At 37.5% G+C, this 72,089-nt stretch overlaps 4 protein-coding genes and 1 non-coding gene across 5 annotated transcripts; 2 read left to right on the forward strand and 3 right to left on the reverse strand.

Annotated features, from left to right (window-relative positions):
- Positions 1-7,273: 7,273 nt before the first annotated feature.
- LOC111889041 (60S ribosomal protein L19-3) lies at positions 7,274-8,796 on the forward strand. The gene is made up of 4 exons (XM_023885173.3): positions 7,274-7,437; positions 7,925-8,047; positions 8,139-8,514; positions 8,609-8,796. The coding sequence occupies exons 1-4, from the start codon at positions 7,326-7,328 to the stop codon at positions 8,631-8,633; spliced, it is 636 nt and encodes a 211-aa protein (XP_023740941.1). The 5' UTR covers positions 7,274-7,325; the 3' UTR covers positions 8,634-8,796.
- A 1,774-nt stretch (positions 8,797-10,570) lies between these two features.
- Positions 10,571-13,976, reverse strand: LOC111889040 (ethylene response sensor 1). Its single transcript, XM_023885172.3, has 4 exons — positions 13,559-13,976; positions 11,615-13,191; positions 11,076-11,203; positions 10,571-10,995 (listed from the first exon to the last, which is right to left on the reverse strand). The coding sequence occupies exons 2-4, from the start codon at positions 13,160-13,162 to the stop codon at positions 10,752-10,754; spliced, it is 1,920 nt and encodes a 639-aa protein (XP_023740940.1). The 5' UTR covers positions 13,163-13,191; positions 13,559-13,976; the 3' UTR covers positions 10,571-10,751.
- A 24,974-nt stretch (positions 13,977-38,950) lies between these two features.
- On the reverse strand, positions 38,951-39,057 carry LOC111889046 (small nucleolar RNA R71). The gene has a single exon (XR_002849395.1). It is a non-coding gene; the product is annotated as a small nucleolar RNA R71 (small nucleolar RNA).
- Positions 39,058-39,559: 502 nt separating this feature from the next.
- Positions 39,560-40,593, forward strand: LOC111889044 (uncharacterized). The gene is made up of 2 exons (XM_023885176.1): positions 39,560-39,597; positions 40,029-40,593. The coding sequence occupies exons 1-2, from the start codon at positions 39,560-39,562 to the stop codon at positions 40,591-40,593; spliced, it is 603 nt and encodes a 200-aa protein (XP_023740944.1).
- Positions 40,594-46,005: 5,412 nt separating this feature from the next.
- Positions 46,006-49,963, reverse strand: LOC111889042 (fumarate hydratase 1, mitochondrial). Its single transcript, XM_023885174.3, has 17 exons — positions 49,807-49,963; positions 49,533-49,701; positions 49,080-49,197; positions 48,820-48,969; positions 48,628-48,738; positions 48,460-48,543; positions 48,270-48,368; positions 48,149-48,199; positions 48,004-48,053; positions 47,832-47,913; positions 47,668-47,762; positions 47,515-47,581; positions 47,104-47,250; positions 46,920-47,018; positions 46,794-46,823; positions 46,631-46,696; positions 46,006-46,537 (listed from the first exon to the last, which is right to left on the reverse strand). The coding sequence occupies exons 2-17, from the start codon at positions 49,679-49,681 to the stop codon at positions 46,451-46,453; spliced, it is 1,485 nt and encodes a 494-aa protein (XP_023740942.1). The 5' UTR covers positions 49,682-49,701; positions 49,807-49,963; the 3' UTR covers positions 46,006-46,450.
- Positions 49,964-72,089: the final 22,126 nt, after the last annotated feature.

Consider the following 72,089-nt stretch of genomic DNA (forward strand, 5'->3'; position numbering starts at 1 on the left):
TATATATATATATATATATATACACACACATATTAATTATATTTTAGTCATCACAATATATTTGCCATATTTTTAATCATCATAGTTTTATTTATGAGCAACGTGTGAGTTTTTGCCTAATAATACATAAATAATAGGGAAAATGACATATATGCCCTATAAATTTTTTAGGGTTAACTCTTTTAGTCACTTAACTTTTTAAGTGACTTTATGAGGAAACAAACTCGTACGCTACCTGTCTTTTTAGTCATCTTGACTTCTTATAACCGGTTTGAATGCCACATACCTAAAACTTGGGCCCATTTCTTTGTTGTTCATCATTTTCCTCTGTGTTAAAATAGAAGAGTTTGAAACAAAGGCATTCGATCGAGAATGAAGAGGAATGCAACCAAAATCAAAAAAGCGGGAAGCACTTCGTTGACAGGTTGGTTCGACGAAGGCGAAGAACGAAAGCAGAAAAGCTGCAATCGATGGCTTGTTTGTGGGTGGCAGCCGACGGAGTTGCAGGGGCAGCAAGAGGCGGTGATCTTGGTCGATTACGTGTTGGATTATTGGTTTAAGGAGACACTCTCGCAAGCAGTTGACCCAAAACTGAATGACGATTTGGATGTTGAGGAAATGGATTTGGTTTTGAAGGTGGGGTTGCTCTGTTCGCACTCCATGCCAATGGTGAGGTCGAGCATGTCGCAAGTTTTAAAAAGTCTTACTAGAAATGAACCATTACCAGCGAATTTTAATACTGTGTTGGAGATTAGAGATGACTACTCAAGTCGAATTGGTGAAGCCCTTCAAGTGCTTACTTTTCGCAAATATAGTACTCAATGGCGTCGGTGCCGATCACAGAATCGTTCATGTCCTCCTGCCGGTGATGTGCATGAACACCTATGTAAAATGTATCTTATTTATTTATTTATTTTGTCACCACCGGTATTGTTGATGGCAAAGAAGAATTGCTACGAAAGTGTTGGAGAAGAGCATCAGAGAGTGAAGGTGAAGAAGAATTTTAAAGTCGAATCGACGAGGTGAAGCGTAAAGTGAAGTTGGAACCCTAATAAAGCTTTTAAGTGTTTGACTTTGATCTAGGGAAGGAAAATTGGCCAACACAAAGACAAAAAAAAACAAAAAATAAAAGAAAAACTACCATTAACACAGAGGAAAATGATGAACACGAAAGAAATGGACCCAAGTTTTGGGTATGTGACACTCAAACTGTTTATAACAAGTCAAGATGACTAAAAAGACAGGTTGGCCACAAGTTTGTTCCCTTATAAAACCACTTAAAAAGTTAAATGACTAAAATAGTTAACCCTAAAATTTTTATAGGGCATGTAAGTCATTTTCCGTAACATTTTCCCTAAATAATATATAATATTTTGAAGAATGTAAGAATGCCACTTGCATATAAGTGAAATTACTTTTATGCTCTCATGTGAGGGCCACATTCTTGTGATGCACATAAAAAAGAGTTGTGCCCTAAGGACTAAGGATGTAACCAACGACTAAGGGTGTAACCAAAACATCTATAGGGAGTAGGAACCATCCATGACAAAATCCTAATACTAGGACCTGTTGGTTACAAAGTCGTTATTAGTTGTTCATAACTATAAGGGCATATATGTAATTTTGATTAGATAGTTGTTACAATCGTTATTTATGACTATCTGTATATATACTTTGTAAAAGGAGATCTTCTTAATCAATGAGAAACACATTCTCTCAATCTTCTCTCTTGTTTCAATCATTTCATTACAATAAATCTAACATGGTATCAGACGTGTAATCGATTCTGTTCATCATTTTTTTTCATCAATTTCTCTCAAATTCTTGTTCATCATGCCTAATTCTTCAACAAATGGATCATTTAACTCTTTGATTGATGTATCTAGCCCTTTCTTCATCGGATCTTCTGATAATCCGAATTATGTTCTTGTTTCAAACGTTTTCACTGGTGTAGGATTCAATTCCTGGAAACGATCAATGGTGATTTCATTGTCAGTGAAGAATAAGCTTGGTTTTGTTGATGGATCTATTGATCCTCCTCTGTCCACGTATTCTACGTATTCTAATTGGTTTCGTGCTAACTCCATGGTTATCAGTTGGCTCTTAAATTCTGTTTCCAAGACAATTGCTGATAGTCTTCTGTTTCTTCCAACTGCAAAAGAGATTTGGCAAGAATTACATCAACGATTTGAACAATCTGATGGTGCTCTCATCTATCAAATGCAACAATAGCCGTATTCTCTTTCTGAAGGTGCTGATGATTTCTCTTCTTACTTTACTAAATTCACCAAACTTTGGGATGAAATTCGTATGATTCAATCTGTTCCTAATTGCACTTGTGGTGCATCTGTTGCAATTAAAAAATTCTTTGAAGAACAACGCTTAATTCAGTTACTAATGGGACTTGATGAATCATACAAAGTCATTCATGGTCAAATTTTGATGATGAAGCCATTACCATCTGTTTCAACTGCTTACTCTCTAATCATACAAGATGAACGACAACTAGGCATCAATCTTCCTTCTACTTTATCAAATGATGCAATTGCTATGCAAATCTCATCCGATTCATCTCGCAAATTACTCACCTGCAACCATTGCAAGAAGCCAGGACATACTAAAGCTCAATGTTATCCCCTTAATGGCTTTCCTTCGAATTTCAAATTCACGAAGAACAAGAAAGATGAGGTTAAACCTACAGTTTAGAATGTTATTTCTAATGATTCTCCATCTATTTCTCAAGAACAATACAATCAATTGATTCAACCGCTGAACAACAATTCTCTTTCAAGCCCTGGTTCATCCTCTCAGTCAAATTTGTCCATTGTTAATGGTGCTATGCAAGATGAAGGTATTCCATTTGATTTTAAACATTTTACTGCTAATGTTTACAAAACATCATCTCTCTTACATGAACATCTTTCTTGGATTGTCGATTCTGGTGCTACTGATCATATTTGCTCTAATCGATCTCTTTTTTCTTCATTATCAAAACTTTCACAGACACATTTTCTTGGTCTTCCTGATGGGAATGATACTATTGTTTCTTACATTGGTAATGTTCAATTACATAAAACTATCACCCTTCACAATGTTCTTTACGTTCCTTCTTTCAAGTACAATCTCGTTTCTGTACCGAAACTTGCTTCTCAACTTCATACATTTATTCTTTTTACTGATGAATACTATATCTTGCAGGACCCTTTAGTAAAGGATAAATTTGCTCTTGCTTCTTTTGGCAAAAGGATTAGAGATCTTTATGTCTTTGATCATCATTTCATTCAGCAAAATCTTTCTTATAGTTTTTCTGTAATAAATACATTGAATTGTCATTCTTTTAATGTAACGCATAAACATTCCAATGTTATCTTGTGGCACAATAGATTAGGGCATTTACCTGTTCAAAAACTTCACTATATGTCTCTTGTTGATTGCTCTCATGATTCACATATTGATTCTTGTTCTATTTGTTTTAAATCAAAACAACATAGACATCCTTTTCCAAAGAGCCTTTCTACTACTAATCATCCATTTGATCTCATACATATTGATGTTTGGGGACCTTATAACACTTTATCTCATGATGGCTATAAATTTTTTCTCACCATTGTTGATGATTTTAGTCGACATACATGGGTTCACATGTTAAATCATAAAGGATATGCCTTTACTCTCATCAAATCCTTTATTGCTTATGTTCAAACACAATATCAAAAGTCAGTGAAAATTGTTAGAACATATAATGCTTTAGAGCTTGGTTCTAGTAATGAAGGAGTCAATTTTTTTCAAGAAAAAGGCATACAACATCAAAAATCAACAGTATATACCCCTCAACAAAATGGTACTGTTAAAAGGAAACATAGACACATTTTGGAGGTTGCTAGATCTTTGTATTTTCAATCTGGACTGAGTAATGCTTATTGGACTGAATGTGTTCGAACTGCAGTTCATCTAATCAACAGAATGCCAACAAAAGTATTACATCATAAATCGCCTTATGAAGTATTGTTCAAACAGAAACCAGATCTTTCTCAACTTAAGTCTTTTGGCTGTCTCTGTTTTATTGTTACATCTTCAGTTCACCGAGACAAATTTATGCCTAGATCAAATCCTTGTATCTTTATTGGCTATCCAATTGGACAAAAAGCATTTAAAGTTCTTAATCTGGCCACCAAATGCATACAAGTCTCAAGAGATGTTCAATTTGTGGAAAGTGTTTTTCCTCTACACTTGATTACTCCAAAATCTCATACATCCAATTCTTTTATTCCCAATAATGCCCCTGATCTCCCAAATACTCCAGATGCTTCTTTCAACGTCATTCCAAATGACCAAAATGCCCCTGAACCAACTCATACTCAAATTTCAAGAGTTCCACGTGTTAGACAACCTCCTGCTTACCTTCAAGATTATATTTGTAACAATGTTCATTCTCATGATCATTGTTCTCACACCTTAACCAATTTGTGCATCCCATCATCTTCTTCATTTCAAGATCATAACTATCCTTCACATTCGCTTATTTTCAACACTACCCTCAAGTTTCAGAACCTGCCTTTTATCATCAAGCTAAAGGCAATCCTTGTTGGGAACAAGCTATGCAAACTGAATTATCTGCTCTTATTGATAATAATACATGGAGTTTGGTTAAGTTACCTAAGGGTAAAAAGCCAATTCAATGTCAGTGGGTTTACAAAGTTAAGTATAGAGCAGATGGATCACTTGAGAGGCATAAAGCACGTCTTGTTGCTAAAGGGTTTACTCAACAACAAGGCACAAATTATCATGAAACTTATTCTCCAGTAGTTAAATTCACTATTGTTTGCTGTTTAGTTGCTTTGGCTGTCAAAAAGGGCTGGGATATTCAACAATTGGATGTTAATAACGCATTTTTACACGGAGATCTTCATGAAGAAGTGTTTATGAAACTTCCTCCTGGTTATAATGTTGATAATCCTCATCTGGTTTGCAAATTAAACAAATCTTTATATGGTTTAAAACAAACCTCTCGTCAATGGTATGCCAAGTTAACTCAAGCTTTACATCAACAAGGCTATGTTCATTCAAAAAATGATTATTCTTTGTTCTTAAAAAAGAGTAATGGTTCTCTTACCATAGTGGCTGTTTATGTCGATGATATTCTTGTTACTGGTAACAATGTTGAGGAAATTACATCTTTGAAAGCTTTTCTTGATGCTCAATTTCGGATCAAAGATTTAGGAACAATCAATTTTTTTCTTGGTCTTGAGTTTACCCATAATTCTAATGGAATGATTGTGCATTAGAGTAAGTTCATACGTGAATTACTTTCTCATTACTCCATTGATGACAATATAACTGTTTCTACACCTTTGCCAAACAAGACCAGGTTACAACTTAATGTTGGAGTTCCTCTTGATGATCCTACAACTTACAGACAACTGATTGGAAAGTTGAATTTTTTAGTTCACACTCGACCAGATCTTGCATATTCCATTCAATACTTGAGTCAATTCAATCAACATCCTACTCAAGATCATTATGAAGCTGTTTGTATTGAAGTACTTAAAGTCTTTTAAAGTTCAAGGATTATTTTTCAACAAAGATCCCATTTTTACCATTGATGCTTATTGTGATTCTGATTGGGCTTCGTGTCCAATCACCAGAAGGTCTGTAAGTGGTTTCTTTATTCTATTTGGAGGATCGCCCATTTCATGGAAATCTAAGAAGCAAGCTACTGTTTCTCTATCATCCGCAGAAGCTGAATATCGATCCATGCGAAGAGTATGTTCAGAACTTGCATGGTTGACTCGCTTGATTGATGAATTTGGTATTACTGATGTCACTCCTATTCCACTCAAATGTGATAATCAAGCAACAATCCATATTGCATCTAATCCTGTTTTTTACGAGAGAACCAAACATATTGAACTCGACTGCCACTTTGTTCGCGAAAAACTTCTTCATGGTTTAATTTCTTTACATCATGTTCCCACAAAAATGCAGCTAGCGGATGTTTTGACCAAGCCTTTATCTGGTTCTTCACATGATGATGTTGTTTTCAAGCTGAAGGGTTACAAAGTCGTTATTAGTTGTTCATAACTATAAGGGTTTACGAAAAAGTCCAAAAAAATCCAATATTTTATCCTAATTTACGAAAAAGTCTCAAACCAAAATTTGTTTACGAAAAAGTCCTAATTACCGGTAAAAATGATGGTTTAACCCATTTTCTGGTTTACCAGTTTTATTGTTTACCCGGTTTTATTGAAGCGTCATTATTTTGTCATAATTTATGATAAGTCCCAAATTATGATAAAATAATGAGACTTTAATTAAATTATGATAAAATAATAAGATTTTTATGAAATCGATAAGTATTTGAAACCGATAATCCGGAAAAAATGGTCAAATTGTCATTTTTACCGGTAATTAGGATTTTTTTGTAAACAAATTTTAGTTTAGGAATTTTTCGTAAATTATAGTGAAAAATATTATGACTTTTCCGGAGATTTTCATTGATAAGCGAAAGTGAAAATCTTCTTTTTTAAATATTTGAAATGGCATCGAGTCTTGGTGGGATGAAGATACAAAACATCACTGACTTTCATTTGACATGTCAATTAAATGTTTTTAAGAAAAAAATCAAATTAAATAAAAAACTTTATCGAACTTTTTTTTTAAACAAAATTTTAGTAATTCAAAAGTTATTTCAAGTAGCTTTTTAGAATTTTTATTTTTATTTTATTTTATTTTATTTTTTTTTTAAGTTTTAACATTTGGTTTTTATTTAAATTTAAAACTTTAAGAGCTAAAATTTATTTTTGACAAATACAAATAAAAGCCACAATTTATATCTTCCAATTACCAACTAACAATTTAAGGTAGTTTTGCCAAAGAGTGTCTCATATCAATTCATTTGCACTCGACTTGAGTTTCAAATTTTAATGTAAATAACTATTAAAATAAAATAAAATATGAAAAATAAGATTTACGTTTTGACGACACGACCACACAAACTAATGTAAACAAATTATATGTAGATGTTACATGGACACAATTAAAAATGCTATGATGTTACAAATGATCAAGTTGCAAACATTGAAACAAAAAAAAATGCTTTGATAGTACAATTTAAAAAAAAAAATAATGATATTTGTTATATATATAAGTTGGGCCTTACTGTAGAATAACAAATAAAAAATAGTCAGTCGAATCTATGAAAGCCCAGCCCAACTTATAAACCCTAATAGATTTTGATGAAGATATAGGGTTACAATTTCGCCACCAACCCTAGTTCTTATTATCTACAGGTGAGAGGGGGGAAGGGGATAGCCAGAGAGGAGGATATGGTGTCGTTGAAGCTACAGAAGAGGCTTGCTGCCAGCGTCCTAAAGTGCGGAAGGGGCAAGGTTTGGCTCGATCCAAATGAAGGCAATGAGATCTCCATGGCCAACTCTCGTATGTTACCTTCACATTTCCTTACTTCTCCTTCATCTCGTTTTCATCCACTGTGTTTTAAATCCATTATCTGATTATCTAATCGTCGAATGTTTTCTTCTCTCCTTTTTTGATTTGTAACTTTGTTTATGTTATTGTGAAAGAACTTTGTTACTTGTTTGTTGTTTCAATCGTTTATAAATCCGTTACTTGAGTACGATTGACACAGCTGATTGTCTTCTATGTCTGTGATTTCAGACAGTTTTGTGCGTTTGATTTTTCAACCGATTGTTTTCTATTTCGCAGTTAAACGATTTTCAATAGTTTCATTAGATATTTTGAACGAATGATTAGTTTTTGATAGCTTTTCATTGTATCCCCGATTCTTTGGATCTGGTTTTTTTGATGAACATAGTTTACAAACACGATGTGCATTAAAATCAAAAAACCAAAAACAAGTATCTATGGTTTTTTAACTGCTGAAATGAATCTTATTGAATGGGTGCAGGTCAGAACATCAGGAAGTTGGTCAAGGATGGATTCATCATCAGGAAGCCAACCAAGATCCACTCACGATCACGTGCACGTCGCATGAAGGAAGCGAAGAGGAAAGGGCGTCATTCAGGATACGGTATTTCTTTTGATTTTGTTCTTAATTACATTCAGAGTGAAATATATTGTCTTAATAATAACATGTATGTTATGTAATGAATGGTGTTTAGGTAAACGTAAGGGAACAAGGGAGGCAAGGTTGCCAACAAAGATTCTATGGATGAGGAGAATGAGGGTGTTGAGGAGGTTGCTGAGAAAGTACCGAGAGTCAAAGAAGATTGACAAGCACATGTACCATGATATGTACATGAAGGTGAAGGGTAATGTCTTTAAGAACAAGCGTGTGTTGATGGAAAGCATTCACAAATCAAAGGCTGAAAAGGCAAGAGAGAAGACACTCTCTGATCAGTTTGAAGCCAAACGTGCAAAGAACAAGGCCAGCAGAGAAAGAAAGATGGCTCGCAGGGAGGAGCGTTTGGCTCAGGGCCCACAGGAGAGAGTTCCAGCACCAGTTCCTGTTCCAGCTGCTGCAGCTCAACCTGCACAGTGAGTGTTGATAAGAATATTTTTTAATTTTTTAGTTTCTTGTGGATGATATTTTTACTGATTTGATCTTTTTTTGTGTTTTGAACTTGTGTAGGGCATCAAAGAAGTCGAAGAAATGAGATTGTTAAAGGATGAAGAAAGTTGATGCTTTTAGTAGTCTTGAAGTTTTGTTCTTTGACCTGTTGGCTTCTTTTATTTTATTTTGTTTGGTAACAGTTTTTTTAAGGAGATTAAAACTTATTGTTACTTGGAAGTATTTTTATTTTAAAGTTGCTTGTGTTACTTGTATTATTTACTAAAATTTGCTGCACCTTTTTTTTGTTACTGTTGTAGAATGGCTGTTCTTTGTGATGCAATATTTTTGTCCCTTGTTAAGAATAAGATAGGGGGAGGTTTCTAAGTCGAGTTTCTGTTTATTTAGATTTTCAAGATACAACGAACATCGCTTAATGTTTGACTTTTTGTACCAGTTTTGATAAACTATTGAAAATCACGATAATATTAGAATTTAAATAAATATCTCTTGTTTATTCAGCACCTTTCAAAATACTGACTAGATTAAATATCTCTTAGTCTTTCAACACCTTTCAAAGTGTTGTATTTGAAAGTAAGTTGCTATTTATTTCTTAAAAGAACTTACTTTGAAGTTTTCAAAAAAAAAAAAGGAACTTACTTTGAAAGAGCAACTTCTTTCATTTTAATAGAAGCGAAATGGATAAGATGGATATTTAATTGATGAAAGAGAATGGTTTGATTTAATTTCTTTTTAATAGGTTTGATACCAATTATTGATTTTAAAATGCTTTGTTTTCTTCAAAAAAAAATTGTTTATAATAAAATGGATATCATTTAATTGATGAAAGAGAATGGTTTGATTTAATTTATGTTTTAACGGAGGAAGATCGGAGATAACAGTGCATGATTGGGGAATAAAGAAGGAAAGTCATTTAATTGATGGAAGAGTATGGTTTGATTTAATTTATGAAGCATTCATGTTTAATGTGATTAATTTCTGAAATGGAAATGTAATATGTGTATTAAAGGGTAAGCATAAATTGATTGCACATGATGTAGTAGGTATGGTACTTCTTAAATTTCAAAAAATGTCTAAAATGCTTTATATAATAGTAAAGATAATCATTAGGAATACCTAACAAGTAAACCTGACATGGAAACGAAAGTCTAAGAAAAATACAACATCATGTGTTACTAAGAAGAGAAGACTCTAACATGTAAGAGACGATTGAACATGACAGATACTTGAACTCGAGCGAATATACAAAGATGATTACATATCTATATCTTAGGGTTTAGAGAAATTAAATATCCTTCTACTTTTTATTCTTACAAATCTTCCTATCCAATTAAATAGTAACATGTGTAACATTTAATGCTCATTTAATGAAATGTAATGATATTTTAGTATAATAATGTGACACATATCATCATTTAAATGGTTATGAGGATTTGTAGGAATAAAATGTAGGAGGATATTTAATTTCTCGTTTAAGAAAAGTGTTTATTAGCTTATGACTTTTAAGAAAAACAAATTTTAAAAAGTGTTTGGATAAGAAAAGTTGCTTTTTAGGAGTAAAATGGCTAAAAAACTAAAAGAAACTAGGATTTTTCAGCTTTTTAAAAGCTTTATTTTTTTTTATCCAAAAAACTATTTTAAAAAGGGTTTTTTAAATATACAAACACTTTTTTTAGCTTATTAGCTTTTTAAAATGCTAAAAAACTAATAAGATATTTTCAAAAGCTATCTCAAACACCCACTTATCTTATGCCTACCGGCTTTTGTGTAATTTGCAAACCCAAGTGAGTAATTTGATTTCTCTTTTTGTGTAATTTGGTATTTTTGTGATGGACCCTTGTTTAAGTTGATTCTCTTTGCATCGGTTAATTCAGTAAAGATACTTGGGTTAGGTTAGTACATGATTATTTACTTGACTGGACATTTCATTATATATCTTGTTGATCCAGCATCTACTCAAGATACCATTCTGTATTACACTTCTTAGGTTGGATTATGACCAAAAAAAAAAAAACAAGAGACTCCACTCCTAATGCCTTCCTTGTATAATTCAACTCACAACTACAAGATGGATGGTAATTTAGATGTTGTATTACCATTAAGTTTTTAGCTATCAATATCATGCATGCATAGTGCATACTGCATACCTCTTTGTTACAAATATGATTAAAATACAAAATAGCTTTTTTTTTTTTTTTGTTAGCTAGAAACTGTTATGGTCGTGTGCAGGGAAAGAAGCAGTCCCTCCTCCTCTGTAGGATTCATCTCCTCTATGTTTAATGAGTTCACCACTTCCTTGATGGGGTCTTGTTCTTGCTTTAGGTCGGACAATCGAAAGGTCATTTTGGTAATTGCACTCGCCCACTTTCACTAGAAATGCCACCGTTGTACCCTTCCCTAACCCTCCACTCTCTATCCATATATGACCTCCCATCATATCCACAAACCTGACAATCACCTCCCACTCACTCAGTCACAAGGGCATTTTCGGAAATTTAAAAACACACACACACACACAATTTGTTACCTTTTGCAGATTGCAAGTCCAAGACCCGCACCATCACCACTTCGGTTGGACGCGCTTCGAGGCTCTGAAAATTTTGTAAAAATGTGTGGAATGTCTTGTTGTTTAATTCCACTCCCAGAATCCTTCACCTGCATTCATAAATATATATACATATAAAACAGTAAATTACACGAATGGTCCCTATGGTTTGGGGTAATTTGCACGTTTGGTCCCTAACTTATCTTTTTAACTTGGAAGGTCCCTACTGTTTGTTTTTGTTGCGTGTTTGGTCCCCATTTCCACCTTACATCATATCTACCTCACTTTATTTAAAAAAAATTAAAAAATCAAGGGCAAAATAGTATTTTTATGTAGGACAGGGACCAAACGCACAACAAAAACAAACTGTAGGGACCTTCCGAGTTAAAAAAATAAGTTAGGGACCAAGCATGCAAATTACCCCCAAACCATAGGGACCATATAAAATGAACACATCATTTTTATTTTTTATTTTTTGATATAATAACTAGAAAAAAGGTTAAATGAAAATAATGAGTGACCTGTACAAGAAGGTAGAAGAGACCCTGGGTGAAAGTAGGACAGAATTCAGGAGTTTGCCATTCTTGTAAATACTCTGGATTCAAAACAGAGGCTTGAATCGAGACATGACCTCCTTTTGTAAACTTAACTGCATTCCCAACAACATTTAAGATGATCTGCATAAGTCTTTTCTCATCACCAACACCAAAATTAGGTAAATCAACATCACAATTCAATGTCATGGATGTGTTTTTCACAGATGCAATAGGATTTATCAACCTCACCACCTCTCTCAACAAACCATGAAGATTAAACACTTCACTTTCAAGCTCTAGGCTACCATCTTCCAGCCTAGAAAGGTCAAGAACGTCATTTACCAGTGTTGCTAGAAGATTGCTACTCTTGAGGATAGTCTCTATCATTGCCCTTTGATCAGGTGTAAGCTCGGTTTCTAATAAAAGTGAAGATAATGCTATGATTGCATGCATGGGTGTTCTCATCTCATGATTCATCACAGCAAGGAAATCATTACGTGCATGGATTGCCATCTCAGCTTCTTGTCGAGCCACATTCAAAGCAAAGTTTTGATCCATGAGCTGATCGCGGGCCCGCATGGATTCTTCTAGAATGGAGGCATGAGAAAGAGCCACAGCAACTTGGTCAGCAACCACGGTTACAAGTTCAAGTTCATGGTCACGCCATTTTCTTACACCATTTAAAGGAAGAATCAAAACCATGACAGCATAGCTTTTTGCAGAGTGATCAGGCCAGTTGTCGATTTCAAAATTAGAGAGGTGTAAGAGAGGGACACGAACAGCAACCACTTCAGGTGGGATGTAACTTCCAACAGGGGTTCTGATTCGAGCTAATGGACAGTTGTGAGGGATTCTTATGGCTTCAGCACTATTGAACACTTCTGTGATTATCGGGAGATTAATTGGAACTGTGGATGCGAATGGTATTAGATTGTGTAAAGAGTGAGAAAGCTGAAGGATCATTCCTTTTCTTGATGGCATCCAGAGAACACATTCTTCAAGATCCAAAGTTCTACCAAGCTCAATCAGAGTAGTTTTCAATATGGTGTGCCTATCGAGTGTGCTTCTGATTTCATGTGTTAGCATTCTAACGTGTCTTCCGGTTTCTTCTTGTTTAATGATTAATCCCATTTCGCGATCCAGATCTTCAGCTCTTTGCTTTAAGAACAATTCTCTTGTTTTTACACTCAATAGATCGGGGATAATGTGAACAAGCATCAAAGCAGTGACACATGACACAAAAGCTGTAGAGAGCTTTGCTATAGTCATTACAATAGCAACAGTTTTGGAGTGTGACGAAAATGTCCAGAGATTTATGAAATGAGTCGCTCCACATAGAACAATAAAAGCACCGAACTGCATAAGGACCCATCTATACGGGAAGAATGCTGATTTCTGAACGAAATATATGAGTTCTAATGGAATGGAGAAGTAGGCGAAGGCTATGAAGAAATCAGATATGTATTGATACTTGACCAAAAGCTCGTCAGCAGGCCATTGCGTCTCGAAGCAGTCACAGGAATCCATCATCATTAATCCTGGTTTTGACAGCTTCACAAAAGCTGAAATATAAAACACACAATCAATCGCAATTAACAAAGATTCCTTCCCTCAAGATATCGATAAATCAGGGATCGCTATGGATAGAGAAGAATTCGAGTTTGCACACGAGATCCACACACATAGTTGCACCATTTCCCAAGTAAGTTCAATTCCATAGTGGAATGGTTGATTTAACCATATAAACTTCAGATTAGTTATCTCCGATTTGGTTATTATGAAACTGGAAGTTGATAAAATCGAATCTAACTTTAAAAAAGAAAAAAAAAAAAATTCTGAAAATCTTAACATTTAGATCGATCTCAGAGAAAAACGGCGTCGATTACTTTCTAAAGATCAAATACCGGATCAAAGAATAAGAAATATTACCTTGAGAGGAAAAACAGCAGAGATTCTTGTGGACTAAAAGAGTACATTTACTTGAGAAAGATGTTGATCCATTCTGTGTTACAGAGGTTTCTAGATAGAAAAATTGGGGGAGGAAATACGGTTCATCACTTCCTATATACGGAAAGTCCTCCACACGAATCCATAAATACTCTTCCCCCTCCTTCCATGGAAATTCTAAATAATGCTTTCAAACTCTCATAGACTTATAGTCTTATCGCTTCCTTCAAAAAGAAATAAACGACGACTTATATTATAATATTCAGACTTCAACGGCTTATTTTTTACATGTTTGATAAGCTTTTAACATATATGTATATATATCTATCTATCGAAAAACAAATTCATAATAAGTTTCTATTTATGTCTCGTATAAATAATCTACACGACTTTACCAAATACATCAACAAATATCACCTTGTGTCTTTGGCTTGTGATTTAATTTATTTTTTTTGTTCTTTTTGGTCTTTTTTTATGTTGTATGAGTCGGTTATGGATAGACCCCATGTGATACATTATCTTTACATGAATCATTTTGATTTATAGGTTTACCAACTTAAAATATTAATAATTCAATCTAATTTAAGAAAAGGTAAGGGAAAGTGTCTGATTGATTTAGACCGGTAATAAAATATGCAGTTGGACCGAAAAAAGATGCATGCACCTATGCACCTGCACTTTACCTTTTTAAATAATATTGCAGTCAAAAAAGAAAGATAGATGCATTGAATTTGTATTTGTATGTTCAGAGGCTCGGAACGACCGTGCAATTATAGTTTCGGTTTCTAGATGTGCCAAAATCAAATTATTTTTTAAAATTCTTAAAAACATATTCGTATTCATAAAATTACGAGTAAATTATGCAATGGTTTTTATGGTTTGAGGTAGTTAACTCCAACGGTTTTTATGATTTGTTTTTGTTGCATATTTAATACTTATATAAGGGCATCCACAATGCATTGAACTTTATAGAGTTCAATGGATTGTCATGTTATCATTCTATAATCAATACAAGTCTATTATATTTTTCTTTATAATGCATTCAACTCTACAAAGTTCAATAGAATATTATAAAATGTAATTTATAGTAAATATTTAAGAATTAAAACTTTCTTTTTTTTCATTGTAGAGTTCAATGATCACTGAACTTCAAATCCATTGAATGTCAATATGACATCTCATAATGGTTGAGTTTCATCCACTGAATGACACATGGACTTGTCACCTCATTCAACTCTCCCATTGAACTCACCATTGTGGATGCTCTACAAACTATTTTCTTTTTGATGATTTTTATTTTTAGAATTTATCAGTTATTTGGTTATTATTATTATTTTTGAACATCAAATCCTGAAATATAAATACAAAACCAGTTAATTTTTAATGGTCACAATACAAAGAGTGAGAAGGCAAACGGATAACATGCTACACCGTTAAACCTTTTTGTATAATAAAACCAATTCTTTTGAAGACTACGTCTATAGATCTAGGTCATAACGTTGTTATGCATGACCCGTTGTACTCTATGAAGAAGTTCCGCCGCATCTGACGTGAGGAAACCAAATATGACATCCTCAATTTCACGGCCAGAAAAGACCGATTTGTTTATGCTTTGTTTTTAAAAATCAGAGTAATCTTTCAAATAAAACGGTTGCGCAATTTATTCCCAAAACAAAATATGATAAGAATTTATCAAAGCATTTCTTAAAGAAATGTATTTTTATTATATAACAAAATCTCGGGATCTCATGTTTCGATACAGACACATAAGCATAAACAGAACATACATTTATTTACACTAGTGATTTACATCTCCTTTAATCTCTCAGTGAAATATGTCTTCGTATTGATACTTGTGATACAAAGAAAACTAAGTGGGTCAGTCTTGGGAGCCTGATGAGCATATAGGGTTTTCAACCCACAATGTTATATCATATATATATATATATATATATATATATATATATATATATATATATATATATATATATATATATATAGAACTCACAAACTTATATAATTTCACCATATAAAAACAACTCTTATCCTACCCCATCGATCCCCACAACGAGACGATCTAACTCTCGTATCTAAAATTTTCCTCTTTACCTGATCCCTACTCACGGATCTAAAACTAATCTCTTCACCTGATCCATATTCCAGGATCTAAAACTAATCTCTTCACCTGATCCATATTTCAGGATCTAAAACTAACCTCTTGGTCTGATCCATACTCCCGGATCTAAAACTGTGCCCAATCCATACTCCCGAACTAGGGACAATTTACTATACCTAAATCCAGATTTGATCCATACTCCCGAATCTAATAACAAGTTTATCTTGTTTATTGATAGTATCATTCTCGAGATCCCTCTCGCAATACATGTCAATGGGTTTTTAGAGTACACCGGTGAACACATCGTTCACAAACACCTACAAGTTGCGAGCCTGCTAGTGTTCCACTAACTGTCTAGAATAGTCTATGGTTGTCATCCCTACTTTGCTGAATGACGGGGGCCATCGTTTTGGTAAATGTTTCACTCATTTTCCACTTGTCACCCTCATCTCAAGATCTATACCATCTCTTATTTCATTATCCAACTCATCCTTTTATCACACACCAACTATCTCATCTACCCATGTTCTACCCAACATATTTGTAGATATAAAATACATATACAGTTAAACTCATTTAAAAACTCTATAAAACATCCATTCCACACTCATTTCAAATAAACAACAAAATATAAACACATAGCACGTATTTCATAACAAATACTGTAAGGGTAGTTTGGTTGTAATGAGTCGAAGCCGTATGTGTACTCTTCGTATGGTTTGTTATCTATTTTACTAAGGCACATTATTCGAAGCTTATTTGTCTAGTCCTTAGTATATTTTTTGTACGCTTTTATTCTCCTATAAATAGGAGTCTTTACTAGAGTTAGATAAGGTTTTTACAGTCTTGTCTATTTTGCACTCTGTCAACCTAAAAGCGTAATATTGAGTTAAATCAAGATCTTATTTACATCGGTGTTCAATCTTACATACATTTATGATTTCAAACTCTGATTAATATTCATACTCGATTCATTGATTTTTTATTTGGTATCAGAGCAGGAATCATATCTTTGATCCGATTTTCATCCTTTCAAAAGTTTTAAATCAATTTTTTTTGGTTTAAAAGTTTCCGCACTTTTTGAAAAGTGAAAAATTCATTGGATCTAAGCATGTGATTCGATTTTGCACTTGAATTGTTGAATCAAGTGTTCTTCTAGTAATTTCAATTTGAATCAACTAGTTTGCTGTTAAATTCTCAAAGTATCTTCAAAATTCTCAAAGTTTTCTTCCGTACAACAATGGCGTCATTCAATCTTAATTCCATGACTTCATTTTCTCATTTGTTAGGATCATCAACAAAAATTCCAATGCTAACCCCTGAGTATTATGATCAGTGGGTTGATTATATGGAGGATTATCTCAATGGTTTAGATGAAGAATTGTGGACTTGTATTTCTGGTAATCTCAATACTCCATCGAATGTTCAACCACTTGGAGCTTCTTCTGGAAGTTCTGGAGTAGAGAATCAAACTGATCGTATGAAAAAGCTGGAGAAGAGATGCATGAGAGAGCTGTGATGAGCTTTGCCTCCAGTTGTGTACAACTATGTGAGGAGTTGTAAAACTGCAAAGGAGATTTGGAATAATCTAAAGGAGAAATTTCAAGGAAGTGAGAAGACAAGAGTTAACTCAGTGAAACAATGCTTGGTTGAACTGAAAGACTTCAAATAGAAAGACAGTGAAACTATTGAGGCATATTATGATCGTCTGAATGAATTAATATATCTTTGCAACCGATATGGAATCACCAGATCAGTCATGAAGTTCAATCTTATCTTCATTATGGGTCTGAGAAAGGAGTGGCGAAATGTAAGCATGATGGTCAGAAATCAACAGAGCTTTGATACGTCAACTTTGAATGACGTGTACAATCAGTTAAAATCACACGAAAATGAAGTGAACGAAATTGCTGAAGAAACGAAGGCGAGTTTGGGAGGACCACTGGCTTTGGTTTCAAAAATGACTGAGAAAGAAATTCATGAGAAAAGTGATTATGATGAAGAAGAGGGATTCAACATGAATTCTGATGATGAAGCGATAACATTTTATTCAAACAATCGTGTCAAAAAGTTCTTCAAAAATCCATTCAATTCGAAGATTAAGTCAGCTGAGATAAAAGGAAGTTTTGTGAATAAAACTGCAAGTGATGAGAAGAAGAGGATGAGAAGAAGGATGCGAAGATTGTTGAGGGGAAGATTGAGAAGAAGTTGAAGGGAGATGCTGGAGTAGACTGTCACTACTGTAATGGGGCTAATCATTTAGCCAATGATTGCATGTTGAGGAAGAAAGATGAGAAGAAGAATAAGGTAAAAGATGAAGCTTATTATGCTGAAAGACTGGAGGAAGTTCGTGCGAAGGCGAAAAACTTGTCATTGGTTGCCATGGGTGAACAAGAAGATGATGGAACTTATCAGGTCTGGTCATCTGGATCAGACGATGAGGAGATGCAGAATCCAACACATGGAGCAATGTTTGCAAAGGTGGAGGAGGAATATGATGAAGAAGCATACGAAGTAAAAGGAAGATGCTTCGTATCAAAGGCTGCAGACAAATCTCCAATGAAAACAAAGGTACGTAACATTCTTGAATCTTTTAATATTCCAGTACATGCTTATAATTCTGAATTGGTATCATTTGATGAAACTGTTACTTATTTTGATTCAATTGTGGTGTCTGCTAGCAATGAGGCTAAGAAGCTTTCTATGCAGTTGTTAGAGACAGAGAAGAAGTTAGATTTGAAAAACACTAAAGTAGATTGTTTAAAACTTCAGATTACGAACATTATGGTTGATAGGGATAATTTGTCAAGTGAAATAAAAATGTTGTTAGCACAAAAAAACATTTACTGTAATTCAGCTAAGAGATTGTATGGGAAATTAATAGAATTACATAATTCTTGCGAAATAAGTAAAGATCAACATAGAAAATTATTGCCTTTTTTAGCTTACGAAAGAGCTAAGGTAGATAATATTTTGTATGATTGTGAGAAAGAAATAGCTGAATTTGACAAAGTTCCTGATGATAGATATAGATATGGAATAGTCAAAGTAGATGAATGTCTTGATACTACTGAATTAGTTAATATTGTAAATGATACTTTGACTAAGTCTGAACAAATTCACATTTTGAAAAAGACTGAAACTTCAACATCTGATTCTCAATCTAATTTTGTTGATATTGAGGATAATTTTGACAATATCAGTGAAATTAGTGATATTAAGGATGTTGATTGTTCTCAGTTGTCTATTATTAATGTTGCATCATCATCTAAAGGGAAAGAAAAAGTTAATGATTTGTTGGTTAAGATTGATACTAATCAACCCATAACTTCGAAAGTTTGTGATTTGGACTTTGTGGAAATCAGAGACAGTCAAGCAGAGGATAGTGATGATGAAAAAGATGAGAAACTTTCGAAGGAAAAGGAATTTTCAAAGGATGAAGAAATTCCTCGAATTGTAGTTGACCAGGTGTATGATGATACACAAAAGTACGAAAAAGTGTTGAATGAACAAGGTGCTCATTACCTTGAAACAAATACTGTGGAGTATCCGATTTTCAAGTGTACAGATGATGTTGTTTTTCCAAACCAAGTGTTCGTAACAACTGGAAATGTTGAAAATGTCAAACCAGAATTCAAGAAATTGGTGGAAAAAGACAATTTGAAAACATCAGATGAAGGGTTCTTCGCAAATCAAAGCACATTTGAAAACAACCTAACGAAGAATTCATATGTTTTTCAAAGACAAAAATCTCAGAGAAAATGGGTTGAAAAATCAAAACTTGAGAAAGAAGTCACCAAACCAGTTTTTGAGGAAACAAAAAGTGGTGTCAAATCAAATTCAAAAGAATTCAAAGAAAAATTGAAAATTTTTTGAAAGAAAATAATGTTTCAAAAAGACAAGCAAGAAAGAAAATATTTTGGCAAACAATCGAGTCTCGAAAGATGTCAACTGAATCGTCGAAACCAATTAAGACTGTGAATTCAGAAAATTATTCAGACAAAAAGAAAAATCCCGCTCATCCAAGCAAAAATGTGTCTGAATTAAAATCACCAAAATATATTTTCAAAGTGAAAAATGATGGGTTTTAGTCATAAGACATCCTATGTGCTCATACAAACCCTAATGCTTGGATCTAGGTTTCTCTATTGTACATGCTTTGAATCCAAGACTATAAACCCTAATTCTAGCATATGGAAGTCAATATTAACATATAACTAGGTTTATAATATTACCTTGATTGTTATGTAGCAATAACAATCCCAATTCCTCCTTGAATTGACTTTGGAAGGCTTAGAGTCACAAGTGTCACTCCTCTAATGGCTTACAAACACCATAAGCAAGTGGAGAAGGTATAAGGAGAGAGGGGAGGTATTGAATTCGTTTCTAGGACCTCTTGGGAAGGCTTAGACGAATTCATGAGCCTTGGGGTCTTTATATAGGGTTAGGATTAGGGTTTCAGTCCTTATCCTTATCTAGTTACTTGCCCATCAAGCAACCATAAGATAAGCCTTGAAAATGCCTATCTTTTGGACCTTGGACGATTTTAAGGATATCCTTATCCTTGAATTCGTCCATCCTTTAACAAGGATAACCATTGCCCTATTTTGTAACTATCACATAATTACAATTCAGCCCCTCTAGTTTAATTAATTACACTTGATCACAAAATTAATTCTTAATTAATTATTGACCAATATTAATTAAACAAATATGATTTCTCCTTTAATATATTATTCTTATAACATATTACTAAATCATAATAACCTCTCTCTTTATTTATTTCTCCAATCAAGTTGCTTTGGTGAAGGCAACCCAAAAGGACCATGCACCATCGGGTCAAGTACATACCAAAATAGTTATGGACTTAGACACTAATCCAACAGTCTCCCACTTGGATAAGTCTAATAACTATTCTGCATATGACTTCAGATCTTGATCTGTAATCGTAGCTTTCCAAAGCCGCTGTCAACTCTGATCATATCAGATACGCGTGTCCTTAGATAAGGGATCATATATTCCTCCATTCTAGATATCATATGAGATATGATTTCAAATCATTCTCTTTGTACTATATCTCGATTCCCGATTTATGACGACTGACTAATTGAACAAATCAAATTAGCCCTAGCCCGGCCGAGCATTTACGTTTGTCATCACAAAACCATCGAGGGGCCCAAAGATATCGCTTTTATCCTACTTTGGATAAAAGGAACGAATAAACTTTGATACAATGCTTGCTTGCACTCACTCACCGAATCACACACAACAATATGTTTTATAACACCAAGTTACTAGTGCGTTTACATATTATCAATGTGCAACCGATTTGCAAGATACAACTCACACATCTCGGTTTCAAGAATATAAGATGTTATCGTCTCACCAATCACTCGTGATGCAATTCATGGAGTGATCCAAGTGATCGTGGGTTTAATCCAATGCTCAAATCACATTTATAAGCACTCATGAACGTTGCAGCAAACATTTGCTTATGTCTAATACTCTTTTAGACAATCCACACACCAATTCACGACAGTCTTCATTCATATCTACTTCCAACATATGAACGACTGTGGCCCGTTTGAATAATTCGATTATTCTTAATAAACTCAATTATTCTGGAAGTCAAAACATGCAAATGTGAAACACAAGAATAATACTAATCCCATATGGCCTCAACCCTTTGAGCATAAATAAAACACTTTTTATTTATCACCATATTGATTACTCATTATTTGTCGTTTCAGGTAATCAACTTCTTACTTGAATTACAACACTTTTCCCATGCTCCTAGCATGCACACAATGTTTACCTATGGTTCTTACTTTGTGAAATAAATCACATTGAACAGATTTCCAATCATTCTTATTTCACAACTCCAAATCCTTTTCATAAGTGAAAGAATATCAAATTCTTGCTACTTATAGAATATGCTAGATTCTAACATTTTATGCAATGATCTCTTTTGTAATGTCACTGCACCAAAGTCACAAAGACTATTGCCAATGATATTACAAAGTCTTCTATCGGAGATTGTTACAAGACAATTCCTTAGATATGATGTCTCTCACTCAAAGTACATTCCTTTGAACATCCTTTTGCATAAGAGTTTCTAATCTAGACATAGATTTTCAATATTCAATTCCCTAATATGGACACGCTTCCATATTTTCCATATGACCACTCATTCTTAATAGAATCTTATCTATTCGTAATGATGTCAATATGGTCCATCCGATATGGAAACATTTCCATAATTTCCATATGACAACTCATTCTTAATAGAATCTTATCTATTCGTAATGATGTCAATATGGTCCATCCTACCAACACAGTTCTAATCACTTACTTACAAAACATCGATACTTCTGTTGAAACTGGGGTTCTTTTAGCTAGAGAAGAAGAGACGAAGAAGACTGAACGTTCGAAGAAGGCTGCTGCTGAATCTTCTGAGAAATCTATCAAAGAATCTAAATCTACAAAGAGTCTGAAGAAGTTACCGATTACAGAAGCCGAGCCAATCAAACCCGAAGTTATTGTTGCTGATACCCCGTCCACTCAAAAGGAAAGCATTCCTTCGAAGACTGGCATTTTTCAAAGAATCAAGATGAAATCAAAACATAAGAGTCGATCACCTCTAACAAATGTTGTTCGCAAACCACAAGTTTCGCATCAAGGAGTTATCTTTCGTGAGATTCCTGCACCTGCTTCACCATCTTATAAGAAGCGAAGGGCACTGATATGGCCTAACACATATCAAATAAGAAGAAGAAGAGTAGGGTGATCATCTCATCAGAGTCTACTGCTGATGAAAATGAAACAATTTCAGAAACACCAGAAGCTAATCTTCAGAAAGACTCTTCTCATCCTACATCAACTGATGTAATACCACCCGAAGCTTCGGTTGCCAAGAAAGTTTCTGAGGAGGCACAAACTTCTGATATTTTTGTAAACATATCTAATATGGATGCAAATGTCACAATGGGTGAGGATGCTTCGCGCACAGGTAAACCTTCGGATGTTACCCCAGATATTATTGTTTCTTTACCTCCATAACTCACACCTATCATTCCCACTACATCCACAACTGATTCTCCTACCTTTGAAAACATCATCAATCAACCAATTACATCTCTTTTTTCTTCATAATCCACTGATACACCTACCACAACTTCACCAATTCAATATTCTTCTTTCATGGAAACTGAACATGAGTCCGAAGGTTTTGGAGGGACATTTGAAAATCTGGAGTTTTATGAAGAAGAGACTAACTTCCCAGATCACATGCTCATGAAAATGAAACAGTTCAAGATATTGAATACAAAACTCAATTCAATTCTTCAGTCTCAGGCTGATCTTGGGGGAGGAAATTTAGTGACCAGTCTCGAAGTGGATGGTATGTTAAAGTTGCTTGAAGGGAGGATTTCTTCGAAAGTTTCAGGAATGATAAAGGATTCTGAGTCTCGTCTCCTGGAGAAAATTGATCTTTGTGATCATAGTAATGAGATGAGGGTCAATGCTCAGAAATCTACTTTTGAAGGTGACCTGAAGGAATTAAAGTTGGTTGCAAAAGAGAGACATGTTTTATTTGTTCAAGATGTCAAGAAAGTTAGAGAAGATGTGAATTATAAACTCCAAGAGCTTAGATAAGATATGGAGAAAGAGATTGCAAATGTTCGTACTGAATTTGCTGTTGGATTAATGTCTAAGTCCATAACTATATTTGGTATGTACTTGACCCGACCCGGCATGGTCCATTTGGGTTGCACTTCACTGACACAATTTATATGGATAATCTTTTGAGAATAGTATGTTTATGATTAATATTAATATATTATAAGTTCTAATATATTAATATGGAATCATATTATTTAATTAGTATTGATCAAGAATTAATTTATAATTAATTAAGTGATCAAAAGGAACTAATTAAATATGGACTCTTATATATATGGAATGGGCCAAGTTCATTTAGGTTGGGCTAAGCTTTCATGGATAGTCCATGGAGTGTTTAACCCATGGATCCTAGGAAATGAAAGGTCATGGGTATTAGGGTTTAACCCTAATCCTCCATACTATATAAAGATGTCTTTGGTTGGTGAAATTGGCACTAGTGGTGATACACTAAGAGGGCTAGCCGATTTCACTAAGAGAGAACCAAGTATTCATATTCTCTAAAGTCTTCCAAGGTGTCTTGGTGATTTGTGATTCCACTTGAGGCTTCCACACTATTGGGGCTAAGCTCTTAAAGCTTGAAGACATCAAGCTACATCAAAAGGTATGTCTTCTAACTAGTACTTTGTAGATTAAGAACATCATAATATGCTAGTTAGGATTAAAGCCTTGGAAAGTTCTTATTTGCATGTATAATAGAGAAAACATAGATCCAAGGTTTATAGGGTTTCATGTACACCATAGGAGTGTTAGAATGCTCAAAACCCAACAGTGGTATCAGAGCCAGGTTGTTTTCTGTTATATTGATGCAAATATTTTATTTTCAAAGTTGAAAAAAAAGAAAAAAAAACATGAAGTTTGTCAAATTTTAAGATAATTACTTGTTCTTGTGAAAAACTAATTATTTGTAAAATTTGAATAATTTGCTTTATGAGTTGAATTAGGTTAAATTTAATAAAATATAAAATGATATGATTATTTTATTAGTTTTAAAAGTTTGATCTAAAGAGTTTTATTTTTTTGAAACCTCCATAAGTTATAGATATGAAAAGGTTTTAAAAAAAATTGATTCAAAGTTTTTATGGAGTTACAAAATTTGGTGCTAATGTTTTAAAGGATTCCATAACATAAGAATAAGTTATGGATCACCAAAAGTTTTTTGTGTTACCTTGTTTTATGAGTGAATTTAGATTAATGAATAAAATTATGTGATAGTTGGTTTTAATCCAAATTAATCTAAGAATTGATTCTAAAATGTGTTTTTGTAACTTGTCCTCAAGTTATATGAAAAGTCACATTTAAGAATCATAAAACTCATAAAAATTGGCAAAGGTTACAAAAAGGGAAGTGATTTGTACACAACAAATTTTTTTTGTACACAACAATTCATGCTTTATAGAGTTGTACAATACAACATTTTAAAGCATAAATTGTTGTGAATGGATAAAAAGTGTTGTGTACGAATCAGCTCCCTTACAAAAATGAAGAGTCTAGTTCTAATTAAATGGTTTTATGACTCCATAATTTGTCCTCAAGTTATGGAGGACCAAGAGTCTCTTCATTAAATAATAAATTAAAAAAAAAAGTGTAACCTTAATTAATTCCATAAGTTATAAAATAAAGAAAAAGTTAATTCTTTTATTAGTTTAAAGTCTTCCATAACTTGTCCTCAAGTTATGGAACTTGAAGAGTTTTTGGATTAAAACTACTTTAAACACATAAGTTATGGAATTAATTAGTTTTGAATAGTTTCAAAACTTGCCCTCAAGTTTTGGAATTTGTAAAGTTTTCTCTTATGAATACTTTAATTCCAAGTTAGCCCTTAGAATTTTAAAAGTTAAAATTCAACCCTTATACTTTATAATATTATAAGTTAATAATATATATATATATATATATATATATATATATATATATATATATATATATATATATATATATATATATATGTATAAGAGTAAAGTCAGTCTTACCGCTAGTACACCTCATTCACGAAGCCGGTCTATAAGGTGGGTATAAGGTTGTTGCCTATAAAATGGAAACTTAATGGGTGTCCACTCTCACCCACCGCTTGCTTGACTGGTGGAGGGTCGTTAGCCGAACGGGTTTGACAGGACTATAATTCTCCCTTCATTAAAAGTATTAATGATAAATACTAAGTAACTAAACACATATAAATACCCAATCTTAGTTACTTAGGAAAATGTGAATAAGGTGCTAATCCATGAAATTACACTTTGCACTTTGTTTAAGTCGGTTAGTGGAGCGTGTGTGGTTAACCGGCACACTAACTCGTATTTAACAAGGTAGGCAAAGGGTAACTTAATGTTTATCATAGTATCGGTGGAGCGTGTGTGGTTAACCGGCACATCGATTGAGGGGTAAACACTTAAGGGTACCAAGTAATTTGCATGGTTACTTCACACCTTGTTTTGTGATCCTCGGCATCCCAGTCACAAAACCTGAAGGGCACACTCGAGATTGAAACATGCCATTGAACAGTTCAATGAATCTCAATAGATCTAGGAGTTTCAAAACCAATTAAAACCTAATAATACATTTCGTTTATCTTGGTGGAAATTGGTGAATCGTCATTCACCTACCTTCAAATATTTTATAGCTTGGATTACGGCATCCCTCTTCTAAGTTATAAATAGTTTGTTGGGTCCTAGCCTTAATATTTCATATTGGGTGTTATATTAAGGACTTAAGATCAACTATCTTGAATATCTCCCAAAAGATGTCTGGTTTAGACATTTATGATCTTCCTAAATCTCTTGAAACAAGCTTTCCTAAATGAAGATGATGTCCCATGGAAATCATACTTCTTTCACCTCCTCCAATTATTCTCCCTAACCCACAAGTTCAAGGTCACTCAAGCCCTATTGGCAAGGCAAGGTCTAGGTGTGATCACATCTTGGAGATGTAGTCACATATTGACAAGCCGGGAGAGTTGGGTGTCAAAGTCTTGAGAAAGTTGGTGGTTCAATCACTTTCTAAGTCACATAGTGAGTTCCTTTGGGACACCTATGAAACAGACTATGACAAGACCCTTAATGATCTTATCTATTTGTTAAGATCAACTTCCTTAAAACTTGATGGACATTGACAATAGTGACACAGGAAATCTAGAAAAGCATTCTCTTCCCAATGGTAAAGGGATCGGCCATAGTCAACTCGGTTGACCAAATGGTAAAGAGAAAAGCTAAGTCTGTGATAGTCCCTTGTACCATTATCAAAGGGTCCATATGTTTATATTGCCAAAGAAAGGGGCATTGGTTGCGAAGCTGCCAAATTTACCTAAGGATGTTAAAGTCAATAAGTTTGACTCTACTTCAGGTAAATTCCACTATCTAACTCTGCTAAGTTTCTATTCTGAGATTCCTGATACATGATGTGACTGGGTCACATGGTGATGTTTTAAGAATCAAAGAAAAGTGAAGAAACTTAAAGAAAGAATATGTTGAATCTGATGGCGTAGATGGATTTCTATCGCATAGTTTGAAGATCGGATTCTTGAGCTACTTCTTAGGAGTTATGAGATATTGCTTAGGAATAGATAACAACAAGTTTTCATATGGATTGTAAGGACAAGTTCTTCCGCAAAGTTTTTAAAATAAAAGGAAAATTTTTGATTTTATTTATTTTAAAATATCCTTACAATGGCATCTGTGGAAATTTTTGTTGCTTATAAGATTCCATTAATAGCAAGAGTGGAAGTATGAAATTGATTCTTTCATTTGTGGTAATGTCTAAATTTACCAAATAAGGAAAGATTCTCATCACCCAAGTTTCAATTGAACCGGAACTTGGAATCATGCAAGTTGTATAGCATGATGAATGAGAACTTTCAAGTATTAGAAAATTAAGACTAACTACTTGTTCACATGGATGTGTGAGTCAAGTAACGGACTAAGGGATCGAGTACACATTCTTGTGCACTGATTAAGTCCATCACAAAAGATCATAAGATTATTCGTCATAATTTACTAAAGCTTAGTAAATATGGTTATACTTACAGGCTAAAGTGTAATTCTGAGACATTGGAAAAGTTTCAATGTATGACAGAGCGAATAAGAAGAATCAAATTAGGTAGAAGGATAAAAGTTTCTCAAATCTGAAAAGATGAGAGAGAGTACTTTCGTATCAGTTTTGTGATCATCTTAATGATTTAGAGACCTTATCACAATTCATCCTCTAAGAGCCTTCTTATAGCTAAGAAGAGGAACTTGAATTGTTGAAATGGTTAAATCAAGAAGATGATTCATACTTCGTTCCAAAAACAATTCTTAGAGTTATACTCTAAGATTGTAACTTGAGTGACATGTCTTAAAGAAGGTTTAAAACTCTTGTACATTTGAAATTGGTAAGTTGTGATGTTTTGGATAAAACAAAGACCAACTAAGGCCAATTGTGTGAAGTGTTTGTCTTGATTAGAATCCGCACTATCTCTTGGATGTTTGACAAGGGCGTCTTATATGTCAAGAGGACAGTGGGAGTCTTAAAGGTCTTGAAAGTCTCAAGAACTAATCAAGAATAAACCTGAAGTTCTTCACTAGCACACGACTTGAGGTTTATAACCTATCGTGTTGACATATTCTGTGCCCATTCCAGTTAAAGTTGGCTTTGCATATGAGTTCTTAGAGTTCTCAATTTGTTGCACAACAACTTGGAAACAATGGCAGGCCCTTGAGCTGCCAGGTGGCAAGAAATTAAGATTGAGTTCAGTCCATATGGGTTTGGATTTGTCATTATCCTTGTCTTGTGACTATGATATTGACAATTCACCTGGATAAGAACACATACACCATTAAATCTAAGTGTCATAAGGATTCTCTCCGATTCATGAAAATGATGGTGAGGAAACACTTTCACTAAGTAGATTTTAGCTAGATAGCAATTGTGATATTTGCATTCTCAAAGTCGTTAGTGGAGCGTGTGTGGTTTACCGGCACACTAACCTGGACTTGTGAGAAGTGGCAAAAGGGTCTAACCATTATGATTACGACATCCCTCTTCATAATTGTTTAGACACACAAGTGTGTTATCTAAGGGAAGGTGTATGATTTTGATAAAGTTTTATCAAAACAATCTAGTGTCAGAAATCTGAACTTTGGTAAGAATGTCAGCTGATTTCTGAGTACATGTCAAAGCTAGTGGGAGCATAAGTTTTATGCTAATAATCATCATGTTAGTGGGAGCATGATAATTATGATAAGTATTGCAAGTTAGCAATGTTAATTATAGAAAACAAAAGTTTCAATTGGGAAAGAGTTGTTTTGCTATAATTAAGGGAGAGGAAATTATACTTAATCTCAAATCTATAAGCTTAGATCGTGAGGTTTTAATCATTTAGTCAAGGATATATATATGAATTTCATGTTGGAATGGCTCAACATAAGGAAATTCTGTATATGGGTCCATTATTTGCGTTCTAAAATTCGATTATGATTACGGCAACCCTTTTCATAATCTGAATTATGAGAACTTGGCAAATAGAAATGGAAATGTTATAGCAAAAGACTGGTTTAGTCTTTATGTGAGCATCATGAATCGTGTCCCATATGCTTCGGATATAGGATCGATTACATGTGCTATATTCATCCATTCTAAAATTTTCCAGATGCCTGGGGCATTAAGAAGGGAAAAGGTTTAGAACTGGATATGACTAAAAGGATTAAACAATTGTCAAGGACAATCTAAGGTTTACCAAAGATTGGTTGCTCAAGGACAGTTGGAAGTATAGTGATAATTCTGGAAGGACCATATTGACATAGTCTGTAAGGAGGCAACTCTTGTTCAGAAGTGATAGTCAAAATGGAATCTGGAAATGTTTCAAAGTTAAAATTTTCAATCTGTTTAAGATTAGGAAACTTAATGCAAGAAGGATGTTTCCAAGGAGCTGATCTCCTTTGGAATACTCTGTAATGGTTGTTGTCAAGTCTTTATGACTTTGTACATAATTATTACAAGAGGATCAATGCATATAAGTTTAGAATCTAACAGATTTCAGTAAATGGCATGAATTTGGAATTCTTGCATTTGCAGTAAGGATTTGGGAGTGTGAAAAGAGAATCATTGAAGTTATGTTCAATTGATCTAGTTCACAAAGTAAAGATCATAGACAAACATAGTATGCATACTTGGTGTATGGCATGACTAGTGTTTAGAAAACATAGTGTGCATGCTTGGAGCATGGGACAACTATTGTTTTAAATTCAAGAATAAAGTTGATAGTTGAAACAGTATACAATGAATAATGTGTAATCATATGGTGATAAATAAAAGGTGTTTTATTTATGTTCAAAGGGTTGATACCATATTGGATTCAATTATTATTGTGTTTCATTTTGCATGTTTTGACTTCCCGAATAAACTAGGTTATTCTTCCGGAATGACTAAGTTATTCAAACCATCCACAGTCGGTCATATGTTGGAAGTAGATATGAATTAAGACTGTCATGGGTTGGCTTGTAGAGGTCTAAGGTGTTGGACAAAGGGCTACAACACTCATGAGTGCTCATCAGTTATGAGTATTGGATTCAACCCGCGCTCATTGGAATCACTTCATGGATTTTATCACGAGTGATCATGAGACGATAATATCTTATATTCTTCAAACCTAGAGATATGAGTTGTTACTATGAGTTGATAGTACATTGATTGCACGAAAACGCATTTGGTAACTCGGTGCTATAAAACGTGCCTTTGTGTATGATTCAACAAGTAGTAGAACAAGCCATATGAGTCGAAGTTTATCCGTTCCTTTTATCTTCGGGATAAAAGTGATATCTGTGGGCCCCTCGATGATTTGATGATGACAAATGGAAGTGCTCGGCCGGGCCAGGACTGATTTGATTTGTTCAATTAGTCAGTCATCATAAATCGGAAATCGGGAAACAACAAATGGACAGGGAGAATGATTTTAATCCATGTCTCAGTCCATATGATATCTAGAATGGAGGCATATATGATCCCTTATCTAATGGACAAGTTCGTTGACAAGATCAAAGTTCGACAGCAGCTTTAAGAGCTACGATTGCCAGTTAGGTTTGAAGTCATACGCAATAATAGTTTTAGACTTATCCAAGTGGGAGACTGTTGGATTAATGTCTAAGTCCATAACTATATTTGGTATGTACTTGACCCGACCCGGCATGGTCCATTTGGGTTGCACTTCACTGACACAATTTATATGGATAATCTTTTGAGAATAGTATGTTTATGATTAATATTAATATATTATAAGTTCTAATATATTAATATGGAATCATATTATTTAATTAGTATTGATCAAGAATTAATTTATAATTAATTAAGTGATCAAAAGGAACTAATTAAATATGGACTCTTATATATATGGAATGGGCCAAGTTCATTTAGGTTGGGCTAAGCTTTCATGGATAGTCCATGGAGTGTTTAACCCATGGATCCTAGGAAATGAAAGGTCATGGGTATTAGGGTTTAACCCTAATCCTCCATACTATATAAAGATGTCTTTGGTTGGTGAAATTGGCACTAGTGGTGATACACTAAGAGGGCTAGCCGATTTCACTAAGAGAGAACCAAGTATTCATATTCTCTAAAGTCTTCCAAGGTGTCTTGGTGATTTGTGATTCCACTTGAGGCTTCCACACTATTGGGGCTAAGCTCTTAAAGCTTGAAGACATCAAGCTACATCAAAAGGTATGTCTTCTAACTAGTACTTTGTAGATTAAGAACATCATAATATGCTAGTTAGGATTAAAGCCTTGGAAAGTTCTTATTTGCATGTATAATAGAGAAAACATAGATCCAAGGTTTATAGGGTTGCATGTACACCATAGGAGTGTTAGAATGCTCAAAACCCAACATTTGCATCTCTCAATCAAAGGTGGACATCATCTGTGATGAAGTTACCAAGTTTGCCAAGTTGTACGAAAGTCCGAGTCCTCAAATTGCTCAACTTTCTACAACAGAGAACAAGAATTTCAAGGAGGTTTTCACTATGTTAAAGGAGCTTAAAACCTTATCTTCAACACATGCTTCATCTTCTCTGCTATCCTCTAAAGATCTTATCCATAAATTTTCTAAATTCGAAGCCTTACTTCTTCAACAGTTGGCTCCTCTTTCACGAATATCCAGCCGTCTTCCCACAACCAATGCCCCACCTACAAGTACAGGGGTGCAAGGGGGAGAAAGGAAAATCGAAGGTTCGAAGGTTGGAGGCGAAGATGCGAAAGTGGTGGGAAAGGTGTTTCCTTCTAAGATCCCAACATCAAAACCAGTGATAGCAACTGCTAGTCCTATCTCTTCAACAATTGTTACAACTATGCCAATCACAAGACCAATTTCGAAAGGAATTATGATTGGTAAATCTATAGACACTGGTGGAAGTGATACGAAAGCAAAAGAAGTGATAGAAGAGTCTGTTTCGAAGGAAAGGGGAAAGTCAATACTTATTGAAAAATCTAAAGAAGAGAAGAAGGCAGAGGCTGAGGCAGAAGTGGAAAAGATGAGGATGATTCAAAGCATAATGAATCAAAGGGATAGTGATCCTCCTGGCATGAACAAGGGTGATCCATCAAAGCACTACAATTATGAAACAATTGAAGCCAAAGTTGCATTCAATCACATGTATTCGTTTGAGAAGAAGCCTAAACGGAGTTATATTGTCACAAATACGGATGCAAGCCAGTTGGACTTTCCAATTAATGAAATGATGTTCATCATGCCTTTGTTTAAAGCAGAAAGCAAATTCAAGGAGAAGGATGAAGGTACTCAAATGAAGATTAGATTTCATGCGGTTCTTGCGAAGCCCTCTAAAGAAGTATGGTCCTTGACAAAGATTAAAAAGGTCATAAGCATAAAGAAGGTTGTGGTCTTCGAAAACACAGTCCAAAACTGGAAATATATTGTGACTAGGGCAAATGGTAATGTGTGCGAGTTTACAATTGCTGACTTTCCTTTGATGAACTTGTATGATCTTATACAAGTTGCATTACTACTGAAGGATTCATATCTTCAGAACACAGAGCCTGATGAGTACAAGTTGGGAGTTACTCACATCAAGATTTTTATTGAAAATTATTATGAATGTTTAGCATTGAGATTCGGAGTTTCCTAGGATTAGCCGGCTACTATCGAAGATTCATTCAGGATTTCTCCAAGATAGATGTACCCCTGACCAGGCTAACGAGGAAAGCCATGGTCTTTCGTTGGGGACCTGAGCAGCAGGCTGCATTCGAGACATTGAGATAGAGATTGTGCGAGGCCCCAATCTTAGCCCTGCCAGAGGGCATGAAGGATTTCGTCGTGTATTGTGATGCGTCCATCTCAGGTTTGGGCGCAGTATTGATGCAGAGAGGGCATGTCATTGATTACGCTTCGAGGCAGTTGAAGCCTCACGAGGCGAATTACCCGACACGTGATTTGGAGCTGGGGGCTGTTATGTTCGCCCTCAATATTTGGCGTCATTACCTCTATGGGGTTCGTTGTACGATTTACACAGACCACAAGAGCTTGAGGTATCTCATGTACCAGCCAAATCTGAATATGAGGCAGCGTTGGTGGCTTGATGTGGTAAAGGATTATGACTATGAGATCCTCTACCACCCGGGAAAGGCCAATGTGGTTGCCGACGCGCTTAGCCGCAAGGCAACACCGATCATGGATATCTGTCTGAGGATGACAGTGGTGACTTCGCCATTGGAGCGGATTCGGGAGGCCTAACAGGAGGCCATGAAGGAGGAACATCGGAAGAGCGAGCGGATTGTGGGGAGGGTTTCCTCCTTCGACTATGATAGTCGGGGATTACTGACACTACACCGTAGGGTGTGGGTGCCGTACCACAGGGGTGTGTGCCAGGTTCTAATGGAAGAGGCGCACAAATCTCGATTCTACATTCATCCCGGGGCGACGAAGATGTATAGGGATCTTCGCTTGGTCTATTGGTGGCCCTGCATGAAGCGGGATGTATCATGGTACATGGAGCGGTGCTTGACCTGCAGGAAGGTCAAGGTCGAGCACCAGAGGCCACACGGCAAGATGTAGTCGTTGGATATTCTGTTGTGGAAATGGGAGGACATTACGATGGATTTTATCACAAAGCTTCCCAGGACCGCACGAGGGGTGGATTCGATTTGGGTCATCGTCGATCGACTGACCAAGAGCGCTCATTTTATTCCGATTTAGGAGAGCATCTCGACCGAGAAGCTGGCCGACATCTATATCAGGGAGGTGGTTGCGTGGCACGGGGTGCCAATGTCAGTGATTTCAGACAGAGATGTTTGGTTCACTTCCAGGTTTTGGAAGAAGTTTCATGACGAGCTGGGTACTCGTCTGCATTTTAGCATCGCCTTCCACCCGTAGACAGATGGTCAGAGTAAGCGAACCATCCAGACTTTGGAGGACATGTTGCTGGCGTGTGTCTTAGACTTCGGAGGTAGTTGGGATACTTACCTTCCGTTGGCTGAATTCTCGTACAACAATAGTTATCACGCAAGTATCGATCGTCCTCCCTTCGAGATGTTGTACGGGAGGAAGTGCAGGAACCCGATATGTTGGGGCGAGGTTGGCCAGAGGGTAATAGGGAGCACCGAAGTAGTGCTCAAGATGACATAGAGGACTCAGCAGGTCCGGAGCAGGCTTCAGACTGCTCAGAGCCGGCAGGAAAGTTATACCGATAAGCGCCGATCAGACCTGGAGTTCCAGGTCGGGGATATGGTTCTCCTGAAGGTGTCGCCATGGAAGGGCGTCATCCGATTCAGGAAACGGGGCAAGTTGGGCCCCATGTACATTGGACCATTCAGGGTCTTAGCCATATTGGGCAAGGTGACGTATAGGTTGGATCTGCCAGCCGAACTCAGCCAGATCCACAACACTTTCCATGTCTCCCAGCTGCGGAAGTGCCTGGTGTACTACTAAGCAGTGGTGCCCTTAGAAGATATTCAGGTCGATGACAGCCTGAATTATATTGAGCGGCCAGTGGCGATCCTCTACTGGAAGTCGAAGGACCTGAGAAACAAGAGGGTGGAACTAGTGAAGGTGCAATGGCAGCACCGGAAGGGCTCGGAGTGGACTTGGGAGCCGGTGGATGAGATGATGGAGCATTACCCAGAACTTTTCTAAGAACGAGCAGTAGAGTTCAAGGACGAAGTCTGAAATAAGTGGGGGAGATTTGTAGCACTATGTTCCTGGTATGTAATTTATTTAGTTGTATTTGCATTTTTGGCCTGGGACTCGGCGAGTTGAAGGCCCAACTCGTCGAGTAGGAGTGGTTTTGGACACGAGACTTAAGTGATGGACTAGTCGAGTCGGCGGCCAGACTCGACGAGTAGGCTCTGACTTGACAAAACCCTAATCTGAGGGTTTGCACCCTATTTAATCATCTCTTTCAGCCACCACTCGTCCTTAATGCTCCCAAACACCCTCAAATGAAACCCTAAGTGTTTTGGTGCAAGATCTAAGGCTTTTGAGTGATTTTGTGGGTTTTGACCTCAAGGAAGAAGGAAGAGCATAGAAGGATCAAGAGGAGGCTGAAGGATTTGAGTTTGGTTCATCATTTGTAGTCTTTGAAAGGTATAAAGTATGTACCTTGATTGTTTATTTGTTAGATCCCTTTTTGGGGAAGATTTAGGGCTTTTAAGCCATATGAGGTGACCAACCATGATTTGAAAAATATGGTTGGGGGTCAATACTTCGGATCTAGCACTTGGGAAGAGTCACAAGACAGATTTGGGTTGCTTTTGCACCCAAGGAAGGCCCCATGCAACACAAGAGCCACTTTAGGTCCTTTGTGGCTCAAAAGTCCCATGCATGCACGTAAAGTTCGTAACTTTACGTGCTAGATCGAGCTTAGGGGCTAGGATCTATCATTTGGACGAGTGTTGTACATCAGAAATTGAGGATTTAGGGTGTGGACGTTATCGACTCGGCGAGTCCGTTCTTGGGACTCGACGAGTCCAAGGCTTTGAGTCCCATATCTATTGAGGGTCAAAAGAACTCAGTTGGGTGTTAGAAGGGTTGTAGCAGGACAGAAGGAGTGACCCAATGCATTGGACTTAGTTTTAGACCTGGAGTTCATGGGACTCGACGAGTGCTAGAACAGACTCGGCGAGTCTAAGGCAATCTTCTTATGTTTGAAGATGAACTTGATGAGTTGCTCGTACAACTCGGTGAGTCAAGGTCAGGACTTGTTCATCAGATGAAGGTGAACTCGACGATTTGTTCATACAACTCGGCGAGTCGGATGAAGGTTCATTGATGTTCGTAAAGAAGGAGAACTCGTCGGGTCGTTGCCAAACTCGACGAGTTGAGTCATGGATAAGGACGAGTAAAGGGTAGGGACTCGACGAGTTGACAACCCAACTCGGCGAGTCGGGTCAACTAGAAGTTGACTTTGTCTTGGACTTGGTTGGGGGTAAAATAGTCATTTTACCCTAAGAGTAGATATCAGATTCTGATTGAGTGTTTTGTGGGGATTATAGCCGGAGGATTTCTGGAGCAGCAGCAGACAGAGGTTTCCCACACAGATTATCAGCGGCTACTCGTACGAGGTGAGTTACCTTCCATTAGGGGTGGATCTAAGGCCACAATGTCGGCCCACCAAAGAGGAATAATTAGGAGATGATTGTCTTTGTGATAATTATCTTGGTCTGGTTATGTGCCTTGATTACAAGATTTATCTGTATGATATGTTATGTGTATAGTAGGGATCAGTTTCCCTGACAGCGGTCCTTAGGACCGAAGGGTAGGTCAGTACCCGGATATGTCTGACTGTATATTTATATCTTGATGTTGCATGCTAGTGGTAGGGGGTGGAATAGTCCCCAGTTACCAGTTGAAAGATACCGATGATAGTTACCGGTTGAAAGATACCGATGATGATTACCGGTTGAAAGATACCGATGACAATTACCGGTTGAAAGATACCGATGGAAGTTACTGGTTGAAAGATACTGACGATATTGTATGGTATGTGGTACGATGGGGGGAACTCACTAAGCTTTGTGCTTACGGTTTCTACTTTGGTTTCAGGTACCTCTTCATCTAAGGGGAAGGAGCCGGCGGCGTAGCATCGCATCACACACACACAAACATGATTCCGCATCGGATTTTCTGGGATTGCACTCTGATTTTCATTATTCTGATGTCATGGTTTGAAACACAATATTATGATTTTGTAATGTGTTGATTTATTGAAATATAAAAATTATTAATTCAAAAATGAAATTTTCGGGCTAGAATTTTGGGATGTTACAGTTCGGGGGTGTGACATTTGATATATGCATGTTTAGCCCTATATTTAGTATAGATTTTTAACATTTATTAGCTAATTAATTGCATATTATGGACAAAAGGTACTTAATTATTGTTGAATTATATTTTCAGTCCAAAAGAAGTGCTCAGAAGCAAAAGGAAGCAGGAGCGGCTATCGGGAAACTTTTGAGTGAACAAAAGAAGAAAGGATCAAAAAACACAAAGGACTCGGCGAGTCTGGCATTGACTCGACGAGTTCCCACGAAGATTCGTGAAGCAGAAGAGTCATTGCCTTTCCGTACACGGGGATTTAATGAGGGACTCGGCGAGTCGGTCTTGGACTCGACGAGTCGAGTCGAATCTATAAAAGAAGCCTTCCAGATCGATGCAGGGGGATTCGGAGAACCCTAGGGAGAGAAGTTGCGATTCAGAACGAAGAGAGGCATCTGGAGGAGTGAAGATCCAACCCAATTCCAATTTTGAAGAGTAATTAAGGCATAATTCGATTTCTCTTAACTAGATTTAGGACTTAAACCATGTTTATGTTATTGAATTTTGTTTTTGAGTTTTCTACTGCCTTAATCATGAGCTAAACTTTTTAGCTTCTGTTTGGGTAAGACAATTTTGAGACTATGGTTTGATTAATGGTAGGATTAACTTTAAATTGGTGATTTTGTTAAATTAAGCTTGTTAAAGATCCTTATGCATTAACCATAACTATCTTCTGTTAATAGGAAAGCAATTAGGCTACATGAACATCTCTTAATTGTTACCTCATGTGATTTATGTGAACACTTTATTATGTGCCTAGGATTAGTGAATGTGAAACTAGGATTAATTAGAGAATGGGTAAGTTAATGTGTGAGCTTGTTTGATAAACCAACAACAAGAGGCTAATTGAATTATTAATTTGATTAACCATTACAAGTCTTATTTAACCCGAATTAATAACCTAGAGAATTAATTAATTTAGACAACTGGCCACTGCTTGAATTAATTTATTTTCTAAGGATTAGCAATAACGACTATGAATCCAATCACCTGAATTGGTAGCCAATAAAAGATTAATCCATTGCACCATTACCATTAAATCAACCATAGGATCAATTGAGTTGAACCTGAACAAAAGTCCCCTTAGATATTGAATTTATGTGGTCTTTGCTTGATTAGTTGTTAGTTAGTTATTTAGTTTAACTGTTATTAAGTTTCTAGTCTTGTAAAACTAGAGAAAACCCCTCTTTTATTATTTGTTATTTTGTTTTTAGATAATTTTAGTAATTTGTTTAATCCATTGCCTTTTGTGTGATTAATTTACAATTTAGAAGTAGGAATAAAACTAGTGGGTTTAACACACATCAAGTTTTTGGCGCCATTGTCGGGGAACGGTTCAAAAATTAACACTAGTTTTTAGTTTTATCGATCCTTTGTGTGAGATTTATCTTGCACAAAGTTATTTCTTAGGTAATTTAGTTAGTAGGATAATTTTTGATAGTTTTCTGTTTTAGAAGTTTAGTTGGTAATTTTTTCTGTTTTTGCTCCGAACTCGCCGAGTGCAATCGCAGCGACTCGGCGAGTCCATCGTTGTTTCACAATTTCGTCTTTTATTTTATTTTTTTATTCTTTCTACGCGTTTTTCTTGTTTTGTTTGCAGGAATTACATGACCAGAGGATCCAACATACCCCTGGTTCCTCCATACGAAGACCCAGAACCCGCTTTAAGGAAAAACAAAGGCAAGGAGGTTGAAAGTTCTAATACACCAAAGAAATCACCATTCAAGAACTAGAAAACGGTTTTTGGGAAGAAAAAGAACAAGAAGGCAGGAGAGACCAGCAGTCAAAAGAGCGAAGAAAGCAAGTTAGAGAATATTTAAGATAATCCAAAAGGGGCTGAATTCGAATACAACTCCGAATCCGAGTACGAAGAAGAAAGCGACTTTGAAGGTGAACTAGCCAACCCCATGGCTAACATCGATGAAGTTCCCATGGGAGAATGGAAGAAGAGAATACGTGACGATACCGGCCCGGGACTTGTGCAACCCGCAATTCCCGCAACTGCCACCTTTGAGGTTAAAGGTCACATACTTGCTCAACTAAAGGAGATCCCCTTCTACGGAAAAGATCATGAAGATGCCTATAAACACTTGGATGAGGTCAACGATGTAGCTGATTATTTTAATGTTCCAAATGTGTCTCGCGAAACCCAACTTCTTCGTATTCTTCCAGTTACATTCAAGGGTGCTGCAAAGGATTGGCTCAAATCATTACCTCCAGGATCTATTGCTACATTGGCTAAAATGAAGGAAGACTTTATTGATCAATTTTGTCCTCCTTAAAAGATACCCAAATTGAAGAAAGCCATTGAAAACTTCGAACAACAAGCTGGAGAATCCTTATACAAGGCATGGGAGAGATACAAGGTCTTACTAAGGAATTGCCCACATCACGATCTTAATAGCCAACAAGAAGTATCCATTTTCTATGATGGAGTAAATGTGACTACAAGGCAGCTTCTTGACTCGCAAGGACCACTCACAAAGAAGCTACCCCCATTGATAAAGGAATTAATTGAGGAATTCTCTAAACACTCTAGAGAATATCATAATCCAAGGAATGAAGTAAGTCGGAGGGTGGTGAAAACTGTTAACGATAGCATGGCGGCAACGATGGCTAAACTAGAGAGTTTAGATTGAAGAATGACTAAGATGGACCAATCCATCCACGCTATCCGGGTAGGATGTGAGAATTGTAAAGGACCTCACCTCACTAAAGATTTTGATTTGTACGAGAATGGAAACCGGAAGGCACAAGTTTGTTATTCAAGTGGTGATAGATTTGATGAAAATTAGCGGAAACCCAAGAAGGAATGGCTCCCATATGATGAGTACAAAAAGGCAAAGGAGGAGAAATACAAGCAAAAATAAAGGGGTTTCTATCAATAGGAGGAACCGGTTATGGAAAAGAGAGCTGATTTGGAGGAGATGTTCACAAGGTTTGTAACTGCGTTCGAGAAGAGGCACAATGATACTGACATTGAATTGAAGGAGCAACGAATAATGCTTAAGGATCATCAAGTTATGATGAAAGATCAACAAAATTTGCTTAGGAATCAACAAGCCTCCATCATAACATTGAAAAACAGATAGGTCAGCTTTCACCATAAATCAATCAAAGAACACTTGGTGAACTTCCTAGGAACACCGAACAAAATCCAAAAATGGCGCATCTAAATGTGATAGCCACTAATTCTGACAAAATTTTCACTCCTCTGACTTCTATTCATAAGAAACCCAATAAGGTGCAAATAGAAGAGATAATTGAATGGAAATCGAGCAAACCCGACTCGACTCACCGAGTCGGTAACATGGACTCGACGAGTCCGATGGCTGATGATAAAAATTATTCTCTTTTAAAACCTTACAGGCCCCCTTTGCCATTTCCGATCCGAGCCATACCAGATGAGCATAATCAACGGTATAGAAGATTTATGGATCAAGTGAGGACCCTCCAAGTGAACATTCCATTTGTTGAAACGATACTTCAAACACCTAAGTATGCAACTTTGCTTAAGAGCCTCTTTACTACTCGACAAAATATGGAAGAAGTTGCTGAAGTATTGCTGAATGAACTGCCAGAAAAGAAGGGTGATCCGGGAAGCATAACCGTGCCTTGCAAATTTGGGAACAGCATGACTACACGAGCATTGACCGATTCGGGGGCAAGTTTTAACGTTATACCATATTCTTTCGCACAAAAGTTGAACCTACCGCTTCCAAAACCTATTCACATGAAGATCCACTTGGCTAACAAGACAATAATACATCCAATGGGAGTGTGTGAAGACCTTCTTATTAAGGTTGATAAGCTGGTATTTCCGGTTGAGTTCATAATTTTGGATATAGAGGAGGATCATAAAGTACCAATCATCCTTGGGCGACCATTTTTGAATAGTGCTTTGGTAGATATGCGTGAATCTACACTAACATAAAGAGTGGGGGATGAATCGGTAGTTTTTGAAGCTGAGCAAAAAGATATGCAAGAAGGGTCGAGAGAAGAAAAGGTTTTGTCACTAGATTTGGATGATGAATTGTTAGAAAAGGAGCTTGCATATTTGCAAGAAAGCGATCCAAATAAATTCTTGTTATCTTTGGAGGATACTTCTGATACCAAAGGAGAGTTGGAGGAGATAGAGAGGTTGATCAAGGAGCTGATTATCAAGAAAGCATAAAAAGTGTTCAAAATTCATCAACTCGCCGAGTCATACCTGCTGACTCGACGAGTACATTCGAAAAATTTAATCCTGGTGCAAGTTTTACTCGGCAACCCATTAATACCCTTACTGAATCAGATGTGCAACTTTTACCTGATCACTTTGAGAACCTTCTTGAGGAAAATGAAGATATTGAAGATGTTATCAATATTAAGAATGCACATTTGGCATTTCTTGAAGCAATCATGGGAGGTGATGAGGCTGTCCGAGAGAAGGAAAAGGGAAGTCCAGAAGATGAAAGAGATCCCAAAGCTTGTAATGATGATACACACCACTTTTCAATTGAATCACCAATGCGAGATCAAGAAGAAGTGTTGACAAAAAGAAAAAGGACCAAGCCTCGGGCCATTGTCTCTACTAAATTTGAAGTGTTAATTTTCACAACACCGGATTCTGCAATGAACAAAAAGACAAGCAAGGAAGGAATGGGGAGGAACAAGCATGGTAAAAGAGTGAAGCGTAAAACTGAAGAGAGTGTTGCGAAAAAGAGAATGGAAGACTTAAAGAAGGCTTATAAAAGGAAAATCCATCTTTACAAGACGAAATACAAAGTACAAAGGTTGAAGAAGGAGAGCCTCATGGAGGAAGCAGTAACAACGTAAGCAAGATGGAGTCCAGCTAACGACTCCTCAAAAAGAAGCGCTTAGCGGGAGGCAACCCGTCGAAAGAGTTTGCTTTTCTTTTCTTTTTCCGTTTTAGTTTTTGTTTTTTTTAGGTTTTATTTAGGATTTTCCTATTTCAATCTTCATTTTTATCCATAAATGACTACTTGAGGGTAATTAAGGCCTAAGTGTGGGGTGGTGTGATTATTAAATAAAGAAAATTTGAGAAAAAGAAGTGTTTTGCACATATTAATAGACTCGGCGAGTCTACATGCAGAATCGACGAGTCCTTACGCAAAGATGGAAAGAATTCGCGATACGACTTGCCGAGTCCATACCCTGACTTGACAAGTCAGTTCGATTTACTGAAAAAATAAAATTTACATTTCTGTAAAATTAGGGTTTTTAACCTAATTGTAAAACATTTTCACTTCAACCGGCCATCATACCCCTTACTCGACGTGCCAAAAGTTCTCTCAAGCACTCATCTCATCTTCCTTGATTTCTTCCATTTTCTGCTCACAAGGTATGATCTTTTGTTTTTAATCTTCATAATCACGAACTGCAGAATAATGGACCAATTTTGGTAGGAAACTCGGTTTTGACTACAATAGACTTCTAGGGTTTTTAATTTTTGTCTAATTAGGATGTTATAAATGGAATTGGTTGTTGATCTATATTTAGTATACATTCCAAGACAAACCCCTGGAAGAAATTATGAGTTTTGATGGATGATTTGTCCAGATTCGGAATTACGACTCGAGCAGTTTATACGACTCGTCGAGTCTGTTCATGGACTCGACGAGTCGGCCCCTAAGGCAGTCCCAAAAATTTAATTTTAACGTTTACATGTTTTCTGGTTTGTACGTCTTTACTATTGTGCAGAAAATGTTTTCAAGAAGTGGACAAAGTTCTAGGGGTAACCAAGGCGACCATCCTTGGTTAAATTTTCCAAGAATTGAGTCGGAATCTACAATGAAAAGATGGAAGAAGAAGCTAGTTGAAATTAAGAAAAAAGAGGTTTGTGTCCCAAATGCAATTGATTGGGAATGGCTGGGGAGAGTCTATTATGAAGAGGATTTGGCCTCGTACCTTGTTAAGGAATACATGCATGATGGGGTATCTATTATATGTGATGGTTGGAGCCGGTTATTTTGCATTCAAGAGCCGGTGTTCAAGGAGCTATGTTGGGAATTCTTCTCAACTATCAGCTTTCGCGGAGGGAACGATTACTATAACCCGGGAGTGGTTACTTTTTGCCTTGGTGGTGAATTCCGTCAGTGCAGTATGGTGGAACTAGCTTGCAAACTTGGTATTTATGATCAACAATTGGTCGCCACAGCAGATTTTGGCACTTTTCTTGAGCAATGTCACAAGGAGTTCCCGGAGGGTGTGGTGGGTTCCACTTGGTTGAATACCATTGCTAACAAGGTGTATATTCCCAAATCCGCTCAAGAGGGGAGTATTAGATCACCCACCCATAGATTGATTCACCGCCTTATTGCAAATACAATAAACATGCGGAAAGATGATGAAAAGGTTCCTAACCTTGATGTTTTCTACTTGTGGAGTATCATTACTCCAAACATCTTCTGCAATCTTCCCTACTGTATGGCATCTTACTTAGCTGACGGGGCGGTGAAGGATCGCAAAACTTCAAAGATAAATGGCGGGATGTTTGTGACCTACCTAGCCAAATCATATGGGTTGATAGAACGAGGAGCACGAAACTTGATGACATTGGTCCCGACCCCTCCCTTTAATCCTATTCTTTTTCGAAGGGCTAGAATTATTGAGGATTATGGAGGGGGAAAGTATGCTATTCCACATGATGATGCCGTGATCGGACCCATAGAGCCGGGAAGAAGAGTGAGGCAAAGACGCGGGCAAGCACCTCCCGATCCACCTGTTATTCCGGTGGAAGATGATATACCCCCGGAGTGGTTTAATGTAGAAGGAAGACAATATCAAGATGATTTGGGAAGAGGCGTGAATTTTGTCAACCGGTCTTTCGCACAAATGTTTAATCACTTCAACATCCAACATGTGGACGGGGGCTAATTTCCTTATATACCAACTTGGGAGGAGAGGATGAATGCACGCAGAAGTGAAGCTGGTGGAAGTGGAGTTAGAGAGGAAGATGCGGAAGAAGACACGAAAGATGAAGATTGAATTTTTATCCTTTTATTTGGTTGGTTGTTTTAAGACAATTTCTATTTGTTTGCATGGTGTGTTTAAACATTTATGTAGGATTTGAATTATTTTGCTTGATTTCATATTTGTTTTGGTTCTTTTCAGAATTTGAGTTAGGGAATGCTTGCAAGGGGTCTAGAGAATGAGAGAAAAATGAAGAGTCAAGTCTTGGTGAGAGAGGGTGAAGTATTGAGTCTAAGTATCGAGTCCAGTTATAGAGAGGTTAAGGAGTGAATAATTACTGAAGAACAGAAGAATATATTTTTGAAGTATACCAAGAGCTGGGTTTATAGTAGAATCTGTTTTTGACACCCAACGATGGACTCGCCGAGTGCATTTAACAAGGTAAGGCATCCTTAACCATCATGCATTAACCTTGATCCCTTTTCTTCCTATTTCTTTAACCATGGTCAAGAATATCAACATACACACACAATTACACTTCCAAACTCTCTCAATACCACCTCAAAAACTCTTCATTCCTTCTCTAGAAATTTCGAAGCTTCAAGGTGCTTTCAAGAGAATTACTCCATCAAAACTCACTCATTATGGTATGACCTTGCAAACTCAAGTGTAAAACTTCATTTTAAAAACATCTTTATTCTTCTTACACTCTTGTTTTCATAAATAAGGTACTTAGAACATCTTAAGGCTCAAGATCTACTCAAGGAACTAGTTAAAAACCGAAAATCACACCATCTTCTTCTTATCTTCGAAGCAAAAATCTGAAAAACTCGAAGAACTTTTGAAAAACTTTATGATTAAAAAACAACTCACAAATCACCCGCTCTGATACCACTTCTAAGAATTTTAGATATGTATTCTATTTTATACTGAAAGCATAATTGAAACAATTGGAATATTATGAACACAAGAAGGTACAGACATAAGGAACTATTCTCTCAAAAAGACTACTCTCTCTACTAACAAACATTCCTTTATATGGCATAAAGGAAGTCTGAAAGGAATACCTTAACTAACAGTCTAGCATTGCGAATTCAGGCTAAATAACGAGACCTAACATACTTGTTAACGAAATGAAGATTTTATTACATAAACAAACCAAACTTGTGAAAACGAGTTCACATACAAAACTTGACAGAACACAGTTATTATGAAACCTAACATGTAAATGCTTAAAGGCTTAAGAAGTGACAAATACAAAAGTGAACTAGCATTTCATTGTGCCTTACTCTTGATGATGGATACTTATAGAAAAGCTTGAGCATCTTGTTCTTTGCTATCTTCATCAACTCTACAATTCCAGATGAGATCAAAGATTCCAAAGGTTGTGTTTTTAACATCTTATGTGTTGTTATAATCTTTCTAGTTCATGTAGTTGAATCCTCTTGGTGATTTTGTTAAAATGATCTTAAAATAAACTAATTATTTTTAAATGTTTCCATATGTTAGACGTATAAAATTGTTTTATATAAAAAAAATTGTTTTTAAATTCCCAAAACACACAAAATTTTACTTTCGCCATATTGGCATTCATATAATTTCTTGAAGTTACATTGGTAGTACTAACGGGATCATAAGTGGAAGCTTGCAAGGATGTCAATTTCAGTTTCAAAATTGAAGAAAAAAAATCAAAAGATCAAGATTGTAAGAAATGTTAAGAATAACGAGCCTTGTTGAAACCAAATGAACCAACACCTATTTATACCAACTCAAAAAGGCAAACAGTCATTTTGAGGCACCTCACGGCTATATGACCATTTTAAAAATAATCATTTTTTAAGGTCGAACGGATTAGATATTATCCAATTCGGATATGTTGTAACAGTTTTTGAGATTATCTGATCCAGATCCATTTTTTGGGTATTAGAAAATTCCGATCTGATTTATTCACCTCAAGATACATGCAACTCAAAATTGGGTATGAACCAACTCTTAGATATGATATGATCAAATCTAACAAAACGAAGCTGATTTTGTCATACACCTCTTGTTACAGGGTACATGTCTTTTTAACCAATTCTTACTAATTTTATATAATTCTCTAACATGACCTTTTTTCCTAGATTTGAATTTCTTAGACTATGTTTGACGTACTAACTGAAAAGTTAGCTAATGGCTGAAAAGCTAGCTGTTAAATAAAAAGCTAATTAGTAGCTGAAAAGCTAGCTGACAAAAAATAACGTTTGGTAAAACTAGCTGAAATATATAAAATTACATAAAAATACATGTAAAAATATGTATTTCTATAATTAATTAAGAGGTGTATTTGAAAATTTTTAAAAAAGCTCATAAAAAGCTAGTCTAAATAGCTTTTCAAAAAGCTGACTTATAAGCTACTTTTTGGCTTACCAAACACGACAACATAAAAAAGTTCGAAAAATAAGCTAGCGCGCGCCAAACACAAACACAGTCTTAGCTGGTGGTGTGCGTTGAGCCATAACATACCCACTTATGCCATTACAATCCAGTTTAAAGCCCAAACAACATGGTATACAAATAACATAAAATCAAATATGAAATCTCAAGATTTGGCTCCCTGTGTAAACTGTTGGACCATTTAGACATCCGATTCAAATGGTTTTTATCTAACAAAAAAAATAAATAAGAAGCCCTAGTCTCCTCAACAACTTCTCTTACAAATTTCACACTTAATTTATGACTCCGAACAAACCTCTGAAATGAAACGTTGAAATAGCCCCTCCACCAGTGATCATTTTATTTCTTATCTCAACTTGGAGTAAATAAAACGGCTTCAAGTTCATCATATAACATATATGTGATATTATTATTTTTATATGAATATCCTTTCATTAATATCAATCAGATGGACCAATCATCTTTTCAGGCACTACAAGTTGGTCAAATTCTTCACTTGTCAACACTCCCAATTTCAGAGCAGCTTCCTGTAAAAAAAAATATATATTGCACCAATTATAAAAAGATTGCTTTGCTAAGTAATCTTTCTTTTAAATAATTAAAAAAAAAAAAAACATCACCTTCAGTGTACTCCCCTCCTTGTGAGCAGTCTTGGCAACTGCTGCAGCATTGTCATATCCAATTTTCTGTACCAATTCACATTCATTAATTCAGTTAAATAATATTTTTTTAAAAAAAGAGATATAGAAGAATTGTAAACTTGAATATAAGGAGCTAGCTTACAGGATTCAAAGATGTCACAAGCATAAGCGACTGCAATGAACCAGAATAAAGAAAAAAAAAATAAAACATTAAATAATCACATGAAAATCAGATTGCAGAAGAAAAGAATGATGATTTTGAATATACCTCATGCAATAACTTTGAAATTCTGTCTCTGTTGGCTTGAATGCCTCTTACACAGTTCTTTTCAAACGAAGCAGATGCATCCGCAATAAGCCTTATCGACTATATACACAATTTATATACAACATCAGAGTAGAATTTTTAATATTAAAAAAAAAACAAAAAAGTCCAGTAGTATTATACTTACATGTAAAAGATTACTGGCAATCATTGGCTTGAAAACATTGAGCTCAAAATGACCATTTGACCCACCAACTGTAAGAGCCACATGGTTTCCATATGCCTGAGCACAAACCATAGTCATAGCCTCACATTGAGTAGGGTTCACTTTCCCCTAAAACACCAACAATAACATCACAATGTTAAAATATTTAGAGTAAATTACACGAATGGTCCCTATAGTTTGGGGTAATTTGCATGTTTGGTCCCTAGCTTATTTCTTTAACTCGGAAGGTCCCTGCAGTTTGTTTTTGTCTTACCTAAAAACACTTTTTACCCTTGATTTTTTTAATTTAATATATATATATATATATATATATATATATATATATATATATATATATATATATATATATATATATAAAGTTAGAGACTTTACAGGCATGATGCTGCTTCCAGGTTCATTCTCAGGGAGAATAAGCTCACCAAGACCACATCGTGGACCACTGAACATCCAAAACATTTAAATATTATAAATTTATAAATTTATGAATTTATAAATTATAAAACAGGCAGCAATAAAAAAATATACCTTCCTAAGAAACGTATGTCATTAGCAATCTTCATAAGGGAAGTAGCAATTGTGTTCAGGGCTCCACTAGCTTCAACAAAAGCATCATGTGCAGCCTGGGTCAAACAACATAACCATCATCATCATCATCATCAAAGTATCCAAAAGAGAAAACCAAAACTCACCAGTGCCTCAAACTTATTTTCAGCTGTTACAAATGGCAACTTTGTTTCATCAGCTACTGCTGCAGCAATCTTCACATCAAATCTGTACAGAGATCAATGTCATTATATTATATATTATATTAAGTTGGAAAAAAATAATAATAATAATAAATAATAAATAAAAAATAAGTACCCTTTCTTTGTGTTCAATCCTGTCCCTACAGCAGTGCCACCTTGTGCAAGCTAAAAATATAAAAACTTATGTCTCAAAATTCACATATGCAAAAAGCCTTTTAGAGTTTACATAATAATAAAAAAAAGGAGATGATTGGCAAAACCTGATACATGCGAGGGAGAGTACATATGATCCGTTCAATTCCATACTTCACCTACAAAAACGATATATTTTTTTTATTCCTGTTTTACCCTTCTTCAAACTATTAGCTGGAAGAATCATACTTGTGTGGTATAGCCACTGAATTCTTGACCAAGGGTCAATGGTGTTGCATCTTGAGTATGTGTACGCCCAATTTTAACTATATCAGAGAACTCGTTTGTCTGTTAACAACAATAACATGTAACCCTAATTAAAAGGCATAAATAATAATTGGTTAAATTGGAGATTATCAAAATGGTTTAGTTTAATCACCTTTGCTTGTAGGGAAGTATGTAACTGCTTAAGTTTTGGAATAAGTCTTGAATTGATTTCTGTAGCAGCTGCAATATGCATTACCTATGAACAAAAACCAAAAACCTCAAACCTGAAATAACAAGAAGAAAAAAAACTATAATGAATAAATTGCCACTAGAAACTTACAGTTGGAAATGTATCATTTGAAGACTGTGATCTGTTCACATGATCATTTGGATGCACAAACTTATCACCTCGCTTGTGGCCAAGGATTTCAGCTGCTCTATTTGCAATCACCTGTTACAAGATCAAGATGTTTTTTTTTAAAGAAAACATGATTCATGATCATGAATCATGATCAATGAATGAACAGATTACCTCATTGGCATTCATATTGCTTTGAGTGCCACTACCAGTTTGCCAAACAACCAATGGAAAGTGATCATTCAACTTCCCCTCTGCAACTTCTTGTGCAGCTTGCATTATTGCTTTCCCTATGGATGGATCAAGACCATATTCCATGTTCACCTGTAATGCACATAATTATCACATCATCTACACAATGCTTCATATCAACTGGGAATAAATAATAATTAACTGATTAAGAAACTTGTTTAGTTGGAAGTAGTTGCAAGCACCTTAGCAGCACATTTTTTAAGAATTCCAAAAGAACGAATGATTGGTTCTGGCATTCTTTCGCGATCTCCTCCAATTTCAAAATTCTGCAAAGATCTTTGTGTTTGAGCTCCCCATAACCTGAAAAGTTGGGGAGATAAGAGAATTATGAGAAAAAACGGAAGTAAAGTGATCCAGCAAAACAGTTAGGTACCACGTTATATGAACTTCAGTTATTTGAAAACAAAATCCCCACTTTAAAGCTCAGTTTTCAGTTATTTGACTAGCTTCCATGGAGATATCAGAGGATTAGACTGAATATATTAAAATGGTATAAGTCAGTTCAAGGGATCAAGAACAATTGACAAAACAGCAAATCACCTCTAAACATAGCCATAGCATCTGCCCTAGAATTATAGGCTAAAGATCCTAAAAATGATATCAGAAAGATTAAAAAACAAAGAAAGAAAACGAACTTATCAGATGGGACTTGAATTGGTCCAAACGTATCTCTTTCCTCTCTAAACGCCGTCGAAAAATGTCTCCAGCACGTAGTGAACCGTAATGAATCTGCAACAATCACCGATCCGCCAGATATTCGACGATATGCCTGAACTATCGTCATTTCTTTTCTTATAAAATAACCTAATTGATTGCAAAAACATCAGCATCAAAAGAAAGACAATCGTAAGACAACGTTAACTGAATGAGAAACAATGATGTTAGATTTTGAAAAGATGGATCATTTACCAGAACGAATGCAATCGATTGCAGAAGTGTAGCCCCAGATGGCTGGAGAAAAGAAAAAAAAGTGTAAAAGCAAAGGTTTTAGGCACGCTTGGTTTGATGCTGACTTTTTTTAGTGTCTGAGCAGCGCGAGCGTGTTCAGATTCAGATGAAGGAATGGGCCGCAGCCCAATTGGATTTCTACACAACTTTTTCTGGCACGACTTTTAAGACTCGTCTGGATCAATATTTTTGTATTTCATTGATTTATTTGACTTATTATTATTATTTTTTTTAATTATTTTATTTTTTTAAAACGAAAAACAATTTATATTTTTATATTAATAAAAAAATAATTTTGTTTGGTTATATGATACTTTAAATACAACTCTAATATATATATATATATATATATATATATATATATATATATATATATATATATATATATATATATATATATATATATATATATTTATGGAAATGAATCTTAGGAAGAGTACCTGACCAAGGTACTCTTTATCAGGTTACCTTAATTTTACCTGGATTAGTCCACCGCCTCAACTGCATGGATAGCTTTAATCCTCATATTCACCGCTTTAATCGATCATCTTCACCAGTTTAATCGATTGAACTATGACCATCGCTCCTCTAAATCCCTCTCAAAACGTGAATCTCCGTCACGCGTCAATGCTTCCTCCATATTTAGATGTGCTCCACAAAGTTTTTTCTTATTTTCTAGGGTTGGCTTTTGTGCTGACTGCAGCTGCCGTTCGAAGATCACCACCGTTAAACCACCATTTGAGGATGGTGCGACTGCCTTATTTTTTTCATATCTGCTTCAATATGTGTCCAAAAATCATGCTTCTTTCTCAAATACATGTGAGATAACCACCGTTCTTCAACCATCATCACACCTCACCTACTTCTCACATTCTGATTCCTTTTATCTCTATAGTTGGTGGGGTAGAACATCAACATACATGCAACAAAACCCGTAGAAGCTACAAATACATGCACCACCACATCACATGTATTTGTTTGCCTTTGACCAAGGGGTGTGGCTTCTACTTAATCCGTCGTCGCCAATAAAAATTGTCTTTTTCAAGAGCCACATAAAGAGAACAAATATCACATTTTCGTTGCCAATTTGCCCTTCACTTTCTCTAACCTACATGCAAGCTTTTCAGTTCAGTTATGTATACGTTTCTATGGGTTTTTTTTTTCTATTTAGAGTAAAGTTGTTGTATGATTGTTAAAACGATGATATGAGGGAGCAATAAATAAGTAGCTAAAAAATTTGTTCTTCCACAACTAAAAAAGCATCATACCTATTTTTTTCATATTTGATTTCGTTGGTTTTTTGATTCTCCATTCTCAAGCTCAGTAAAATCTCAAATGAATTATGCCCACCGAGTGTTTGTTAAAATGTCAAACAAAGATTTTTGGTTTGGTACATCATTTCTTGCATATATGGTCAATGTAACTTCACCAGATCTCTAAATTAGTAACTTGTGATTGAAGATAAATGATTTTCTTGATTCAAATGATTATTGTGTTAAAGCATGGAGTCATCCTAATGTTTTTCCCCCTTTTTTTCTCTTATACTAAATTATTGAATATTTCTGCAGACACTTGAAATGCTAGAGAAGAAAGAAAAAGTGCTTCTGAAGAAATCTGATGCAATTTCGATCTCACATTGCGATTTTATCCTAAAAGATTACCCTGACAATCTGCACTGGTAATCCTGTACTTTCAGATTAAAGCAAATAGCAATTTACCAACAAATGGCAATGAGCCCTCTTCCTACTTGCGCCATTTCCACTGCTTTTTTTGTTTCTAAGGTTGCACGACAAGTATCTGTGATATTGTTTCAATGGATTGTTACGACTTCATTGTTTAAGAAATGATAGAGGATTATTGACAGGGAGGCTAAATACAGGAGGAATACCATTTGTCCACGCTGTGGTTGTCACACCCCAAACGGTAACGGCAAAATACGTTCTGGGGTGGAGGACATCATATACAGTATCATAACAATTGCATAATAGTAAAAACAAGCGACAACAACCATTGCATATATATATAGTAAATTTAATTAAAAACGTGGTCTATAAAATTTCATAGACACCAAAAGTATAACAAAATAAAAGATGGGTCTTGTATGTGCTCCATCTTCTCCAAAAGCTGCACCTGTACCTGTCTATCTTTGACCTGAGGATACAAGTTATTTTGAAAACGAATATCAGCATAAAGTTGGTAAGTTCATAAGAATTTAGTGTCTTTGTTGTATAAAAGTGTTTTCAAACTTATAGAATAAAAACTGAAATTTATGTTTATAAGTAGTAGAAATCCCTAGAAAATCCTATATTTTACAGAAAAGTACTTTGTAAGTTAAATCCTTTGAGTTGTGTGTAAGCAATATCATTGAAAACCTTCAGTTGTAAAAGTACAGTAATAAATCTCATGTGAGTAACATAGGTAAAGAAAAGTTATGCCTGTTAACAGTAGTAGTGGTGCAAACTTCCATTAGTAATAGATATTTACTTACTTCGGGATGTTAGCTTAGACTTAAGTCTTAGTGTATTATGTTGGATAAAGGTGTAACTCCTCAGGTGACCAGACTGAAGTGATAATAGAGAACCCGATGACCTTCCCGGTCATGCGTAGTGTAGTGTTGTAGTGCCACCCATGAGCCTAGTCGGCTCGGACTGTAGCTAGCAGTCAGGATGTAACAATGTCTGCCCCGTATAGATCTATACACGTAGTGTTGCCTTCCAACCAGAAAGCCCTGGTCACATGGTGTAAGCGTAGTAGAGTGTCTTATAGAGGGATAGTGTGTTATACTCTGGATTCGTGTATTCTTCGGTATTTTAGTATAATAGTATTTTGTATAGTTCTTAGAGTGTTCTCTTATACGAGTATTAACTTGTAGTAATAGCCGTTATAGTGAGTATAGCAGTAGTAGAGATAACGAGTAGTAGTCTTAGCTATACCTATTATTGAAACGCCCCGTCTCTGGTATGTTGCTTCCGTGGCATTTATTTAGAAGTTTTCAAGAGGGACTCGGCGAGTCTATAGCCCGACTCGTCGAGTAGGGGCGGGATTTCGAGCACGTGTTAGTCGGTGACTCGGCGAGTCCATATTCGGGACTCGGCGAGTCTGCCTGCCAGGAAAAAACCCTAAATCCCCGGGTTGCTCACTATTTAAGCAATGTTATGAGCCCCAAACTCGCCTCCTTCACCCTCAGAGAGCTGTGAGAAACCCTAATCCATCCCTTGATTGATTTAAGTGTTTTTGTGTGGATTCTTGAAGGCTTGAAGAAGAAGAAGAAGAAAGGAACAAAGAGAAGAGGTGTAGAGCAAAGATCCAAGGGCAAAATCAGAGTTCATTGAGGTATTTCTCGGATTCCTTCTGTTTTATGCTTTAGACCTCCATTAGAACACTTCTAGGGCTAGTTTGATGTATTTTCCAAACCTTATAGTTGTATGGATGCCTTAATAGGTCGAGATACTTCTAGATCTGTTCATTTAGGAGTTGTAGAGCCCGGATCTATTGCCTTTTTGAAGATGCTTTGCATGAGAACCCTAGATCTAGCCTTTATTATGCTTTTTGAGCCTTATTATCTTCATGGACGCTTATGGGCACGTAAAGATAGAATCTTTACGTGCTAATCGAACTAAGGAAGCCTAGATCTACAAGTTTTAGACGCTGGATTCAAGCAGAATCGAGTTTAGAGTAGCTGCATGGATGTGACTCAGCGAGTCGAAAGAACGACTCGGCGAGTCAAGTCGCGAGTCCCGATTTTCCCCTTTTTGAGTGATGTCGAGTGGGAGCCTGCGAGTAGTAGAGTGGACTCAGTGAGTTGGAGGGACAGACTCAGTGATGGAGGGACTCGACGAGTTGTTCATACAACTCGACGAGTCCAAGGCAATCTTCTTAGCTCAAGAACAACTCGTCGAGTTGTTCATATGACTCGGCGAGTCGGATGCAGATTGTCTGAGTTCTTGAATCGAGAGGGTACTCGTCGAGTCGATGCCATACTCGACGAGTAGCCACGAGTAAGGTTGAGAAGTGAGACTAGAGACTCGGCGAGTTGGCGGCCCAACTCGGCGAGTCAGGTCAACTGTGGGTTGACTTTGACCGGGAGAGTTGACTTTGACCAAGGGTAAAAGAGTCATTTTACCCCAGTGCAGTGATTAGCATTTGATTGAGTGTGTTTATGGATTTGTAGCCGGGGAGATACCGGAGCAGCAACAGTTAGCTTCCAGAGCCATACACACAGCAGCCAGTTCACGAGGTGAGTTTCCTTCCAGTAGGAACGGGTCTATGGCCACAATGCCTTCCCGTTTAGTTAGTAGTAGTTCCGGACTTCAGTCCAAAGCAGTAGTTCAGTATGTTTGATGTCTATGTGATTCAAGCATGTTTATGTGTTATATGTTCCGGACTTCAGTCCGATGCAATATGCAGTATATGTGTCTATGTTAGTTGATATGTGTTATGCTATGCTATGATCAGTCAGTTCCTGACTTCGGTCCGATGCAGGGGACAAGGTCCCAGTCAGTTCCGGACTTCGGTCCGATGCAGTGGGCAAGGCCCAGTATGTGCTTTATATGTATTGTATGGTATGTGGTAGTTTGGGGGAGCTCACTAAGCTTCGTGCTTACAGTTTCGGTTTTGGTTTCAGGTACTTCCGCAAGCAAAGGGAAGAGCTCGGGATGATGGCATCGCACACACCACAACTTCAGTTTTTGTCCTGGGAGTTGATTCAGTTTCTTGATATGTTTGGATACAGTTGTGATACAGTTTTTCTCACAGTATTTTATCATGGTTTTTGAAACACGCAACGTATGGTTTTGTTATGTGATACTTGGTTTCATGGTTTTGTTATAATAAAAATTGAAATTTTTGGGTCGTATTTTTGGTATCAAAGCCTTGGTTTGAGGGATTCGGATACACCTCCGGGTGTATCTGAACTCAAACTAAGGGAAAGATAAAAAGATTTTCAAAAAGGAAAAATGTTTTCGAATGAAATTTTTAAAAGCACTTAGAAAGAAAAGAATTTTTAAACAAGATAAGGGTGTGGTGCATGCGATCAGCCGAGCTCAAGTAAGTACTCCCAAATTACCCATACAAGTTTTATTATGATTAATTGTTCTAGTTTCAGTAGAATAGCATGCTAGTATAGGACTAAGGATCTAGGAGGATGCCTTATGTGCCTGCTATATGTGTTTCAGCTTTATGAGAATTACATGCTAGTATTGAGTAGACAACAGTAGGATAGCCTCTTTAGGTTATGCCTGGTAGCGCGAGCTTAGCATTGTATGCTAGTGCAGTTTCTCGTTATGAGAGTAGATTTGCTTGAGTAGTTTCCGGTGTCCGAATGCTGCTTGCTTCGTGCTTTGTAGAACTCTTGGTGATGAGAGTTAGCCGTTAGATGAATACGCCACGTCACATGTGATCAGGGTTGAATAATCTCAGAGTATTGGAGTTGGCCCTATTGCGCAGCTCTTGTTTGAGTCTAACCGTTGTAGGGACGAGCCTTTTACTCGAAGGATTATCCGAGCCTCATCACATGTGATGGTATTCAGGTGATGGCTAATTAGCATTACAAGGAGGCCTTCAGCAGCTGATGACTGGTTTGAGTGGAGTCAGAGATTTCCCTAGGGCAAGCCTAGGATGAGAGTAGCAGAGATCAGTAGTAGTAGAAGTGACTTGGTGGAGTCAAGGCAGTTCTTGAGGAAAGTACGGATAGATGTGGAAGGTAGTATGGGCTCGTACTACTGAAAGCAGAGGATCCGTACTCGAATCAAGGAAGGCCGAGACAAGACCAGGAAGCTAGTAGTAGTATCAATGATCCCTTGAGATATTTCAGTTTTCTGATGTTGCTATGATGTGTTTCAGAATGGTGGTTTTACGTTCGAGGCCAGCAGCCGGCAGCGGAGGTGCCGGGGAGGGATCAGGATCAGGCTCGGGGGACGAGCGCATGGATGAGCAGACCAGAGAGTTTCTTTCTTCAGAGATTATTCGTATCATTTTAGAGCAGACTCCTGTGATCTTCGGTTCGATCAAGGAGGGTATCCTAGAGCTGATGGATGAGAGGTTGGGCACCTTCCGTGCCGAGGTGGCGGCCATGATGGGGTCGCGCACACTTACGTTCAGGGAGTTCAAGGCATGTGGAGCTCTAGGCTATCACGGGGCACGGGACCCCATAGCGAGTACTAGATGGTTGGCGGATGTGGCTAACGCGTTCCGCACGAGCAGGTGTCCCGAGGGGGACAAGGTTAGATTGGCGTCCTGTCTTCCGAAGGACAGGGCACGGGATTGGTGGGAGGAGGTCGGGCATACCATTGGAGATGATGCAGCGTTGGATGCCATGACCTGGGCTGATTTCTCTACCAGGTTCAGGGCGGAGTTTGCACCAGTTATTGAGGTGTAGCAGTTATCCAGAGAGTTTCAGGACCTCACCCAGACTACAGAGACCGTGGCGGAGATCACCGCCAAGTTCAGGGAGAGGGCTCTTCTTGTTCCTCAGTATGCAGCCGATGAGGAGATGAAGAAGGCCCGTTATCATGAGATGTTGCGGAGCCATATCCGCCAGTTTGTGAGCCGGTCCAGCTGTAAAACGCTGGATTACATGATTGCTAGAGCTCGGGAGAGGGAGATTGATCTCGAGATGGAGAAGAAGAGGAAACCGGAGGCGGTTTCGGGTACAGGCAGTTCGGGCAAAAAGCCTAAGGTTTCTGATCACAGATCCAGGAGTCAGCAGAGCCACGGTCGATGTGGCAAGTGTGGGAGATTGTATGAAGGGGTGTGCAAGGCAGGGATGTGACATCCCCATTTTCACGGCCAGAAAAGACCGATTTTGTTTATACTTTATAAAAATCAGAGTACTTCATTTTATAATAATGTTGCGGACTTTGTTCCCAGAAAAACATGGTAAATACGTTATTAAAACATTTTCGAAGAAACGTATTTATTTTATTTTAAAATGTTTGGGATGTCATCGTTAATACAGAAACATAAGCATAAACAGAACTTACAATTATTTACACTAGTGATCTACATCTCTTTAAATCTCTCAGTGTAATATCACTTCATATCAACACCTGTGATATAAATAAACTGAGTGGGTCAGGTTGGGAAACCTGGTGAGCACATAGGGTTTTCAACCCACAATAATATAGTTATTATTTTTAAACATCAAGCAATCAAACCAATTACCCATTCCCGTTATCCTCACATTACGTCCCTAAAACATCTAACACAAGGGACTTAGTCAAAGGACTATCATTGGGATGGAGTGTACCTAGTGAGCACACAGTTCACACAGTTCGAATGAACACACAGTTCGAATAAAAACACAGTTCGAATAAACACCTATAGGTTGCGAGCCTGCTAGTGTTCCACTGGAATGTCTAGAATAGTCCGTGGTCGTCATCTATACTCCGCTAGATGACTAGATCATCAAGAACAGCTATAACGAGGCCTCTCATTATTTTATTTTGTCACACAGCAACTATTACATCTACCCATGTTTTACCCAACACATTTTGTAGATATAAAATACATATACAATTTAAATCATTGAAAACATGTATAAAACGTTCATCCAGCATAGATAGTAAATATTCAGATAATATACACACATAGCACGTAATTTATATAAAATACTTCATATCTATGTGTAAGCTGAAAGTAACTATGCACTCACCTGAGAAGGTGGTGACTCGGTACTCGGACAACGCTTCATTTACTTTAAAATAATTTCCTTTGACGAAACCTAGTATTATCACCACTAGATTTTAGTCTAATATTACCGTGACTAATTATTAGTCTTATTATTATTATTATTATTATTATTATTATTATTATTATTATTATTATTATTATTATTATTATTATTATTATTATATAAGCGTTTAAGCAATACTTTCCAACTACTATGTACAGACAGGGGCCAGACATAAAACACCGGAGGGCAGGACCATTTTGGCGTATAGCACTTCTGAAATCCAACAACCCTATGCGGCCCTTTAAACCAGATTCCCCGTACCGCGAGTAGTTAAAAAGATATTATAAGGACACTTATATAAGTCATAATAATAGCTCAAATATTTATTATAAATTTATAATAACAATACTAATTTTAAATATAAACTATATTTAAAATAGGGTAAGCATAACTTACTTTCAAGGGGATTTTAGCTAGGAGTAGGGCTCTGCAGGGGCAGAACTTCGTCGCTGAATCTTTCTAAGAAAGATTCGTGCAACGCTTCAGCGCTCACCTTACTATACTAAAACTACAGAAAGAGAAGTCGAATCAGGAGGGACCGAAATGCTCGGGGGATAAGGAGAGAAAGACTCTTGAATCAAGAGAATGGTGCAAGAAATATGAGAGCCCAAACATCTTATTTATAGTAATTGAATTTACAAAAACTACCCTCCATAATTACTTAATGACCTTATAGTTATATAAACAACTAAACACCCATTTATAATACTATTTTAAATAGATTTAACGATATTTGCACTAAACTAATATCGAAAGAACTCAACATTAGTCTTATAATGACCGCCTCGTCGATACCTTTCTAATGATATATACATATGTATATATATGTGTATGTATATATGATTTATACTTTATTTTAATACGTAAATATGCTATTATAATTTGTAACTCGTTCATACGAACTCCGTTTTTGACGTTATTTATATCCACGCGTAGGTGGAGACGTACTCTACAACTTTCATTTAGACTCCGTCGGCTAATTTTGACTTTATTTTTAAAGTTATATTTTTAACAGGCCGGGACAGGATTGGTCCGTTAAAATCCTCATAACTTCTTCATCTGACATCCGTTTTCACCCATCTTTTTCTCGTTACGCTACTCTCAACGAGATCTTCGATTCTCGTTTAGGTCGTGTCGGCTAAAAATCACTCGATCTAATATTCGAATTTCGGGCTGTACACTACTAACTCGAAACTTCGAAAAATCATAACTTCTTCATACGAAGTCAGATTTGGGCGTTCTTTTTATCGATGTTCTTAATTTAACATATTCTACGACTTTCGTTTAGATCGCTAAGGCTAAATCCCACTCTATCGTAAATTCACTATTTACGCTTCCCGGTACCGTGCCGGTTCTGACGCGAAACTTCGACGGGTCATAACTTCTTCGTTATAACTCGGATTTCGGCGTTCTTTATATGTACGGAAACCTTTTAACATACTATACAACTTGGTTAAGATTATTTAATCTAAATAATCTTTTGTCGAAAAGTTGTTTTTGACCCCTATTGCCTCTAATTTGACTAGCCCGGATTTGCGGGCGTTACAAGGGAGTTCCGGCTGCTACAAGTGCGGTCGGACTGGGCATTTGAGCAGGTATTGTACAGCCCCCGCTACTACCATTGCAGCATCAGATATGATTTGCTTTCAGTGCAATCAGAGGGGACATAAAAAGTCCCAGTGTCCGAGTTTAGCTGCAGTAGGGAAGGTGGCTGCACCTGCCCCTGCTACTTTGAGGATTATAGATGGCCGGCAGGGCCGAGCCGAGGCGCCAGTGGCAAAGAGTAGGGCGTTTCAGATGACAGTAGAGGAGGCGCGAGCGACTCCTGATGTGGTGACGGGTATGTATCTTCCCTTCATCTCTATAGTATTATTTTTTGATTATTGCTTATGATTATATGTTTTATATAGGGTCGTACTCTGTGAATGGCATTTCTGCTATTGTATTATTCGATTCGGGGGCTACCCGATCATTTGTATCGCTTGCGCTTAGCAAGAGATTTAGTAGAGCTCCAGGGGAGCTGGATTGTCCTCTAGAGGTTGAGATAGCAGATGACAAGACCGTGAGGATCGCCAGAGTGTATAGAGGGTGTTCTCTTCAATTGTTCGACGAGCATTTTTCGGTGGACCTGGTTCCTATTCCCCTGCGAGGGAATAAGGTTATAGTAGGCATGGATTGGCTGAGCCCCAATGGGGCGGTGATTGATTGTGAGCTGCAGTTAGTGAGGGTTCGCACTCCCAGTGGGGGAGAGTTAGTGATTCAGGGCGAGAGACCACAGCGCGGACCAACCTTTTGTTCCTCCGCGAGAGCGAGACGCTATTTCCAGCAGGGTTGTGCGGGTTATGTAGCTTATGTCTCGGATGCCCGTGAGAAGGGCAAGATGACAGTTGATGATGTTCCGATAGTGAGAGACTTACCAGATGTATTTCCCGAGGATTTACCGGGAATACCTCCTGAGAGGCAGGTTGAGTTTAGGATCGACCTGATTCCTAGTACGACTCCGATAGCCAAGGCACCGTACCGTCTAGCTCCCCCTGAGATGCAGGAGTTGTCTACACAGCTGCAGGAGCTGCTAGACAAGGGTTTCATTTGGCTGAGCAGTTCGCCTTGGGGAGCGCCGATCCTGTTTGTGAGGAAGAAGGATGGGTCGCATCGTATGTGTATAGATTACCGGGAGTTGAATAAGGTAACGGTGAAGAACCGTTACCCACTTCCGAGGATAGATGATTTGTTTGATCAGCTTCAGGGAGCGTCTTGGTTCTCCAAGATCGATCTACGCTCCGGGTATCATCAGATGCGGGTTAGGGATAAGGATGTGTAGAAGACTGCTTTCAGGACCAGGTATGGTCATTATGAGTTTGTGGTGATGCCATTTGGGCTCACCAATGCTCCAGCCGCGTTCATGGATCTCATGAATCGCGTGTGCAGGCCGATGCTGGATCGGTCAGTGATAGTATTCATAGATGATATCTTGGTGTATTCCAAGACGCAGGAGCAGCACGAGGAGCACCTGAGGGAGGTGCTGGAAGTTTTGAGGAGGGAGATACTTTTCGCAAAGTTCTCAAAGTGCGAGTTCTGGTTGCGCGAGGTGCAGTTCCTTGGTCATCTCGTCAACCAGAAGGGTATTTTGGTAGATCCGGCCAAGATAGAGGTCGTGATGCAGTTGGAGGTCCCGAAGTCTCCATCCGAGATTCGGAGCTTCCTAGGGTTGGCAGGGTATTACCAGAGGTTCATTCAGGATTTCTTCAAGATAGTAGTGCCGCTCACCCGACTGACCAAGAAGTCGGTGGTATTTCATTGGGGGCATGAGCAGCAGGCAGCGTTCGAGACCCTCAGATAGAGATTGTGCGAGGCTCCGATCCTTACCTTGCCAGAGGGAGTAGAGGACTTTGTTGTCTACTGTGATGCCTCAATCACAGGTATGGGAGCAGTGTTGATGCAGCGAGGCCATGTGATAGCTTATGCCTCGAGGCAGCTGAAGCCTCACGAGGCTAATTATCCTACCCATGATTTAGAGCTGGGGGCAGTTGTGTTTGCCCTCAAGATTTGGAGACATTATCTTTATGGGGTCCGTTGTACTATCTACACGGACCACAAGAGTTTGAGGTACCTTATGGATCGGCCGAGTTTGAACATGAGGCAAAGGAGATGGTTGGATGTGCTGAAGGATTATGATTGTGAGATCCTTTACCATCTAAGGAAGGCCAACGTGGTGGCCGACGCCCTAAGCCGCAAGGTATCGTCAGCCCCTATCAGAGATTTGTGTTTGAGGATGACAGTGATTACTTCGTTGTTGGAACGGATCAGGGAGGCTCAGGTTGAGGGCGTCAAGGAGGAGAGGCACAAGTGTGAGAGGATAGTGGGCCGAGTAGCTTCATTTGACTATGACAGTCGGGGATTGCTGACACTTCATGGGAGAGTGTGGGTACCGTACTGGGGTGGGGTACGGCAGGTGTTGATGGATGAGGCTCATAAGTCTCGATTTTCTATCCACCCAGGGGCGACGAAGATGTATAGAGATCTTCGACCCGATTATTGGTGGCCCTGCATGAAGCGGGATGTCGCTTGGTATGTTGAGAGATGCCTGACCTGCAGGAAGGTCAAGGCGGAGCACCAGAGGCCTCACGGAAAGATGCAGCCGTTAAACATTCTCGTGTGGAAATGGGAGGACATCACCATGGATTTTATCACCAAGCTTCCCAGGACCGCACGAGGAGTAGATTCGATATGGGTAGTAGTGGATCGGTTGACGAAGAGTGCTCATTTTATCCCGATCCAGGAGAGTATATCGGCAGAAAAGTTAGCCGATATCTATGTGCGTGAGATCGTGGCACGTCATGGAGTGCTGGTATCGGTGGTGTCAGACCGAGATGTCTGTTTTACATCCAGATTCTGGAAGCAGTTTCACGACGAGATGGGTACTCGTCTTCATTTCAGCACCGCTTTCCACCCTCAGACGGACGGGCAGAGCGAGAGGACGATTCAGACTCTCGAGGACATGCTCAGGGCATGTGTTCTAGACTTCGGTGACAGTTGGGATACGTATCTTCCGTTAGCGGAATTTTCGTATAACAACAGCTATCATGCGAGCATTGATCGACCTCCTTTTGAGATGCTTTATGGGAGGAAGTGTAGGACCCCGATTTGTTGGGGCGAGGTCGGTCAGCGAGTCGTTGGGAGCACAGAGGTGGTGCTCAAGACGACCGAGTTGATTCAGCAGGTCCGTAGTAGACTGCAGACTGCGTAGAGTCGGCAGAAGAGCTACGCCGACAGGAGGCGTTCAGACTTGGAGTTCCAGGTAGGCGATATGGTCCTTCTGAAGGTCTCACCCTGGAAGGGTGTCATCAGGTTTCAGAAGAGGGGCAAGCTGGGCCCCAGGTTCATTGGTCCTTTCAGGGTTTTGGCCCGAGTGGGTCGGGTTGCTTATCGGTTGGATCTTCCTATAGAGCTTAGCCAGATCCACAACACTTTCCATGTGTCTCAGTTGAGGAAGTGTTTGGTGGATGAGTCAGCAGTTGTTCCCCTAGAGGATATTCAGGTTGATAGCAGCCTGAATTATATTGAGAGGCCGGTCACGATTCTGGACCGGAAGACAAAGACCTTGAGGAATAAGGCAATTCAGTTAGTGAAGGTGCAGTGGCAGCGCCAGAAGGGGTCTGAGTGGACGTGGGAGGCTGAGGAGGAAATGAGAGAGCACTACCCGGAGTTATTTGCAGATTCAGCCGTAGCAGACTTAGAAGTTTTCAAGTGGGGGAGAATTGTAACGCCCCGTCTCTGGTATGTTGCTTCCGTGGCATTTATTTAGAAGTTTTCAAGAGGGACTCGGCGAGTCTATAGCCCGAATTGTCGAGTAGGGGCGGGATTTCGAGCACGTGTTAGTCGGCGACTCGGCGAGTCCATATTCGGGACTCTGCGAGTCTGCCTGCCAGGAAGAAACCCTAAATCCCCGGGTTGCTCACTATTTAAGCAATGTTATGAGCCCCAAACTCGCCTCCTTCACCCTCAGAGAGCTGTGAGAAACCCTAATCCATCCCTTGATTGATTTAAGTGTTTTTGTGTTGATTCTTGAAGGCTTGAAGAAGAAGAAGAAGAAAGGAAAAAAGAGAAGAGGTGTAGAGCAAAGATCCAAGGGCAAAATTAGAGTTCATTGAGGTATTTCTCGGATTCCTTCTGTTTTATGCTTTAGACCTCCATTAGAACACTTCTAGGGCTAGTTTGATGTATTTTCCAAACCTTATAGTTGTATGGATGCCTTAATAGGTCGAGATACTTCTAGATCTGTTCATTTAGGAGTTATAGAGCCCGGATCTATTGCCTTTTTGAAGATGCTTTGCATGAGAACCCTAGATCTAGCCTTTATTATGCTTTTTGAGACTTATTATCTTCATGGACGCTTATGGGCACGTAAAGATAGAATCTTTACGTGCTAATCGAACTAAGGAAGCCTAGATCTACAAGTTTTAGACGCTGGATTCAAGCAGAATCAAGTTTAGAGTAGCTGCATGGATGTGACTCGGCGAGTCGAAAGAACGACTCGGCGAGTCAAGTCGCGAGTCCCGATTTTCCCCTTTTTGAGTGATGTCGAGTGGGAGCCTGCGAGTAGTAGAGTGGACTCAGTGAGTTGGAGGGCAGACTTGTAACAGCCCAAAATCTCAAGTATTGTTAAGTTGCATTTTGGGGGTGTTTTAAAGGGGAGACTCGGCGAGTTGGAGCCAGACTCGCCGAGTAGGGTCGCAGATTTGGTCGCGGATTCACGACTGGACTCGACGAGTCCAGATATGGACTCGGCGAGTCGACGCTGTTCAGCGGAAACCCTAGCCGTTCATTATTGGGTCGTATATAAGGGTTATTATGCCGTCATTTCACGACTTTGGATCGATTGGGAAGAACCCTAGGCGACTGGAGCGGCTAGAGCAAGGATTGAAGATCATTGGTGATTGAGGAAGTTATTGTCCAAGAAGGAGAAGGTTTTGGCTAATGGGGCAGCAAGGGAATCACGTTTTGAGGCTTGGGGACACTGAGGGTGCATGATTCAGGTAACCTTTCGGATTATTTTCTGTGATGTGAATGTGTGCATGGATTTAGGGTTTGTGAAACCCATTTGGAGATTAGACGGATTGTTGTGTCGTTACCCAATGTTTATAACCTTGTATTAGGACCCTTAGAGGTCCAGAAGGTCCCATGTTTGTTTATTCGGGAATATATGTATCTCAGGAAGCAGTTCGATCGACTGCATGGCGTGGACTCGCCGAGTCGGATGATCAGACTCGGCGAGTAGCTTGAAGATTCACTGGGACTCGCCGAGTTGTTCTTCAGACTCGGCGAGTGGAGTCGGGGTGGCCCCGCGATTCTTCCAGGAGTGACTCGTCGAGTCAAAGAGGATACTCGACGAGTAGAAGGGGAATCTTAGAGGATTGAAGGACGACCAGACTCGCCGAGTCGCCAGGGAACTCGCCGAGTCCAGTCGAGCTGACAATGGACTGTTGACCAGAGTTGACTGGTGTGATTTCTTAGGGTCAGTTAACGTGGAAGATAGAAGTATTAAAAAGAGATATATGATGAGACAGGGAGCTTGTAGCTCGGAGGATCAAGTGCAAGAGATTTCAGGAGTTGCTATCTTCCAGTGTCCGCGAGGTGAGTCTTCTCACTATACTGTACCCGGAAGGGTTTGACTGTGTGACCGGAAGGTCGGATATGATATGTGATATGTATGCTATATGTGGTAAGTTAATTGTTATATGTGCTATGTATGTTATGGGCCGGAAGGCGATTATATTATGGGCCGGAAGGCGATTATATTATGGGCCGGAAGGCATTATGTTATGGGCCGGAAGGCGATATGATGTGTGATGGACCGGAAGGTCGGCGTGGGTAAGGCCGGAAGGTTTACCCAGCAGGGACGGAAGTCCCCTGAGACACATGGACCGGAAGGTCAGGCCTGGAAAGGCGTATGTGCGTAAGTTGTATATTGGGGAACTCACTAAGCTTCGTGCTTACGTTGTTTATGTTATGTTGTTTCAGGTTCTTTCAGTAACGCGGGATGGCAACGGTTCGATTGTACACACCGAAGAAAGAGTTGTGCTTTGGAGGATCCTGGTTGTCTATTCGAATGAAAATGAAACTATATTTTGTAATTCGAATGTGAATAAGATTTTAAAGAAGTGTTTTAATATTAAATTGATTATTTAAATGAAAAATTTTGTTTTTGGAAATCACGGTGTTACAAGACTCAGTGATGGAGGGACTCGACGAGTTGTTCATACAACTCGACGAGTCCAAGGCAATCTTCTTAGCTCAAGAACAACTCGTCGAGTTGTTCATATGACTCGGCGAGTCGGATGCAGATTGTCTGAGTTCTTGAATCGAGAGGGTACTCGTCGAGTCGATGCCATACTCGACGAGTAGCCATGAGTAAGGTTGAGAAGTGAGACTAGAGACTCGGCGAGTTGGCGGCCCAACTCGGCGAGTCAGGTCAACTGTGGGTTGACTTTGACCGGGAGAGTTGACTTTGACCAAGGGTAAAAGAGTCATTTTACCCCAGTGCAGTGATTAACATTTGATTGAGTGTGTTTATGGATTTGTAGCCGGGGAGATACCGGAGCAGCAACAGTTAGCTTCCAGAGCCATACACACAGCAGCCAGTTCACGAGGTGAGTTTCCTTCCAGTAGGAACGGGTCTACGACCACAATGCCGGCCCGTTTAGTTAGTAGTAGTTCTGGACTTCAGTCTGAAGTAGTAGTTCAGTATGTTTGATGTCTATGTGATTCAAGCATGTTTGTGTGTTATATGTTCCGGACTTCAGTCCGATGCAGTATGCAGTATATGTGTCTATGTTAGTTGATATGTGTTATGCTATGCTATGATCAGTCAGTTCCGGACTTCGGTCCGATGCAGGGGACAAGGTCCCAGTCAGTTCCGGACTTCGGTCTGATGCAGTCAGTTCCGGACTTCGGTCCGATGCAGCTAGTTCCGGACTTCGGTCCGATGCAGTGGGTAAGGCCCAGTATGTGCTTTATATGTATTGTATGGTATGTGGTAGTTTGGGGAGCTCATTAAGCTTTGTGCTTACAGTTTCGGTTTTGGTTTCAGGTACTTCCGCAAGCAAAGGGAAGAGCTCGGGATGATGGCATCGCACACACCACAACTTCAATTTTTGTCCTGGGAGTTGATTCAGTTTCTTGATATGTTTGGATACAGTTGTGATACGATTTTTCTCACAGTATTTTCTCATGGTTTTTGAAACACGCAACGTATGGTTTTGTTATGTGATACTTGGTTTCATGGTTTTGTTATAATAAAAATTTAAATTTTTGGGTCGTATTTTTGGGTCGTTTCAATTATAGCTAACTAGAGTGTATGATTTCCTGCCTTTGAATAACAAAGGTATTGAGTGAGATGAAGACTTTCATATCTAACACAAATATATATGATATATAACTAAGAAATCAACGACAGTCGGACGGATAACCGATACCCTAAGACCACCTCAAACAAGAACAGGAAATAAGGCGATCTATCGGTCCTAAGTCCTTCAAGCCTTACTTATATAAATATATTAGTGTAGATATATTTTAAAAAGAAAAGTAAATTCAAACACAGTTTTAAAAGCAGTTTAATAACAATTTAATCTTAAAAATGCATTTGATAATCAACTAAAATAGTTTTATTGGAAAGCAGCTAAAAGTGTGGAAAAATCCCTTTTTGATGATAATTTGTGAATTACATATGATTTAATAATAAAAACTTGTAGAATTTATACTTGTATCCTCCCCTAAAACATGTAAAAACATTTAAAAAGGTTCATTAAGGGGTATGAACTCACCTGAAATGAGTAGATCGGGTGGAAGTGTCAGATGAGCGTTTGGTGTCAAGTAAAGACTTGTACACCCTTTATGACCCTAGTAACATATGAAGAAATATGTTTACAAGTAATTAGTGATTTAAACTCTAATTAAACACATATAGGCATCCTAATGTGATTAAAGGTCTTATTGTTGAGTGCTAGAAGGATAATAGGTTGTAAGGAAAGAGTGTAAGACCTCACCATGGAGTTTACTCTCCTAAAACTCACCTTAAGTGAGTTTACGGTTGGGAGACCACATCCCCCATGAGTTTACGGCCGTAAACTCATGGGAGGAGTGTTTTTGAGTGTTTTCAAGCCTCATGTGGTTCTAGAAGTGGTTCTAAGGTATAGGGGTGTTTAAAGTTCCAAGAGTGTACTCACTTGGAGTTTACGGTAGTAAACTCTTGTGCACCTCCAATCTTTGATTACAAGGCTCTTGGCTCAATCCTAACATGTTCTAGTGAGGGTATAAGGCTCTTTAGGGGATTTAAACTCTTATTTGGCATGTTTTAGGGGAGTTTACGGTCTAAGCATATGCTTGGGCCGTAAACTCTAGTTTACCCCTCAAATGTTGATGTTTAGGTGTTCCAAGTCCGAAATAGCAAGTCCCTAAGCCATATCTTAAGCCTAATTGTGATTTGGAAGTGTTTTGGGCTTGGTTTGCAAGACTAGAGGGTGTTTACGGTCTAAGCATGTGCTTGGACCGTAAACCCTCTTTTAAGCCCTAAAACTTGTTGATTTGAGGTTCAAACACTTCTAGGTTAAGTCCAAAACTAGTTTTTAAGCTTAAAGGGAAGAAATTTGGGACTTTTGACAACCTTTTAGGGGTTTACGGCCTAAGGAGGTTCTTAGGCCTTAAACTCCTCCTTTATAGCCTTTATGATCGATTTTTGGGTTAAAACCTCAATCAATGATGTCTATAACAAGTTAGGGTAGGAGAACTTACGTTCTGGAGGCGGAAACTTGCAGTTTTGAGGCGAAATCGAACTTGGAGAGAGAGAGAGAGAGTAGAGAGAGAAAGTGGGTCTAGTGTGGTAAAAGGTTTCTATGGAATGCCCACCCTCCTTCATATAAGGCTTGAGTGTTGTACCCGATATTTGACTACCCGATACTTATGTTTAACGAGGTTTAAACTTTTTACCCGGTTAAATGGTCGTAGTAAAAATAAACTTTTTCCAACTAAATGGAAATGAAATTTACGAGTTTTATTTATTTTGTTACGACAATATTAACATAAAATACGAATAAAATAAAACATTTATTTATTTGTCGACCCTAAATTAACGGAACTTTTATAAAATAGAATATTCTATTTAACGGAAACGGGTTATAACGACGGAAATAATTTTGGGTTGTCACAGTAGTTAGGTTGGTTGCTTTAGGGGTGGGATGAAGAGTCGGATATGTACATGTATTAACTTTCATGTGTAGTATGTAATTCCCTATAACTGTAACAGAGTAACATAAGATGAGAGTGGAAGCTTTGCCATAAACAACTAAGATGAGGTAAACTACTACTTAATGGCTAACATATATATAATTAGATATTTGTTAACCACTACTTACAAATAATAATTTTTTTTGTTTATTTTCTTGCTAATATCTCATATTTTCTCCACATATAGGGCCACTTCACCTCCTTATTCATTTGAATCCGAGTTTTTTTTTTGGCTATTTACATCAGTGAGTAAGAAGCTTGGAGTCAGATGCTACTTTTTTAAGTTGATTATTATCATGGAATACGTAGGTGTGGAAGTGCTCCTTTTTAAAAAATATAGATTTTTGTGTATGTACTTATAAAATCATTTTGGACGTTTTTTTGAATTAATTTGCAAATAACAAGAGCTCGATTAATATATAAATATTTTTAGTATATATTTGCTCTGGCTTTTATTGGATTTTTTTTTATCAACATTGGTGACATTATAGGGGAGGCATATAAGAACTCATTTGATGGTGGGGAGTGGTGAAAATTTTCAAGATATTATGCAGACAGAAGGTTGGACTATCCTCTTTAGGGGCAATTTGGTCAATGTCATTCGTGTTACTCCAAGCAAATCCATTTAGGTATACTTTTTTTTTTCTCTTTAATCTCCATATGGTTTGATTTAATTTATTATTATTATTATTTATATTTTGTAGCTTCTTGAAACATCACTCACTTCGTTGATAGCAATGGAGTTCCTCAAGTAGGTATCACTCTTTGATTAATACGTTTTTTAAATTCTTCGTGTTAGGTTTAAGAAATTTGTGCAAGTTAACATACCTTATTAACTTTCGAGAATAGAATATGCTTAGTATGTTTATTCGCATCAAATCATTTCTTAAGTTAACTTAAATTGTCTGATTACTGCTGCAAAATACAATATTGAAATGCATTTGAATTGATTATAGTTATAATTTTTCGAACCAATTACCATTACGTGTGGATAAAATGTTATATGGTTTCCATTCTTTCACCAGGTGTCCATTTTGGTATTGAAAAAGTATGAATATCCTGTATTGGCTTGTGCCATTAGTGAGGTAGTGTCGTGATTTGCAAGAGAAGACAAGTCAAACATGCCTTCATTGATCCTTCCTTTCATTCTAGACACATCAAAGACTAAGTTGGAAAGAAAATACTCAGCAGATGAATGTGTTTATGGCATCCAAATCGGCCCACCAACTGACCTACAAAGCCTTTTTTATTATATGAAAAGTAAGGTCTCATCGATTTTATACTGCTGCTACTGCTTATTTTACAATTTATTACCAAATTATGCATGCACAAATTAGTAAGAAACCCAATTTGTTTCATAAAGTTCTAAAAAGTGTCGCACTAATTTTTTTAGAAAGATACCATATGCAGTTAAGATAATGGAATGACTAATTAATTTTATAACCAAAAGTAATAACCTCCATGTAAGCTGATTAAAATCTCAAAGACAAGACAACTGCACTGCAACGTACACACCGGTGAGAATTTGACATGTCTACCCTTAATATTTATAGAGAAAATGCAAGCTTTTCTGTTTTTTGCCCTGTTGATTGTAAAAGTCAAAAGTCAAATGTGTCACTAACTCTGGCACATATTACTAGCATTTATGAAGGCCCTCCACCAACCTACAATGTATAACTTTCTGATTTTAGGTTGGCTAAAGATGGACCGATTGATGTTAAAAGCCATGTGTCTACACAGGTTTTAGGTACCCAAGGTTATTTCGGCGATGCATTAACAAAAATTGTCCATCTGTGAGGGTGCCAGTTCGGTATCTTCAACCCCTTCATGTATTTAACATATATTTGTCTATATTAGGTGCTTTATCTGTTAAGCTCATTAACTTAAACAAAAGATTCATTTGTTATTGTATATGTATTCGTCATGATATGTGATGTTTTCTATTATTTGTAGTATATATTGTAATCACCTTATATTTAGGATATATGTCACTCTTTTGCAAAACTGGTAAAATAGGCAGGTAAGTAATTACATGATATGTGTTCACCATTGAAAAGAGGTTGGAAAAAAGACATTCAATTATAGCATTGTGATTTCATGATTCGTATATTAGGATATTGTAATCCTCGAGTTATTGGTGTTGTATTGTATCTACAACTTGTGGCATACTACAAAATATTTAACTATTATGTATTTGTAAATAGGCGAATTGTAGACAATAACAATATACTTTACTGCGTAGCTACCAATTAAAGCAATGTGTTATACTTTGACACAAAAACGAAACCTTCCAACCCCGCAACGCAGGGAACACCTTTCTAGTTAATATTATAATTAATATTATTGTTACATCCATAAAATTTTAAAAGTTTTTAAACTTTTAAATAAACCAAAAAATCATTATTTATTACATATTGTTTTCAAAATAAGTTTCGAATCAGAGTTTTCCCACAAATCATAAGACAAAATACGAGAAGGTGTACGATCAAGCCTTCGTCTTTCCGCGATCATTTAAGGTACCTAAAACATAATCAAAAACTGTAAGCCCAGAGCTTAATGAGTCTTCCCCAAAATATCATCACATAAACATAACAGATAACATCATGCATAAATGAGCCTTCAGTCTGACTGGACCGCCACGCATGACCTACAACCTATCTGGACCGCTCCCGAGCCTTCGGCATGACTAGACCTAGGTGTGGCAAATAGGGTCATCGTGTCGTGTTTTTGTTTGACACGACAAGGTTTTATGTAACACGACATGACACGATGTCGTATTTTTTTAATTAACACGAAAACGAACCGATTAAAAAACGACAAACACGACACGACATGACAAAGATAACATAATAAAAAAAAATAGTTTATTTAATTGATATTTAATCATACATAATACGACAAACACGATAAATAAATGCTAAATCATGTCAAATTTTAAACACAAACACGACACGACACGACATTGTGTTTTTTACACGTAACACGAACACGACACGAACACGAATTCGGAATTCAGTTTCGTCCCAATTTTCGTTTCGTGTCGTGTATTTTTGTCGTGTCGTTTCAATAATTGTCACCCCTAATTATACCTCATCGCAGGGCCTACAGCCTATCCGGACCGCTCGTTGGGTCTACAACCTATCTGGACTGCTCGTCGGGCCTTCAGCCTGACTGGACTGCCTCGCAGGGCCTTCGGTGTATCCGAGCCGCCGTGGATCTATTGGCTTTCAGCACAAAGTAGGACCGCCTCAGCCCGACCACACACATACATGTCGACATATACATAACTCATAAACGCATAATCAATCAAAAGGCAAGCACATATCATACAGAATAAGCATAACATCATCCTATCTACCAGGATTCAGATTTAACCGAATACTACAGTACTCAACTATACGATAACTAGAATAACAATCCGAAGGGCCGACCTTGGTGCCTTCGACCCAACAAGTACAATGAGGAATACTCACCTCACAAGTAGTACTGAACTGGTAAAAATCCAACTCCACAACTTAGCTCCGGACTTAAATGCCTACAACCACCATGTAACCATTTCTAGCAAAACCCTGAAATACCCAAAATGCCCTCAAAGTCAAACTTGGTCAACCATGATCAATAGTCAAGGTCAACAGTCCATGTTGACCCAACTCGTCGAGTACACAAACTCACTCATCTAGTTACTACAGTACTCATAGAAGCAGAGAAACCTGAGACAACTCGTCGAGTT

The sequence above is a fragment of the Lactuca sativa genome, chromosome 8 (assembly GCF_002870075.4).
Source record: "Lactuca sativa cultivar Salinas chromosome 8, Lsat_Salinas_v11, whole genome shotgun sequence".
Lineage (NCBI taxonomy): Eukaryota > Viridiplantae > Streptophyta > Magnoliopsida > Asterales > Asteraceae > Lactuca > Lactuca sativa.

Excerpts from the sequence above, each read along its gene's own strand:
- LOC111889041 (XM_023885173.3), top strand. The coding sequence starts at position 7,326 with ATGGTGTCGTTGAAGCTACAGAAGAGGCTTGCTGCCAGCGTCCTAAAG. Across the intron at positions 7,438-7,924 it reads GATCTCCATGGCCAACTCTC|GTCAGAACATCAGGAAGTTG; the intron begins GTATGTTACCTT and ends GAATGGGTGCAG. Across the intron at positions 8,515-8,608 it reads GCTGCAGCTCAACCTGCACA|GGCATCAAAGAAGTCGAAGA; the intron begins GTGAGTGTTGAT and ends GAACTTGTGTAG.
- LOC111889040 (XM_023885172.3), bottom strand. The coding sequence starts at position 13,162 with ATGATGATGGATTCCTGTGACTGCTTCGAGACGCAATGGCCTGCTGAC. Across the intron at positions 11,204-11,614 it reads TCTTCTACCTTCTTGTACAG|GTGAAGGATTCTGGGAGTGG; the intron begins GTCACTCATTAT and ends TTATGAATGCAG. Across the intron at positions 10,996-11,075 it reads GGACTTGCAATCTGCAAAAG|GTTTGTGGATATGATGGGAG; the intron begins GTAACAAATTGT and ends GGTGATTGTCAG.
- LOC111889044 (XM_023885176.1), top strand. The coding sequence starts at position 39,560 with ATGGAAAAGAGAGCTGATTTGGAGGAGATGTTCACAAG. Across the intron at positions 39,598-40,028 it reads TTGGAGGAGATGTTCACAAG|GCCCCCTTTGCCATTTCCGA; the intron begins GTTTGTAACTGC and ends AAAACCTTACAG.
- LOC111889042 (XM_023885174.3), bottom strand. The coding sequence starts at position 49,681 with ATGACGATAGTTCAGGCATATCGTCGAATATCTGGCGGATCGGTGATT. Across the intron at positions 49,198-49,532 it reads ATTCAAGTCCCATCTGATAA|GTTATGGGGAGCTCAAACAC; the intron begins GTTCGTTTTCTT and ends CCAACTTTTCAG. Across the intron at positions 48,739-48,819 it reads GCAATATGAATGCCAATGAG|GTGATTGCAAATAGAGCAGC; the intron begins GTAATCTGTTCA and ends ATCTTGTAACAG.